General features: G+C 48.5%; 1 protein-coding gene across 2 annotated transcripts; it reads right to left on the reverse strand.

Annotated features, from left to right (window-relative positions):
• Positions 1-6,099: 6,099 nt before the first annotated feature.
• CDX2 (caudal type homeobox 2) lies at positions 6,100-34,860 on the reverse strand. 2 transcript variants are annotated; one of them, XM_078865072.1, is made up of 3 exons: positions 34,068-34,860; positions 10,405-10,550; positions 6,100-6,663 (listed from the first exon to the last, which is right to left on the reverse strand). In XM_078865072.1, exons 1-3 carry the CDS (start codon positions 34,783-34,785, stop codon positions 6,433-6,435), a joined length of 1,095 nt encoding a protein of 364 aa, XP_078721198.1. In that variant the 5' UTR covers positions 34,786-34,860; the 3' UTR covers positions 6,100-6,432. The 2 variants fall into 2 exon arrangements, with proteins under 2 accessions (XP_078721198.1, XP_078721196.1); XM_078865070.1 differs by having other exon boundaries at positions 10,405-10,553.
• Between the last annotated feature and the right edge of the window lie 37,229 nt (positions 34,861-72,089).

Genomic DNA, 72,089 nt, shown 5'->3' on the forward strand with positions numbered 1-72,089 from the left:
AAAACGTGCCGCACGCAGTGGTTGCAACACCTTTACGGCAAATTGCTTCAGACTCGGGTCCCGCCTCTACTGCGAGCGACTAAATTGCAGACACGTCCACGTGTACACAATCTAGTTGCGTGCAACTGATCGCTCGTGTGTGGACCCGGCTTTTATAAACCAGTGTATACCCGCAAAGTGCGGTGACGATAACGTCCCTCACCAGCAAACCGTATAGCGAACAACAGCAAGAACAACATCATCATCATCAATATAACGCGACCGACGGCGCTGTACAAATAATAATTACAGTGTATTTGTAAACAAGTCTAAAAACAGATTGGTCAAAATCCTACGCCTTTTGGACAATTAAAAATACCCGTAATGTTGTTTATAGAATTATCGACCCGAATGATATCTTCGCTATCGGCGTGGAGAGAATAACAGGTGCCTCATACAGCAGTGCATTGATAAGGAGCCGCACATTCGCACGGACATACAGAGGATCCATGCGCGGCTGTCGAGAGGTACTCTCACTACGTGAGCACCTGAGTTTGATCCCTGGCCGCGGCTCATTCGTGAGTGACCTGTGAACCGCTCTCTCAGGCCCCTCCCACCCCATCACCTCCCCTTAGGTGACGTGACGAGGTGATGATGTCACAACGACGCCTGTGCCAGGCTAGGTGCACTGCAAGGCCACGTGACGTGTGGAAGGCTCGCTGGCGCGCAGGCCACGAGACAGACCCAGCAGGTGCCATGTGTTGACTGACTGAGATGACTGGCAGATGCACCACCTGTGCGCCCTGCCGTGGCCGGCTCGCTGCGTGTGAGCCACCTGGGGCTTTGTGTGGAGCGACAGACCAGGCGGCTTGCACGCAGCGTTACGGAGGCGATGACATGATAACGTTTGCTCCACCGTGCCAAGTGTGGTCAAGCAACCCCTATGGCCAACACCACGTTGGGGACAGAGGGATTAAACAGAGGCAAAAATATGTAATCATACCGGAGGAATCCGATGAGCTATAACATATTTTTTTCACAGATGTCACGTCCAATAAACGATATTGGTATTGGCCTATATACGTGCATATTATGCTTGTAATTGATACCGATAAACATTCATATATCTTCCAAATAACGGCTACTAATTGAGGGCATAGCTAGTGGACTATATCCAGCGATATAGAAACTCAGTTCACTGACGTTCTCTCAGTAAATCACTCAACGGGCTGCAATGATACAGTGCGATCCAGTTATAGCTACCCCACCGATTCATAATGACCCTCTTTTTCAACATGTTATCAACAGGTGACTGAACATTGCGAAAGTGATGGCTCCATACATCACGGAGGGGACTCTAAAATATGTATCACGTATAGTGTGATTGGTGGGAGACACGTAGAGGCTTCGAAATAAGAATAATTCTTCATATCATATTCTTTATTCTTTTGGTAAAGTCACTTAGAAGGGAAATAATAAAATAAAATAAATAAAACATAATAAGATCAAATTCTCACGACGTTTCGGCCACAACGCAAGCAGCCGACTTTTCGGTAAGTCACGTTGTGGTCGAAACGTCGTGAGAATTTTATCTTATTATGTTTAATTAATATTATTTTATTATTTCCCTTCTACGTGACTTTACCAAAAGAACCAAGAATATGAATCCATGCAGTCAAGAAAGCTTTAAATCGAAAAAAATAAATCTTCATATAATTTCAGTGGGGTATATATACACACATGCTTCACCCCTGTATATGGGCTTGTAGCAGTTGAGATACATCAATTAATCGCATTTCCCATGTAATATACCGTTCTGTTTTTAATAGTTAAAAGTATGTTAGACGCAACGGGACTTGAGCAAGTAATTCGAAGCAGCAGCAGCAGTTGGCCGATAACCTGTGTTTGTAAAAGTCTGAAATCGACATACTGTACACTGACACACACATATATGTACCCTATATACATTATATAACTTACTGCGTCCAATTCTCAACGCAATTCAGTTAGTTTGAAACGTACATTGTGATATTATTAAAGGAACAAAACCACTGGCTCTATAGGGCCGTGGTTACTCTCTCAAGCAAGATAACCTGTATACATTGACGTATATTTATAGGCCTATGTAAATTGTATAATTTTTTTATTGTAAAAGACGTTCTGTACGTGCATATAATATTCACCGGTATATATATGTATATACATGCGAGTTTAAAAATTGCTGTGACCGATGTTGATGTTGATTGCTTAATCGGTTTTTTTTTGGTCTTTTGTTACATTTTCAAAAGTTAACATCGAATAATTGTATCTTTAGTGGGACATTACAATAAAGTTTTGCCATGTTGTTGTACATGAAGCAACGCGTTTTTTTAAAAGTTCTGTTTAATTGACGTTGTTTTGCATAAAACAATCCAACATTCTTCGTATTATATATATATATTTTCCCATGTGAAAACAGAACAGCCAAGGGACGTTTGATATTTTTTCATTGTAAGATAACAAAATACCTGGGACTTTTTATCATCATCATCATCACCTTTGCCACGTAAGTAGATTCACGTGATTTTGATGATACACTTATGTTACTTTAAAATGTATTCGGATGTCCGTGTTTAAGGTTCACAATTGGGCTGAAACGGGAATGCGAGCCATATTCTATACAGGGTGGCCAAAAAGTCAAGACACATGGATATTTCATTTATTTTAAACACTGGCATTATAACACAGTAAGTATTTATTCTTTAATTGAATATTGCATCTATTATCGTTATTCATATCTGATTTTCTTCAAATTCCTTTTCAGATGACATACAAATTTAAAGAAAATGTACGAAAGACGAAATGTTTTTATATAAGCTAAAGAAGGCAGGTGAAATCTTAAAAAAAATGTCCTACATTAATTTCCAACGATAATTCATGCACGCATGCATTCATATAAATTCAAGTCAGTTTGAACATTACTTTAAGTAAATTAAATCACCCGATGCGACGTGCGAAAATAAACATCATAAACCTATGTGATCCTGACTTTTGGCCCACCCTGCATTTCTCTCTTGAGACTGGGCAGTGAGTGCGGTGGTCCGTGTGTCCTATGCGTTACCCAGTGTCCTATTGGGCACTTTAAAATACAAACAAGCAAAATACCTCAGGAGTGGATGGTGTTCGGAGCGCGTGCCTTACAACCAGGGATTTAATTATAGCTGGAGTTGTGCGCGGGGGAGGGGAGGGGGGAAGTGAGGGGGGTTGGAGGGAGATGATGGGGCTGAGCTCCGGAAAATATTTCTCCTCCAGGAGGGGGTGGGGAGGGGGGGGCAGCAGTGGGGGGGGGGGGGGGGGTCACCTGGATATATTCCGTGAGAAATTAAACCCTGCGTTACAGCAACGTCCAACAGAAACTAACGCGAGAGACACCGAAAATATATCAACAACTGATTTGCGTAATGTTTCAATGAGCCTCGTGTTGTCGTTATTGTCGGCATGCCTTATTGTACTTCGCACATTCCTGTTTTGTTTTCGAACTGCTTTTTGTGTTTAGTTTGTTGTCCTTCCCCTTGCACCTCCGATTAACACGGTTGGCTAAATACGGTGCAAAAGAAGTTCAACATACATTCAACTATTTTTATTTTATTTTACCACATAAGGCCCACTGAGCTATACAGCTTTTATTCAGAAGCAACCTGGCCACAAATGATAGTTCAATGAAGTGGCTGATCACGTGCAAATCTACAGCAGCCAAATCCTCTCAACGCATGGTTCTAAATGTGTAGAGAAAAATCCGAGGACCCGAAGAGAAATCCACTCGACCACGGGGAGAGAGACACGCAAACTCCAAATATACAGCAGGCGTCAGGGTCGCGATCGAACCCACGACTCCAAGTATAGCAGGCGAGCCACTTTTCTGCATGCTCTTGTAACTCAAGTCTTACATTCGCTCTCAATGGGCCCTCTCACCTGGTTGGAGCTGAGGTTCTGTCAGTTAATAACCATCTGCCGAAGCTTTCTAAAGGGCATCTGTCACTGTCCACATGCTCAGCGATAAAGAAAGGTCTTGGCCACAAGGCGAGTGCGTGCGCGTGTCACAGACGTCGCATGCAGTCGAGCAAATCAGTTGTTTTGTCAGACGTTTAAATATTTAACCGAATGAGAGAGAGAGAAAAAAAAGACTTTTACAACCACAGCCTCTTGGGTCTCAACAGCGGAGTGGATGGGAGGGAGGCTGCATGACGTCGATGCATGTCTTCATCTTGTAAACAAAACAAAAATGATGAGTTCAGCTCTGTTTCTCCACGTAGTAGAATTTATAGATATATAACGTTTTGCTTTTTCGTTCATCAGCCAAACAATCATCCTTCGCGACCCACGTTATCCGGTATCGTTTGGTCGAACATGCCATGTCTGGACTGGATTCGACCTTTTGGATCTTATCAGCAGGGCGAAGATAACTTTACACGTAATAGTGGTTGGATTTATTGGCACGGTACTCGTATATATTTAGTTTTACTGTTAGTCACTGAGGCTCTAAGTATTTATCTTAAATAGGTACGCGATTATTATTGGCCTCTATCAAGATTATTCTGGACTGTGCTCCAATTTGCATGACATTTTCAGGATAAGTAATTTAACTTGGGAGTGGAGCAGTATAAGCCCGGGCAAACCTGAGTTCGATTCCTGGCCACGGCTAACACATAATTGACGAGTTGACACCATCACTGGTCCCTTTTACCCATCGTCGTTGATCAGCGTGGAGAAGTATGGGCAAACAACCCCGATAACCGACATCATTAGTGTGGATTGACAAGGCGCTGAAAGAAAATGACCATAATTATTTAACAATGATGTATTAATTCGCTTGTTTGTTACAAAAAGAAAATATTCATAAAAGGTTTCTGGCCTCCACGGACTGTGAGGTCATCCACCTATTTATCTTGACGAGTGTGTTGAATTGTTTCGTGGTTATTTATCTCAATTAAAGTTTGCATGACTTGGCAAAGGCAACTCTCGCGCGTGACCGCTGTGCAATTTTTAAGCCATCAGTCAAAAGTTGTTAGTGCTTCCAAGGTGGTCATTTTTCAAGCGAAGCTTCCAGCCATCCATATAACCATTATACCACGTAACCATCATCTTAGTTCGTCTGGTATTGATCTGCACGTGCAGATGGGTAGACGTGGATCAGTATAAAGTCGTCTAGACTGCCTCTCTTGTCTGCAGCAGACAGCACTTTACTCTTACAGCCACATCTTCCATTTTTAAAGGATGGCCCTAAATATATAAAATGATCAATCAAGGTACGGGGGCTATTGCAGAGGCCTATACTGTAATGTTAATTATGTATAACGAGAGGTAACGAAAGAGAAAAAAAGAGCGTTCCGTCTCTGATGGCCGGAGCACTACTCGGCTATTTATAGAAACGAGTCATCATGCAGCTGTGCAACATCGACAGGGAAAGCTGTATTCACAGGTCAAACGTCACCACGTGGGTGTCTGTTAGAACTCCTCTTATCCACAACCATATTACTCGCGACTCCTCCAATCCGTGAGCCATTGGGTCCATGAATCACTCCTATCATCCACGGCACCGATTCTTCCTATTATCCGCTCTAATCTAGAATATGTTCGCGCATAATAGGATCCGCGATGTTCACCCCCCCCCCCTCCCCACCCCCGTCACGTTACAGCAGATAAGAAGAGCTCTATTCCGTTATTTGCTATGATTAACCAAACCACGTGCTCTCAAAAACGAGCAGAACAAACCAAACAAACAAGCATTAAAACACACACACGCAGCTATACATTTACAACGCTCTTCGTCAAAGGAAATGCATGAAGTCACAATTTTTTTTGTTTTGTTTTAAATCAGATCTTCATCGATGAGACCGCGTGCAAATCGACGTGTGGCTGGGAGAGGGCGGAGTGAAACCCCTCGCAATTCTCGTTGCAGTCGTCCCATCTTCTCCATCTGCCGGTGGTGGCGAGCAGAGTTTGCAAACTCCCCAACGCCTTACCCATAGCAGCAGCAGCTCTCTTTCTCTTCTCGGCAGTTGCGTGGTGCCCCCCCCCCCTCCACAGGCCCCCCCCCCATCCAAATCCCCCCTCCCCCACCCCCCATTTATTTTTGTTAAATTTCCTGGGAGGTGCACCAAAACACACACACACACACACGAGGAGCCGCCACTTGGCCCTGGCAGTGATTCTCTCACACGACCAGAGGAGTCGTCTGGAGCCGTCCATCACCTGCTTGTGTCTGTACCTCGCCAACGGGGGTGACTGACTCGCGTGATCCGTACGCCGCGCTGGGCGCCTTCCCAGGTAGTTCGATTCTCTTCCCGTCGCCGCCTTGTGCGCGCGCGTGCGTGCGTGTGGTACAGCGTCTTTGCTGCCGCTGTCGCGGAGATTCTTTGCGTGCGTTTATATATTTAGAGCGAGCGAGCGGGCGGGAGTGGTGCGTCCGCGTTGTTATCGCTGCACCGTCTCGATGTTGACCACGTGCACGTCGTTCATGCCCGGCACGGACACCAGAGAATCGGGATCGTGCAGCGTGCCATCGTGACCCGTCACGATCGCCGTTTGGATCACCGACTGCTGCTGCTGCTGGTGCTGCTGCTGCTGTTGATGTTGCTGCTGCTGCAGCTGCTTCTTGATCAACTTCCTCTCCTTCGCCCTTCGGTTCTGGAACCAGATTTTGACCTGCGCGTGTGCGACAGGGAGAACGGCGAGATAGGTGAGCGGTGCTGTGGATACCGGGAACGGGGAGCAGCCGGAACGCTTCGAAATCCGATATTGTGACAAAGGGCTTGAGGGGCTTGCAGTTTTGGAATGGAGCAAACAACTCAGTCAAATGATGGCACGAATCATAATTGGCCAGTCAACCGGCCGCTTGTACTCGCCATACCAATGACCCAAACACTAAACGAAAGCTATTTTTATTTGAGCAGGTAAGGCCCGCTGAGCTGTATAGCTATTTTTCAGAAGCGACCTCGCCACAAATGATAGCTCAACAAAGTGGCTCATCGTGTGGAAATGTATAGCAGCTAAATACTCGAAAGGTATGTTTCTAAATGAAAAATCCACACGACCATGGGGAGAACATTCACACTCCAAATATACAGGCTGATCAATGACCCGAACATTAATTGACCAGTCAGCCAGCCACTAATATTATCACTACCCCTTAACCAATTAGCTAAGTAGCCATTATAACTAACCCAACCAACGACCATCACTTTACTCCTAACACATAACCAAACCGGTCGCTAGTACGAGCCCTCCCTGTGATGTTAATCCGAACCAAATATCCACCCAACCATTATTAGCACTCGCTCTCCCTCTGACCATCATCCCTAACTTTACCCTCCTAGCCAATCGAGTAACGGCGCTCCTCCTTCCCACTGCCTTCGAACGCGACCGTGATCGCTTCATCCAGGGAGTGCCTTTTCATTTGTCGATCGCTGTGCAGTGTTGCCAGCCAGCAGTGAGAACGTATGGCTGACGACAATTAAAACCTAAGCACATGTGTACACTGGGCTACGTGACACATGCCATTGACGAGTCATCTATAGATACCCCACTGGCTTCCAAAGGTTTTCCAATCCATTCAACAGGTGCTGTCGAAAACCTCACATTTACGCATCATGGGATGGTTGTCGGCTGCGTCGGACGAAGCGTGCAACGATCATTCACGTGGCTTGAGATCGGTGTGCAGACGCTTAGAGCAGTGGTCTCTGAACTTGTTGGGTATGCCCACCCACCCCCCCGCCAAATCAACACCACTGGTCCCCCCCCCAACCTCTCCCCCAGGTTACCGAGGCTACAATCCACAGATGATAGAGCACGCACACGCAGACCCCTACAGTCAACGCGGTGTTTTGCAAGGCATCTGTTTCGCATTGTATCCGTGGAGCTGACGTTCCCCGGTCACGTTCGCGATGATGCCACCCTGGAGGGTGTCCGTGCCGTGGCCTGCGTCCCAGCGGACAGGCTTTGCCACGGATTGACGGGAAAGCGCTGATGGATGCCGAGGCTTATACGATGAGAAAACAACGAATGTTCTTCCCTATAAATACCTGCCTATTGTTTTAGTGGGGCATCTATAAATGGATCTGCCAGTGTGCACACACACACACACATATATGTACACACACACACACATATATATGTACACACACAGGCGCGCCAGTGTTAATTTCTCCCAACGGGAGAGAGCCGCAGTAATAAAAAAAACAGAGACGCCCCGTGGCCTGTTGTGCCCTCGAATGGGATAAATCATGCGGCCAATGCGTTTTTGGTATCGCGGCTGACAATAGCTTAATTGTGTAAAGATTAACCATAACGGGAGTCGAGCGACACGTGGGAGTCGGGCGGGGCGAGCGTGACGGCGGGCACGTTTTAATCCGTGCCACGGGAGGTACAACCTGCGAGGTGAGATCACACTGAACACAAAGGAACAACAACAACAACATCGACATCGAGGACAAAGGCAGAGCAGCAGAGTGGCAAATCAATGCTCGTTGCAACGTCTCTGAGCAGGCGTGAGCATTCGGAGACGCCCTCACCCACACGATTGGGCCGCTGGAAGCGTGCCGGCACGTGGGTCAATATTCGGAAGCCACTGGAGCGATGCACTTTTAAATCATCTACATTGAAAATTAATTTCTTTAAAACTGCATTTTGTGTTTAGTTTGTTGTCCTCCTCCCCGACCCCACCCCGCGCACCTCCGATTAGCGTGGTCGGCTTCGTACGGTGCGAAAGAAGTTCAACGTATGCAACGTATGGTGGTTTAATTTCGATTTAAAGCTTTCGTGACTGCAGGGATTCATCTTCTTGGTTCTTTCGGTAAAGTCTCGTAGAAGGGAAATAATAAAATAATAAAAATAAAACATAATAAAATAATTCTCACGACGTTTCAGACGCTGTCTTTCCGACATACCTGTTCTTCACCTGAGGACGGCTGCTTGCGTTGTGGCCGAAACGTCGTGAGAATTATTTTATTATGTTTTATTTTTATTATTTGATTATTTCCCTTCTACGTGACTTTACCGACAGAACCAAGAAGATGTATGATGGTTTATCGGTGAAGGAAAGGGACAAGACGCAGCCCTGCAATGTCTCGCTCACGTCACTGCTGGTGGAAGGGCCTCCGCCAGAGGGAGCTCGAGACAGCCCCCTTCCAGACGGCGGTTTTGGTCTACTCGGCCACGTCGGGGAGACGCGCTGGAAGAGGTGGGGAGTATAATAAAAATAGGGGTTTCCCCATATTCTTAGTTTTTTCGCTAAAGTCACGTAGGTAAAAAATTTAAATTTAAATTAATGAAAGTAAAATAAAAATAAAATAAAGATCACGACGTTTCGGAGGCAACACAAGCTTCCGTCTTCAGGTGGAACCGTCACAGCACGATAGCTGTATCAAGTAAGATACAGCTATCGTGCTATAAAGTTACCTACGTGACTTTACCGAAAAAACTAAGAATATTAATCCTTGCAGTCACGATAGCTTCAAATCTAGGGGTTTTCCCCTTTTTTCTAGCAACAAAACTGAAACCTTTTTACAAGGATTCACGTCTGCATTAACCACAATACCTGCAGTCAAATGCAAACAAAAAAACACACTATGATAATATATGCATTGTCCTTGAAACTGAATGGTCCACACCAAGGGACGGCTTTCTTTTGAGCCTCGACCCAATTGGTGCTCGACCAGAGGACGCCAAAAGGCGTACAGCTCAAATACAATGCACTGTCAAAGTAATGAGGGCTCGGGGTGAGCATCTATATCATTGGACCTCCTTTGCCAGTACCAAAATATAATAATAGGGTTTTTCCATTTTTTTCTGGCAACAAACCTGAAACCTTTTACAAGGATTCATGTCTGCATTAACCACAATACCTGCAGTCAAATGCAAACAAAAAAACACATGATGATAATATATGCATTGTCCTTGAAACTGATTGGTCCACACCAAGGGACGGCTTTCTTTTGAGCCTCGACCCAACTGGTCCTTACTTACTAACAACTCCTCTATCATTTTTCATTGCTGGAGGGGTTGCCCCCCCCCTACCTGAAAATCCTGGCTCCACCATTGCCACTGCCCCTACACGAGTTCCCGTCCTGCTGTGTATATATTAAACTATTTTTTTATTTTACCAGAAGCCACCTAGCCACAAACGATGGCCCAAGAAAGTGGCTCATCGCGTGGAAATGTACAGCAGCAGCTAGGATGCCCTAAACGCGTGACGTCGTTTCTAAATGTGGAGGGAAAAAACCGGAGGACCTGGAGAAAAATCCACGTGACCACGGGAAGAGAGACACGCAAACTCCAAATATACAGCAGCAGGCGTCAGTGTCGGGATCGAACCCACGGCCCTCCTGTATACCAGGAGAGGTAGTTAACATCTCCTAGCCACCGCGGCGGGCGTTCGTTACGAATTACCTGGCGCTCGGTGAGCCCCAGCGAGGCGGCGATCTCGGCCTTGCGGCGGATGTTAATGTAGCGGTTGAAGTGGAACTCCTTCTCCAGCTCGAAGCGCTGGTGGTCCGAGTATACGGCACGGTACTTGTCCTTGGTGCGGGTCTTCCCTGCTGGGGCGCGCGACACACACGGGGACACGCGCACCGGGTCACGCGCCACGCGGGCGGGCAGGGGAGGGGAGGCATGTGTGTGTGTATGTGCGCGCGTGTGTGTGTGTGTGGGGAGCGGTAGTGTAGCGGTTAGCGCGCTGCGCTATGAACGTGGCGACCCGGGTTCGATTCCTGCTCACGGCTAACACCCAGTGACGATTATCTGAACCGGTCCTGGGCCTCCCCTAGGTCGACTCAGCCTCAAATGAGCACCTGATGCGATGTGTAAACATCGACACTGGGGAGACAAAGGCGGTCGGGCGTGATGCTGGCCACCCACCCCCTCGTAGACAATTCCGGCCTTCATAGGTGCTCGCTAACAGCACTTGCCCTTACAGTCTGTTAAGGCTATACGGGGGATCTTTGTATTTGTATGCGTGTGAGACGTTGTTCACTCTACGGACGTGTGTTTACAGGGCGTGTGTTCGCGTTGATGGTGCTCTGTGTGTGTGTTCATACCGGCATGAGTTGCTCGTGATATGAGTGTAATCTGCCATGTGTGAGGCTTGTGGCAGTGTCTGTGTGGTGTATAATGCGGCCGTTGTTTCTGTGTTGGAATTACGAGAGCTGCGGTTAGGTGCTGTGCATTTGTCGAGAGTGTGCCGTCTGTGTGCGCTACATCCAGGTCGACGTTCCAACAAGTGTCATCCGCGCTGCGCTGCAAAGGCAGCCACCTGGGTTCGATTCCCGCCCATGACTAACATCAGTGGACGAGCGATATCGGATCCGGTGCTGGGCCTCCTCTAGGTCGACTCGGCCTTGATGTGTGTAAACATCAACACTGGGGAAGCAGAGGCTGCCTGGGTGTGGGCCGTCCACGCCTCAATAGGTGCTCGCAAACAGCGATTTACCCCAACAGTCTACGTAGGCTACAGAGGGGACTTTTATTTCGTCTTTGTGCGCGCGCGTGTGTGAAGTTCGCTATTCCAACACAGAGGCAGCTGCTACGTCGAACAACTGTGGTGAACTTGCGTCACGTGAACGACCGATACAATACACACACGGTCACTCAGTTGTGTCGATACTAACTTGACAGAGAACAAGACGCGTTGCGTTTCCTCGACGTGATGGATTGAAATTCTCACCAAATATATTCCGAGTCGCTGGTAGACTATGGACTCTGTTGCACGTGACTGGAAGCCGCAGTCATAGCGAGATGTTTACTGCTTGCGGCGTGCCGGGGTGAGGGCATTTTTTCCAGGGTCAGTGACCCGATCCCACCCGGCTGAGTTGAAGCCCTGAATGTAACCAAATCTTACCCACGTAACGTTTATGTGTGACACGCATAGGCGCTGCTGACCGGGTGACCGGTGGGCATTCTAACAATGTTCCCGATGGGATTGAACGATAAAATGTTGCCACAAATAGAGCCGAACTCGAACATTCAGAAGAATAAAAGTTACAATTTTGTTGACCGCAGAGATGACCGCGTGACGGGTCATCGCCGTCATTCTGACAAGGGCTGGCTCAGCTTACAGTCCCACGTGGATGTAGGTCTCGCGATGAACACGAACAAAGGAGACGGTCCCCAGAATCAGTGAACCAAGTAGTTGGCCTCCCGTGGAGTGTGACGCTAAAGGCCGCGAGAAATTACTCGACAAGCATGTGAACCACCATGCCTTGGAATCAAACTCAGATGGCCGGCTTTATTTCCCTGTATTAATAAACGTGATTTAATAGATCACAAAAGAATTACTCTTATTTGCATCTAACATGTTACTGCTTGTGTTTTTTTTCCTCTTGAAACAGCAACCGCCGGGCTTCCATTAATCGGTAATAATGTTTCACGTGAAAATTATTATTATTATTGTGATATTTGTCCATAATGTATCCAACGACATATTGTATTGATCAGTAATCGAATCGTCCTAATGAAAAGTTGTAATTATAAAATTGGTAACTGAAATTTAAACTTAAATATATTTTCATTCACGTAAGCAGTGTTGTGGCTTATAAGAATATTTTTAGTCGTGAAAAGTACTTGTCAGCTTTAGAATTCTATGCTGTATACATTGTTATAGAAATGCCAGCTACTTAATTGCTGCTATATATACATACATTTATCATACACTATGGTGGGTGTTTTATTCGCATGCTATACACACCGTTATTTCAATGCTAGTACATATGTTGTACAACTTATATAGTCTGTATAAATTGACATATATATACACCACACAAGTTGTTAATTTAAATACTCATATATATAAAACACGCTGGTACATGTCCTACACAAACTGCTATTCAAATGCTGCTGTATGTACCAATACAACTGGTTATATATATCTATTAAAACTACTTTATAATTTCTGGCAAGATTACAGGCGTCGAGATATTAAAACACCAAATAGACACACACATTGCGAGGCACCAAGACTGCACGAACCACACATACGTGTAGTGAAACATGCACACACATATGCTTTGATAATATATGTATGCATTGTCTTGGTTCTTTCGGTAAAGTCACGTAGAAGGGAAGTAATAAAATAATAAAAATAAAACATAATAAAATAATTCTCACGACGTTTCGGCTACAACGCAAGCAGCCGTCTTCAGGTGAAGAATGAGACACTGCCAAGCTTGTCCATATCAAGATATGCGCATATCAAGATATGCACATTATTTTGTTAAGGCGCTCTTCTTCCACCTCCAACCCAGCTTATATATAAGCTCCAAGCTTGGCAGTGTCTCATTCTTCACCTGAAGACGGCTGCTTGCGTTGTAGCCGAAACGTCGTGAGAATTATTTTATTATGTTTTATTTTTATTATTTTATTACTTCCCTTCTACGTGACTTTACCGAAAGAACCAAGAAGATGAATCCCTGCAGTCACGAAAGCTTTAAATCGAAATGTATGTATGCATTGTCTTTGAAACTGATCGGTCTACACCGTGGACAGCCTATGCTATGGCCTTGCCTCACCAGTAACGATCAAGGTCTGCCAAGTGGCAACCAGCACACGCACGATGCAAGCGCCAAAGTATGAATCGCTCGGTTTTAAGCGGTTGTATCGATGGGATCCTCTTACCCAACATCGTCACAAATATAAAACCCCGACCAGCACGGCGTGGGGTGGCCATTCATCCAGCACTGGGTTGCGTGAAGTCTTGCACATGCACTGTGCATGCATGCGATGCAAACCGACAATAAAATTATCTTATGAAAACATATATAAAATTATAACTTGTTTAAATTCTGGTATAGATATGAAACAGAAGGGAATTAAAATGCTGACGGATATGCTGGAAACACCTTTATATAAATGCTCATACTTACAATGTAATGTGCTGTAATAGTTAAATGAGTGTGATTATACCATCTAAATGGTTACGTGAATACTTGTGCTTTATATATAGTGCACTATAAACCTTGTTTATATGCTGGTTATATATGCTTTACAAACTGTCATTTAAATGCATATACTGTATAATTTAACGCGTAACATTGCTTAAACTCTGACGAACGTGATATTAAATTGCTGCGGTATTTAAATGATGGTATCTGGTAGGTAAGTCACATATGCAGTACTCTACGACTTTAATATTTAAATGATGAAATATATATACACATGCCATGCACAGATATTCAATGTTGGTGTATACAGAATGCTGGATTGATCTTGGTTGATGATGATGAGGATTGATCTTGGCTGATGATGATGATGATGATTATTATTGATCTTGGCTGGTGATGATGATGATGAGTTAAAACAGTTGCTGAGGACAGGCGCCCAATCACTCAAACAACCAGCAACGAAGAACATTCGTATCGAAGAATTGTGAACACACTTCTTGAAATGTATCAAGGTTATACCAGCCTGGGCAAAGAGGCTATTTGACTGTGTATGTATATGTATCTGTGTGCAGCCATATATACCGTGTTGTTATTCAAGCAGTGTGTGTATGGGCACAAAGTCTGTTTGCTCAAAGATCTCCCGTGTAGCCTTAACAGACTGTTGGGGCAAGTGCTGTTAGCGAGCAGCAGCGCCTATGGCACATGAGGGGGTACTCATTTGAGGCCGAGTCGGCCTAGGAGACGCCCAGTACCGGTTCAGATAATCTTCACCGGTGGATGACAGCGAGGGGGGTGAATCGCTAACCGCTGCGCCACCGCTCCCCACGAACAACAACACACCCCGACTGCGCGCGACGGACGAGTGTTAATATAAATGTTCTCCGTCATGTTGAGTTGCGCCGCTTAACGGACCTATAAATGGCAACTGCACAGTAATTGGCAAATTGGGTCATATATTCCCGAGCCCTCGGCACTTTTAGAGAGCGTAACATCGCTCCCCCCCCCCTGTCTCTCTCCTCTCTCTCCAGCCCGTCACCCCCCCCCACCACGGTGGTGTGCGGAACGTGCCGAGATGCGCAGTGACGATAAGAACGGAGGCTGCGGCGGGGGGGGAGCGGTGGCGCAGTGATCATCATACTCGCACGCACGCGCGCGCGCAAATATTTGACGATATGTTTGTCGACCTGGCCAGGTGTGTGTCAACGGCAGAGCGAAAGGCTCCCAATCTGTAGGTGGAGAGTTCAAATCCTGGTTGGGGGGAGGCGGGCGGGGTGGGGGTTACTCAGCCCATCATCAATGCGGGGGTCGATAAAATTAGTACCAGCCTCGTAGAAATATACTCTGTAGGGAAGGCCACAGTTTCTCGCACGAGCTCAGAGCTGAGAAACGGCATCAATGCTCACGTGAGCAGGAGATCACTTTGACCTGTTGACCCCATAGCCCACACGGCGCGGGGCAGACCATCATCCAGCAGTGGATTGGCAAACGGCTGTACTGCGCCGTATATGATGCCACGGCTATGTATATATATACACGTGTGTTATACTAGCTGTGCTCTGAACATGCACTTAATGCGCATTCGGATTGGGCGAATTAAGTTAGATTCCCAGGCACGGCTAACATCATCAGTGGCGAGTGATGTCTGAAACAGTCCTTTGGGGGATCCAAAGTTGACCATTTTTTATCTTGATTTTAAGCTTTCGTGACTGCAGGGATCCATACTCTTTGGTTCTTTCGGTAAAGTCACGTGGGTAGAAATGAAAAGAAATCACGACGTTTCGGGCGCAACACAGGCGTCCGTCATCATTTTTAGTTTTAATTGATTTTACGTCTTCAATTCTCGGCAATATTTATGCCAAATTGCAACATTCGGGCTCTTCCAGAACACCGTCATAATTGACATGAGTCGCTCGCTCACGATACTCCGTATGTAAAGTACGCACTTAGACGTCAATACGTGTATATGTTAGTTGAATTCAAAATAAATAATACCAGTGTGTACTGTCACCGGTAGCAAATGTATAACTCGCCTTCTTTAGGGAATGTTTATTGTTTACGCCGAGTTCAATATGCTATGTAACTATACCATATCAGAGGCTTGTGTGTCTGTAGTTACGAGTTGTGCATCGCAGAGCTGACGACAGTTCGCGTCGGGTCAAGAAAGAGCTTCATAGCTCATCGGATTCCTCCGGTTTAAATGAAGAGTCTGATTCTGGACGTCCAGCGCAGAGGTTATATTCGAGAAGGACGAGTAAGAGACGCTTTGCAAATGCGATATTGAGATAATCCAGCCTACCGCGAGTGAAGTCATTTACTCCCTGGTTATATTTCACCGGGGGATATCTGTGATTGAATTACCATGTTTCGCAGAGCGAGCGATGTATGTGTTGTGTGTGTGGTGTGTGTGTGTTGTGTGTGTGTGGTGTGTGTGGTGTATGTGTGCGTGTTGTATGTGTGTGTGGTGTGTATGGTGTGTGTGTGTGGTGTGTGTTGTGTGTGTGTGGTGTGTGTGGTGTGTGTGTGTGTGGTGTGTGTTGTGTGTGTGTGGCGTGTGTGTGTTGTGTGTGTGTGGTGTGTGTGGTGTATGTGTGTGTGGTGTGTGTGTGTTGTGTGTGTGTGGTGTGTGTGGTGTGTGTGTGGTGTGTGTGTGTGGTGTGTGTGGTGTCTGTTGTGTGTGTGGTGTGTGTGTTGTGTGTGGTGTGTGTGGTGTCTGTTGTGTGTGTGTTGTGTGTGTGTGGAGTGTGTGTGTTGTGTGTGGTGTGTGTGGTGTATGTGTGTGTGGTGTGTGTGTTGTGTGTGGTGTGTGTGGTGTGTGTGTGGTGTGTGTGGTGTCTGTTGTGTGTGTGGTGTGTGTGTTGTGTGTGGTGTGTGTGGTGTCTGTTGTGTGTGTGGTGTGTGTTGTGTGGAGTGTGTGTGTTGTGTGTGTGTTGTGTGTTTCGCGCGTGCACGTGGCGTGAATGACTCAGAGCGTCTTCGCGTTTCGCGCCGGGCTGTGGAATTTCAGTACAAAAGAGGCAGTGGAAGTAAGCAGCGGGCAGACAACGAACATCGGGGGAGCCGGGGGAGGAGGTTTCTGTAGAATGGTGCCGGTTTGGCTGGGATGGGTGAATGGGTGGGGGAGATGGGTGGTGGATGGGTGGGTCAGCGGTTCGGCCGGTGAGTGGGTTTGGTGGACGAGTTAGTGGTTGCGAAGGCACTTCTAGAGAAGCGAACGGGTCAGTTGTTAAGTAAGTGGTTGGGTTATTAGTTGGGTCGTTGGATCGGTGGTTTGGCCGGTTTAGTGTGGTATGTATATTGAACTTCTTTCGCACAGTACGTGCCAACCGTGCTAATCGGAGGTGCGGTGGTTGGGTTAGTAGATTAGTGTGGTGAGTGGTTAGGTGGTAAGGTCGGTGTGTAAGTAGGACAGTGATTGGCTATGTGAGTGGCATGTGGCTTCCCACTTTACAGCGATGTCTGCACGTGCATGCACAGTCCTGTTGTCAATCCACTGCTGGATGAACGAGAGCTTCCCCGCACAGCGCCGCTCATTTGGGTTGTTTGACCATACTTCACCACGCTGTTCAGTGCCGCTTGGCGACGGTGGGGAGCATTGACGTGGAGGGGTGGGGTGGGGGGGACATATAACATACTTCAATAGATGTTTCTGTAGTGCCCTCTGCTGGCAAGAACGGAGCACAGCCACGTAGCCTTTGACACCTGTTCCCATGTGCGGTCACACATTCAGGGGTTGCCCAGGCTCAATCTTGTTTGCTCAGGAGATGTGACCAGATCGAGCACATTCCTGGTGACTTGCTCATTGGGTCGCACGCGACGGGGGGCAAATATTTGCAAGTCGTAATGCAACAGAACAGCGCCTGCTCTTTACCGGGTGAAATCCGACCGCGGCTCTCCGTGACTGTTGAGTCGGACTCATCGCCTCGCGCGCGCGACAGCGGCTCCTGGCACCTCGTCGTACGCAAGTGGATCGTCCTTGGGCCCGTGTCTAAGCGCGCTAATTTTCTCAAGACTGTTATTCTCCACCCCGCCTGCCCGCCCGCCCGCCCGCCGCCTTCCAGAAATGACATTGCAATTGCGAAGTTGGAGCAGCACCGCTAACGAGTGGCTTCATGCGGGAAGGGCATCGGAGGAGCCGGAAGATGGAGCCACCTGACACTCCAACTGCCCCCCCCCCCGTGCCTACTACGGCACCTGGCAGGGCCTGGCGGTCACCCGTTTGAAGGACAACACCCGGCTTCTGCCTCGCTCACCTCCCAAAGATTCTACAAGAGAGCGATGCGGCCGTAGCACCGTTGGCCTACGTACTGTGCGAAAGAAGTTCAACGTATTCTTGGTTCTTTCGGTCAAGTCACGTAAGAACTAAGAATATGAATCCCTGCGGTCACGAAAGCTTTAAATCAAAGTTCAACGTGCGCACGTGACAAGGCTCGTTGTCCTGGGGTGATCGCGATGTCGCCAGTGCAGCTGCCAAGCTTTGGAGCGCTTTTTTTTGCCTTTGCTAATCAGACAACCGCAGTCGTTAGATATATTAAAGTCTGTCTTGAAAAAAAAGAACTCGCCTCTTTAAGTTGACCTTTACACCCCAAACAGTTGCGGCCGTTAACCCTGCAGGTTCTGTTTATTTAGTGGTTTTCCACATGCGGAGCGCGTTGGGGTCTACGGTTGAAATGCTCCTTACAAATGTAAATTCTTATTCTTATGCCTCGAGCCGAGAAGGCAGTGCAACTGATCGGAAACAATTTGAATCATCGTCACCATCATCCACGGTCAATCTACTGCCTGGTGGAAGTCCACTCCCAAGCTGCCGCCAACTCTCGCAATTCCACCACCGAAGGATCCGCACCGAGCCACTTCACTCGAGCTGATTTCATCGCTCCATCTCCTTCGATGCCCTTCATCTCCGAAGCGTTCCTATTCCGTGGCCGCCGTTGCCTCGCACCAGCCTCGTCCCTCGATCATTGCCCTATCAATGACGTGTCCTGTCAAAGTCAACTTGCTTCTCCCACGCAATTAGGGTGTCTGTCATTTCCGTTTCTTCTCTGAGCCATGTGTTCATCTTCATCGCTGTCATTGCAATTGCGCGATAGGCTAGACAGCTTCGCGTGAATCCACCACATGCAATATACAGTGCAGGAATCTATAGATTAGTATTCGTACGCACGCAGTCCGATGCATGCATACATCGTAATGCTTCAGACATTATTCAGTTTTAAATTTCAGTTTAATTTATTAGGTATAGCACTGTGAGCCATGAGGCTCACAGGGCAATACCTAATCAATTCGATCCATAGTTACACCGCCGGTGTGTATCGATATCGTAGTACGGTACAATATTATTACAGGAATTATCTGTACAGCCATTTGTCAATCTTCTCCTGGATTCAAGACCGAGTGTGTTTCTTTCTCTGCTTCACCGCGCCAGCCAGTGCGGGTTTGGTGAAGGAGGAGAGCAGGAAATGTGGTCGGATTCCCAGGACCCGTTCAGAAATCACTCGCCACAGATGTTAACCGTGGCCGGTGGTCGAACTTAGAGGTGGCCAGGTTCACAGCTGATCTCTCTACCACAGCACGGCTAATACGGTATACTGCACATTTCCCGTGGAATGTTTTCTGACTCAAGCCCTAATAACCCACTCCCCTTTCCCTCCCCCACCCCACGACAGCGGTTGATGGACGAGGAAATATTTTCAGGAGCTCAGCCCCGGAAAGTTCCGGACGAAAGTAAGCCCTGTATACGATGTGAAACTAAAATATTTCATCAAACTATTGCATTTGCCAGGTAAAGCCCGCTGAGCTATTGACTCGTTTACAGACGCGACCTCGCCACGCGTGATGATAGCTCACCGACGTGGCTGGAATCATCATCACACGTGGCAATGTATCGTCGCAGCCACATCATCGTAACGCCGCGTGTTGTTTCTAAACCGTGAAGACGGGCGGAGGTGGAGGGGGCGAACCCGGAGAGGAACTCGGAGAAAAATCCACGCGACCACCACGGGAAGAGAGAGAGAGACACGCGAATTCCCAAATAAACCTTCACGGGACATCGCCAATAGTCCGGGAACTGGGTTCGACCGCACGACCCCTTTGCGTGCCTAGTCGAGTGAGACATCTACCACCACCACCCCACGCCACTACAACCGACTCGCTCTCGCCTTTTCTTCGTACGTATCCTCCTTCTTCTGGCAAAGAAGTCATCGTCAAGAGGCGCGCGGTCGAAGCCGTCACCCCCCACCGGCTTCGTCTCGTATCGCCGACGGCGCAGAAGAAGCAGCAGCAGCAGCAGCGGCTTCTCTCTGTCGCTCGACCTTTGTGTTCAGTAAATTCGCGCAGGCGGCGCCCCGGTCAATGCTCCGATGCTATCTCTCTATCTATCATGCCTTTGTCCGTTATCTCGCTATCTCCGTGTCTGTGCTCTATTTATAGGTGCAATGAAAACCCAAAAAATGACTACTGTCATAAAGCAATGGATGTGTAGTATGCGTCGCAGCGTGCTGTGGAGTTCGTGTTGGCCCATGTGCTACAACATAGCCGCAACCATATCAATGGGTTCCCTGATTTTTTTTAACACTAATAAATTATGGGTTATTGTATCAAACTTCACCACGATGGTCAGAGCGGGTCGGTATTGGTGGGGAGCATAGCCCGCGGGGACATAGAAGTTCAGTACAGTAACGGAGCGGTACCTCCCGGAGCAACCTTTACCACCTGCTTGTGCAATTGACATCAACGTAGATGTCGTTTATTTTTGTTCTCTTTCCGGCCGCCACTACATTAGGACCGTTCAAGCGCGTGGAGCGAAACGTCGGACATGCCTCCGGACGCAGCAGCAGCAGCTCTGTGGCGTCCTTTAAACAGCAACACAAGAAGCCCCAGGGAGAGAGAGAGAGACAGAGAGAGAGAGACAGAGAGAGAGAGGATGGTGTGAAGAGCAACGCAACACGACCTTCTCTCCATGACAATGAGTCAGAAGATCAACGTCGCATTGACTCCTCTGTACTCGCGCACAAAGACAAAGATCCCCCGATAGCCTTTGCTGACGCTCGGGGACAAGTGCTGTCAGCGAGCACCTGTAAAGGCCGGCACGGGGGTTGGGTGGCCAGCACCGCGCCCGGCCGCCTTTGTCTCCCCAGTGGCGATGTTTTTTTTACGCACCGCACCAGGTACTCATTTGAGGCCGAGTCCATCTAGGGGAGGCCCAGGACCGGTTCAGATAATCGTCACGGGTGTTGGCCGTGAGCGGGAATCGAACCCGGTTCGTGGCGCAGCGTAGCGCTAACCGCTACGCCACCGTTCCCCAAAGACAAAGATCCCCCGTGTAGCCTGTAACAGACTGTTGGGGCAAGTGCTGTTGTTGCCGGCACGGCACACGAGGGGGTGGGTGGCCAGGACCAAGCCCGGCTGCCTTTGTATCCCCAGTGGCGATGTTTACACACCGCACCAGGTACTCATTTGAGGCCGAGTCGATCTAGGGGAGGCCCAGCACAGGTGCAGATAATTTGGTGCTGGGGGCCGTGGGCGCGAATAAAACTCGGTTCGCCCGGGGTTCGTAGCGCAGCGCGCTACCGGACACACACGTGCACACACACATACATACACACACACACATGTACACACACACACGTACACACACACACGTACACACACGTACACACATGTACACACACACGTGTACACACACACAAATGTACACACACACGTACACACACATGTACACACACACATGTACACACACACACATGTACACATGTACACACACACATGTACACACACACATGTACACACGCACACACGCACTACCGGCCACACACAGGACGACGCGCGCTGCTACTTCCAGCTGCGAATGTCCGCCGTGACCCTTTCACACCTCGTGGGGGGCAGTGGCATACACAGATCACTGTCACAGATCACAGATCACCGTCACAGAACACAGTCACAGATCATAGTCACAGATCACAGTCACAGATCACAATCACAGATCACAGATCACAATCACAGATCACAGTCACAGATCACAGATCACAATCACAGATCACAGTCACAGATCACAGTCACAGATCACAGATTACAATCACAGATCACAGTCACAGATCACAGATCACAATCACAGATCACAGATCACAGTCACAGATCACAGATCACTGATCACAGATCACAGATCACAATCACAGATTACTGTCACAGATTACAGTCACAAAACACTCACAAAACATTTCGATTTAAAGCTTTCGTGACTGCAGGGATTCATCTTCTTGGTTCTTTCGGAAGACGACTGCAGGGATTCATCTTCTTGGTTCTTTCGGAAGACGGCTGCTTGCGTTGTAGCCAAAACGTCGTGAGAATTATTTTATTTTATTATGTTTTATTTTTATTATTGTATTACTTCCCTTCTACGTGACTTTACCTAAAGAACCAAGAAGATGACTCACAAAACACTCACAAAATGCTCTCACATTTGCGACCCACACACAAAACAACGGGTCGCTTGGCTAAACCCTGTTTGAGAACGCGGCGTTCAGCTAATCTAAAACTATACATGTAAAAAAATGAACACATTTGTCAACAACACTGCCTTAAAAGGGATATCTACATATAACAGGTGACGTTTCAGGCAATAGCCCTTCATCAGAACACACAGTTAGAGAGTTGAGAGAGGTAGAGGGGACTAATAGTTGTTGGAGACTGCACTTTTACACGCCATGAGACCTAATGACGATACCTTCGACATTTTCGAACATATTTTCTGATGACCAGTGTTGAGATTTGTCATGTGAATAGCTCCACTAAGAGTTGAACACATCATATGATCCATAATAGAGGTTTTTTGTGGGTTACATCGCGTCAATATAAAAGTGTCGTTAAACCCGCCACCATCCGACACAGCCAATAAGTAAGGTCTGTCACGTGAACAAACCTTACTAATTGGCTGTGCTGGGTGGTGGCGGGTTGAACGACACATTTATACCATTGGAACCTCATTTTCCAGAAGAAAATGTGAGACTAGGCTCTAAGGAAAGCTGTCTCGGGTGTGGACCAATCAACTTCAAGGACAGTGCATACATTATCAGAGTTATGTTTTTTGTTTGCATTACGACATCAGGTATTGTGGTCTATGCAAACATTACTCCTTGTAAAAAAAAGGTGTCCGTTTTGTTGCCAGATAAAAGGGTAAAAAAACAATTATCATTATGACACATTTATATTTACACGAATAGTTCGCTATTGGGCACGCAAACCCTTCAAATAATAAAATAAGTATGACTTGTTCGGACGATCTCCAGTAATTCCATTCTAATGTTCTACAAGGGTTAGAAAGCTGAAAGCGTGCGACCAATATCGTTGAGCCTGTGTCTATAACAGAAAGAACAACACAATAGGCAACTTTTGTTGTAATACGTGGCCGATTAGTTAGACTCGCAGTGCAGGCTCAGGCGGCAATTGCGTTGCTTGCAAGTCTCGCACGAGACAACGACACTGCGTGTAACGTCCTCCTGCATCGTCAGGGGGACCCGAGACATTTGCCTGCCGTGTGGCGTGACGCTCAAGCCGATAGAAAGCCGACAAAAGCCTCGCTGACGACGTAACACAAGCGGAGAGTCTTCGACAACCAGGAAAGATACCGAGTATTATTCATGTTCGATCAACTGTTTCGTCTTAAATCATCGATTTAAAGCTTTCGTGACTGCAGGGTTTCATCTTCTTGGTTCTTTCGGTAAAGTCACGTAGAAGGGAAATAATAAAATAATAAAAATAAAACATAATAAAATAATTCTCGCGACGTTTCGGCCACAACGCAAGCAGCCGTCCTCAGGTGAAGAACAGGGCTGTCGGAATGACAGCGTCCGAATGAGACAGCCCTGTTCTTCACCTGAGGACGGCTGCTTGCGTTGTGGCCGAAACGTCGTGAGAATTATTTTATTATGTTTTATTTTTATTGTTTTATAATTTCCCTTCTACGTGACTTTACCGAAAGAACCAAGAAGATGTTTCGTCTTACTCTCCTAGCCGTCCTCTGATTCACACTCTCCCGTGACGACCATGCAGATAATGAGTCATCACCACCACCACCACCACCGTCGTCTCAGCCATCGCCACGCACACAGCGATCTGCAAGGCACCGCAAGAGAGGCGGCAGAGGAAACGACCACCCCGCATTCCATTCGGTTTGTGATTTATTAGTTCAAGACAAAAATGTACGTCGCCGCTTGGGGAGGCCCCTCCGGTCGTGGATTGATCACGGGCGGGGTGACGATGATGATGATGATGATGATCAGGGCCACAGATCGCGTGTATACTCTAGTTTCATTGCTCGCAATCAATTCGCGTGGTTTGTAATGATGCTTATACTCTTAGTTCTTTCGGTAAAGTCACGTAGGTAAAAAATGAAATTAAAATTAATAAAAATAAATAATTTTAATTTCATTTTTTACCTATGTGACTTTACCGAAAGAACTAAGAGTATGAATCCTTGCAGTCACGAAAGCTTCCAATCTAGAAATGATGCTTATATTTAATGGCAGATCGAGGCCCATTCACGTGGTGCCTACGCCAAACATCACCCTGCAAGCGCCCGATTGTTTTTGTCAGATCTCAAAACAGCTAAGCAGGCTTGAGCATGGGTGGCGTTTTGATGGGCGACCACCAGGACTTCCCAGGTGTTGTGAAGTGGCCAGGAGATAGATGAAGGCGTATAGCATCATCATTACCCCTCTCTCTCTCTCTTGAGTCTCTTGAGAGAGAGAAAGAGAGAGTGGTGGCTTTCCTCCGGTGCGCGTGTATGTTGGATGCATATTGAGCTTCTTTCGCGTCGTGCGTAGTAGCCAACCGTGCTAATCGGTGACTTCTCACATCATGCCAAACACTCAACCCACAACGGAGCAGAGGGTCCCAAAAGCCGAGACCTGGGGCCAATGATTGGCATAATAATTTAACTAAAACGCCGAAACGTTTCTTCAGAAACGCTCTTTGTGGCGAGGGTGTTGTTCTTCACCCGCGTCGCCTGAATAGCGCGGTTGGCTACGTAGGGTGCGAAAGAAGTTCAACATCGTACAAACATAATCCATCCCACCACCCCGCCCCCCACTATTGATGAACGAGACAGTGGTTCGATTTATTCACCACCCCCCACCCAAAAAAAATCTCACGAAATATCAAAATTCACCACCATCACCACCACCGCGCTAGTCGAGTGGTTCCGTAGAGTAGAGGACGCAACACCGACACTCAGCCCCAACTCGTGGCGTCTATCATCGCCGAAGCCCCTCCACGTGCCACGCACCATTATACCGAACCTCCCTCCCCCATCTGCCGTGTACCATCACTGACCCCCCCTCCTCCTCCTCCCCACACACATCTGCCGTGTTTTATATCTTGCCCCCCTCCCTCCCTCCCCATCTGGCCGTGCATTATACCCGAGGGCCCCCCACCCACCACCACCACCACCTCCTCCTCCTCCTCCCACCTCTCCCGTCTCCTCGGGGTCTCCACGCGCGTCTCGGCGCTGCATCGCGCTCGGCAGCGTGGCCGCTTTGAAGCGACCCTTGGCGCCGGCTCTTGTTTAAGAGTCGCTTGTAATTGTAAATAATCGCACTTGTAATCTTTTGTTGTCGCGGCGGCGGGCGGCGGGGGGGGAGGGATGTGGGGGACGTGGAGGGGTGGGGGGGAAGGCGATTGTTTGGGGGTTGGTGGTGGGATGGGTGGGATGGGTGGTTGGGGCGTGGCCGAATGCAGTAGACGGGAGGGTCGGTCCGCCTTTGATTGTGAGCGGTTCCTATTCCTCGCTTTGAGTCTCGCTCTTTGACTCGCCGCTTCGACTGTCATAGGGCGCCTTGTGATGTTAATACCGCGGGGGGCCGAGGGGATGGGGGGGGGGTAAGAGCGAGATTCCGGGGAAGTATGGCTTTAGTTTCGGGGTTAAACGAATCAGCTGCTTTGATAGTCGACCATCACGAAGCGATGGATATATTGAGCAAGTGACCGAAAAGCCGCCGAGGAGATGGAGCAATGAAATTCGCTCGCGTGCGTGGGTGATGGGGTGCAATGTGGTCGCAGGGCCGCGAGAGATGGAGGCGGCCTGGGGAGGCGTTCATCCAGCATCGGGTTGATCGCCACTGCCAACAATGACGATGTTCTTGGTTCTTTCGGTAAAGTCACGTAGAAGGGAAATAATAAAATGATAAAAATAAAACATAGTCAAATGAAATTCTCACGACGTTTCGGCCACACCGCAAGCAGCTGTCCTCAGCTGAAGAAACAGAGCTGTCGGAAAGACAGCGTCTGAAGAAACAGCTCTGCTGCTTGCGTTGTGGCCGAAACGTCGTGAGAATTTTATTTTATTATTTTTTATTTTTTATTTCCCTTCTACGTGACTTTACCGAAAGAACCAAGAATATGAATCCCTGCAGTCACGAAAGCTTTACATCGAAAAATAATGATGATGATGAAGATGCTGAACCATATCATGATTCTTTCCACGCGAGATGCTCTTACTTGCCGCGATTCGGTTCATCATTCAATCCAATAATCGATATGTTTTGTGAACATGAGTGCTGAAATTGGCACCTCGAGTTTCTGCAGCGGTCGCGTGAAACAATTACACACGCGAGACACGTGCGTTCCGTCGTCTCGTTCGTACTGTTCGTCACTTGCGTAGTGTTCGCTGTCTCGTTTTGTGATATTTTGTTCCCGCAAATTAGCAGCAAAATGCGCGATTTGCATACAATTTGCATATCGAGAAACGAACATCGGTTGTGATGCACGAGGCTTGATGCGTGGTTGTATCGAACTGAGCTATGCTCCCGGACGAAATGAGTTCGATTCCCGACCACGGCCAACATCAGTAGCGAATGATATCTGAACGGGTCCAGGATCTCCGCTGCCTTTAACTCACTGTTACTCACCAGCGTGGTGGGGTACGGTGACGTATGGTGAAACAACCCCATCACCGCCCACTGCGTGGGGATGCTTTAATCCAGAGATTGATCGACAAAGGGCTGGAAACTATTAGAACTACGGTGAGCCAAAATAATCGATATTAATCGATACATCTGCGCATGAGTTGGAGTGAACACTCCACGTAGCACGAGCTTCGTTCGCAATGCACGCACGGAATGTAAATGTCGCGTAATAAGCACTCCGCTATCTCTGTTTAATTCAAGGCACGCGTCACGAAAAGCTCGCAGTCATCAAAATCAAAACTTGCATCGTCGTCAACGAACAGAGGATGGAAGAAGAAAAAAAAATCAAGTAATCATTAATATCGAGGTTAATTTTTAAATCCGTTTATCTGTAATCGCCATCGCATTATCAGAGCGAGAATGTACCCAGACGCGACCTCACTGACCGCAGCACCGCCTACTCGACATCATCTCTCACGCGACACGTGACAGATTACACCATCATCATCATCATCAGCAACATCATCATCAGCAGCCATGTTCACTCCACCGCTGGATGAAGGCGCCGCAATTCGAGCGCGTCTATCGATGTTGCTTTCATCGCTACAATATTCTGCGATGGACATCGTCCCTGTCGGGCGTGCGCGTTCCCTCCTCCGTCGTCACTTCGAGCGAGCCGCTCTGCCCCAGAGCGGCGCTCAGATGTTTCTCGAGCGGATATTGCGACGACGCCTCTGACTTTGACAGAACCCAGCTCCGAATCCCGGCAGCGCCGTCCGCGCAAGTCTCAACGTCAACGCAACATTGAGCATGCATCTTCTTGGTTCTTTCGGTAAAGTCACGTAGAAGGGAAATAATAAAATAATAACATGAAAGATAATAAAATACAATTCTCACGACGTTTCGGCTACAACGCAAGCAGCCGTCCTCAGGTGAAGAACAGGTCTGTCGGAAAGACAACGTCTGAATGAAACACCACCAAGCTTGGCAGCGTATATTTAAGCTGGGTTAGGGGAGGAAGGGCGCCTTGACAAAGGAAAAAAAAATTGTGCATGCACATTCGTGAAATGTGCAGAAGGCATTTATTTAAGCCGTTAAACGTGATCGTTTTCAGTGTTGTGCGCGGAACGCTTCCAGCCTACGGCGTGACACAAAAACCAAACCCCAGCAGCATCTGTTTAGCATGCCATCTGTGCTGATGACACCTAACGAGACGAAACCAGCCTGACGAGAGAATACCTTTGCCGGAACTGAACATCGCTCCTGGAGGCTGCTGACGGCACTTATTAGTGTTGCCTGGAAATAGAGTTGTCTTTACGCTTTTATATAGTTACACTCTAAAAATGTATATATATATTCATACAACACGGTTTGGATGTAGGCCTTTGTCGCTTCTAATACGAGATCGCATCTGAACAGGAGTGGTCAAATTGGGGTGGTATTCGTTGCCGGTTTGTGCAACAGATGGTTTGATGCCCCGGCTAATTGAGATATTACGCTACAATAAGCGACGTCCCTTAACACTGCGGGACATGACAGAGTGACCAGTGAATGCTGCTGTATTGTCTAGAACGTTCATTCGTTATGTAGAACTGCCCTGTATACATATCACGATAAGACGTGAATGGGGGTATACTGTACTGTATCTTGTATATCGAACTCACTGCAATACGTTATCTGGGACAACATCTAAAATACACGCACTATATATATAAATCTACAATCAATTGCGTATAAAACACGTGTAAATTAAATTGAACAGAATACATCATCATTTAGTAGAATGCATTATGACTACATTCAAACAAGTACAAGCTCGTGTTTTGTTACGTTTTCATCTATATTGTATGTGGATGTGTTATTATCATTATGAGTATCAGTAGGCACAGTCGCTGGTGCTAATCCACTGCTGGATGAGGAAAGGCGCTTCCTCCGCCCTTCCCGACAAGCCGTGGACGTCACCTGACCATACTTCACCACACTTGGGAAGTCAGTGCGGGCTATAACACAACACCACGTTAGACACGTGCCCAAGTCGTTCTTAGAGACTCACCAATCGACCAATAGAATCACAATAATAATTATTCTTCATGATGACGGTGATCATCATGATCACCGCCGGCAGTTGAAAAGAAGAAAGAAATAAAATTCCCATTACGTCCCCGAAGACATCGAACCACGTCCGAGACCCGTGGCGCTGGGCATGAATAGCGCTTATTGTTGAACGACGCGTACGTGGTGAAACATACGCACGCACCCACGTGCGGGGCTACGGACGCATTAAACAAACGAGGGCAGCAGAAAGAGTCGCTTTGTTGATCGAGGCCACCGCCTCCCCGGTGATTGCACGGCGGCGTGTCGCGCGCCTATCTGCCGGTGCCTGACGTGTGAACACGGCCTTGTAAAGTTGCACGGCGCTTATCGAGTGTTTGAGCTGCGTTAAAGCGCTATTAGTCATGAGGCCGCAGCACCGGCTGGTGAGAAACGTGAAGCACTCCCCCCCCCTCTTCCCCACAACCTAGCGACGTTGTTCCCTTCAGCGGAATCGTCGCGTGTTTGTCCACGTTGCGATATATCGACGGCGGGAGTGTCACGTAGCGTGATGGGTGCACTCATTCCATGGGGGGGGTGGGGGACTGACTGTGTCATCAGGGTCCCACCTGATGACGGAGACTTGTGTTGCCTCCGAAACGTCGTGATTTTTGTTTTTATTTTGTTTTACTTTCTACGTGACTTCACCGAAAAAACCTGAGAAGATGATTCCTTGCAGTCACGAAAGCTTCAAATCTAGAATTAAGGACTGACTGTGTTTGTGGGGCAGCAGCGGCGGTTGCAGGACTTTAAAGCGCACAGCGCTCAGAGCCCGACGATTCCCTGCTCGCGACCAATTTGACGAATGTTTGAACCCGTGCTGGGCTCCCCCTCGGTCGACTCGGCCTTAAATGAGTACCGAATGTGGTATTGACCACCCGCCCAATCGGCGTGCTGTGCCGGCCTTCGTAGGTGCCCGCTAACAGCACGTGCCCACAAAAGTCAACCGAAAGGCTACATAGGGGATGTTTGTCTTTTGTGTACAGACATCATCGTAATCATCGGCAGCCATGATCGATCCACTGCTAGATGAAGGCCTTTCCCAAGCCGTCGCCATCTCATACGATCCCTAGCGATGTAACAATCCACCTGGCATAGTAGAGTTATACATACATATGTTTACGTAATCGTATTTGCATACATGCGTGCTAAGTGTATATGCATTCTTTCCTATTCACAAATAACTCAGTGACTCAAAAATAGCATTGCGGGGTTCACAGAGCAACAACAACAAAAAAGGAATCAATCTCCCTGGCAAATGATTTCCTGAAGAAGACGAGTTTGCCGAAATGTCCAGAACATGCGTTTCTTCAAAGTGGCAGTAAAACCCCAGTTGTGGTTCACCTGGTGTTGAATGCACAAACTCAGTGAATCATCAGTAGCTGTAGGTGAGTGTCCTAGGCAGGCGCATGTTGACACAACATGCCAACCATACTGAGCGGGAGAACTCGGTTCAGTGTCATACAAATAACAAAACTAAATTTAGTGATACCATTTGTATGTTATGGTTCTAACGTCATTTATTTATAAAGATGGCATCTACACGACTCTAATCTCCGTTCGTTGTAACTTTGTTTTGTTTCCATCAATATTAGTTTTTCTTTCGCGCTGATGGCCCCGTGCTGTAGAGAGGTGACACTCACCAGCGACATCTGGTTCATCGACAATCATTGATTGTTTAGCGCGCCCGACGCTGCTGATGACCACCGGACATGCCAAAACCGGTTCGCGAAATGTCTTTGCTTTAAACAAAACGCCGTTGGTTAACGCGAGTCTGGAAGGGCCGATTGGCGTGATGGACTAACATTTATATATTTTTTTAAAAATTGTTCGACGTGCATCTGCTGAACTGAGTATCTAAGTGCTACAATTGACGGTCGCGGCATTTGTAAACAAACAACGCGGCCGTGCTGCATGACTCTTGTGCGCTTACATCGCCGGTGACGTCCACCTCGCAACGAATCTGCGACGAAGGCAAAAGCGGTCAGGTCAGCAACAGGCCCGCGACTAAAACTGCGGACGAACGTCGATCGCGACGTCCGTTCTAGAACGTTCGTTCGTGCAAGAGACGCAGAGGAGGAGCGGACTGTGTTTCATAGATTCACATCATCGCTCGCAATTCGTTGAACCTCTTTCGCACCGTACTTCGAGTGGCATGGACCTTCAGACTCTTAGCTCACCTCGGGTCTTGGAGTTTTTGGAGCGCCGCTGTGATTATTAAAAGGGCTGTTGCTTAATTCACGTGTGTAACCTGCCCCGAAGAAGGGGCATTACCGAAACGTCAGACTATTATATATATACGTACTTTGAAGCAGTGTTAATGAAGAATGCGATGGATTTGCTGTGTGTTTAATGTGTTTTTGGGAAACACTGCCAACGCGCAGTTGATGATACGTGTGCATAACCATGGTTAAATATAGGGTCAAATATATGGTCTGTACATATATACTTAGCATTGTTAATGTTGTTAGATTTGTTGTGCTTAAAGTATCTACGATAAGCGTCCAAACATTATGAACGAAGATAGGATGTATTTACGAAACATAATAAACCTATAACTCTTGAGTAAATATAATGATTAAAACACACGTAATGTTTAGAATATTGTTTTCTAACCGTGTGGTATATATGTACGGCATTGCTGAGACCGCGAGAGATGGTGATGACTGCTTTGGTGAGGCCTTCAACCAGCAGTGAATCGATCATGGCTATTCGTGTCTTGCGCATGATGGAAATGTTCATGAGCTAAATGTCAACATCGTGTTTTTTTTTTTAACGAGTGATAAAATAACGCGCGAATGAGCTAGACTGTATTTACCAACTCATCTTGCGACCACAATGCAACAGTACTCACGATATATCCCTCCATAATCAGTGTCAATAACATCTTACAAATGGGCAGCGTTTTGTCCTGACTCTGTCGATGAGCCTCAGGAATGACAAGGCCCGGCGCAGAGTTTGTCGGGGTTTTATTGTTTTGCGGGACACTTTGCTCGCTATATTCTTAGGTTTTTTTCGGTAAAGTCACGTAGGTAAAAAATTACAATTTATAAAAGTAAAATAAAAATTCAATAAAAATCACGACGTTTCGGAGGCAACATAAGCTTCCGTCTTCAGATGGAACCGTCACAGCACGATACTTGATACAGCAAGCGTGCTGTGACGGTTCCACCTGAAGACGGAAACTTGTGTTGCCTCCGAAACGTCGTGATTTTTATTTTATTTTACTTTTATTAATTTAAATTTTTTTACCTACGTGACTTTACCGAAAAAACCTAAGAATATGAATCATCGCGCGATTGTGTGACGCGTCCCCGACGCAAGCTCGCCACGCTTACGGACGCGCGCCCCCACCGCCTCGTATCCGTTTCGTGAAATCGTATTGAAATATATATTTGTGTAGAGATATATTTGTTGCTGATTCTTTCCGAAAGCACGTGCGGGAACGCTTTGTGTCCCGTTACATTTGCACGTACGGAGGAGCGTCGTGCCGAACGCGCGCTATCACGCCCTTCATTGATCAACTCGGGGGAGAACAGTTGTGTGTATTTGTGAATTAGTGATTTACAGAGCTAAGTCAATCAATCTGCTGTTGGGTGAAGGCATATCGATGGTTGGTGGAGGGGTAGCTGTTTGACCACACAGATCATCGCGCTGGCAACTTCGTTTTGGCTAAGAAAGTGGGTTTGGTGAGTTCGCCTAAGCCATGTTTAGATATCACTCACCACTGCTGTAGATGAGAATCGAACTCAGGTATCCGTGTTCATAGCACAGTGCGCTAACCATGGCACCACCGCGCCTAACACCCCCCCCCTCCTCCAGCCCACAATCCCCACAGCGCTCAGAAACCCGTACGCGAATTCGCAGGTGAAGTTGAACAACTCCGTTCGTTTTTTTTCTTTATTAAATTCGATCAAAATAATTATGGAACGGTAACTGATTCTGGCCTTGACAATTCCATCGTAAAAAAACTCGAGTAAGGCACCACACGCGTGAACGCGAATTCGTTTTACTCGGCCGCTTTAATATGCCCGCGTTCACTAACCACTGATTTCCTGCAAAGGCTCTAAATTGAGGGTTTTTTTTGTAAGTGCGCAGTTAGGGTCAGAAACGGGCGGACGGATGGCGGTGCGAAACTGATGCCTCGAAAACCCACCATCGAGAAAAAAGAAGGATGCCACTTCGTGATACGTTTACAGCGTTAAATGTGTCATTTGTTTACGGCGAAAGTCTCGCTAAGTCCCACGAAGACTTTGTTTGTTTGTTTGTTTTTCCCTTCATGAGGGTCCAGCATTGAGATGTTTGGCCGATGCAATGTGCGTTCGTTTTGGCGTAGAAAGAGCAAGCATCGTGGTGACAGTACTTACTGACAGCACTTACTGACAATACTTACTGATAATACTTATTGACAACACTTACTGACAATACTTACTGATAATACTTACTGATAATACTTACTGACAGTACTTACTGACGTCCTTACTGACAGTACTTACTGACAGTACTTACTGACAGTACTTGCTGACAGTACTTACTGACAATACTTACATCACTTCCATTGTTTCCCAAATTAACTTATTTTTTCTTAGAATAAGTTCCGTTGATTCTCATGAAAGCAGTTGTTAAAAAATAATCGTTCGGGCGGATTGAAATGTATACGTATTTACAACCATAGAAAACCCATCATGCACGAACCCCGTTTGCATTTTGTCTCATTAATGCGTTGAGGACGCATTTTAATCTGAAACAATCCGCGCGTGCCACATCGCGGCACGGTCAAATGTGACGCGTAGAGCCACGGAACACGGCACCACGAGTGGACGCGAAAGACGAACAGCTCCCCTGTTGGAAACGTTCTGCAGCTAATCCGAATTTAAAAATAAACCCGTCCCGAGTTTGATTCCAATAACTCATAACGTGACACATTTCTCACACGTTTAAATGCAAACTCGGTGATGGAAATAATTCCTCCGAAGTAAACAATCCGTTTACGTGAGCAACACACGCACGTTGCCTGCGCGTTCACCACAACCTGCACATACACTGCCTCGCAACAGAAGACATTATCTGACGTTTCGGGCAATGACCTTTCTACTCACTACAACACGAGCCGACTTCTTCCTCGGCTCGCCACGCCAGGCGCCACACGGCTGCGTCGCGGTGTCGCGGTGTCACGGCGGGTCATGCTTACAGATGCTTGGCGCGGGCTGTACGTTCCTCCGCATCCAGTCGTAGGGGCTCTTGCGCACGCTGTCCGGGGAGCTCTCCTCGCCTTGCGCGCCGCCCATCCCCCCGGACATTACCGGCAGGTACCCAACGTGCACCCCCAACGAGTGCGCGTGCTGCTGCTGCTGTTGCTGCTGCTGCTGCGCCACGCTGTAGTCCGTTAGCGGTGGAGAGTACGGCGCGCCCATGTGGCTGGGAGGAGACGGAGTACTTTGCTGCTGCTGCTGTTGGATTGTGACCATGGACACCCCGCCGGCTGCCGAGGGAGGCTGCGACGAAGGCTGCGGAGCGGCGGTTGACGAAGGAGGAGGCGGCGGTGGTGCAGGCGACGGCGGCGGCGCGACGCCCTGTCCCGCCAGCGAGTAGCCCGTCCACACGTCGTCCCGGCCGGACGCGTACGGCGAGTGCCAGCTCGGCTTGGGCGGCGGAGGGTGGTGAGAGGAGTGGTGAGAGTGGTGCGGGTGGTGGTGGTGCGGGTGGTGGTGGTGCGGGTGGTGAGAATGCGTCCCGTGCACTCCGCTCGCGTCCGGCACGGCATGGTGGTGGTGGGGGTGGTGGTAGCTGCCGTAGTCGGTGTACTGCGCCGTGGCCGAGGCGGAGAAGTTCTGGTGGTTGAGTCCCGAGTGTCGCATGTGGTTAGAATACATGGCGACGTCTTTCTCCAGGAGGTAGCTCACGTACATTGTAGTTGCCGCTCAGCTGGAACAACGCACATGCCTGCTGCTGGCTCCTCCGACTCGACGCATCTGCTGGCCGCTTCTGTGCCCCCCCCCTGCCACCCTCCCTCCCTCCCCCCACCTTGTACTCGGCGTGCCCGCGCGTCCCTCGCCCGCCTCCCCGATCTTCTCCGCGGGGCAAGTCGCCGGGGCAAGGCGTGGAGGGGTCGTCCTGCCAAGTCACCGAATGAGCGGCGGGGCTGACGTCACGCAATTAGAGCGGCGTCAAACTCGCTGTGTCGCGGTGCTGTCTCGTGCCCCTTGTTACTAGCGCGCACGCCAGCGCGACTCTTTACTCTTATACCTTCATAGTGCACCCACCCACCCATCCACCCACCCTCCTCCTCCTCCCTCATGCACTCCTCCCTCCCACCCGCACTGCAAACCGCGCCGACTCTCATTCTCTCCCTCCAGCCTTGCTAACCCCCAGCCCACATGCCCTCCTTAACCTCATACCCGCTCGGCCCTTGCTCGCACACACACGCACGCACGGCGGAGCGTGTACACACAGTGGTAATTCGCAAGCGAACAAAGTCCAGAGATGGTTGTGTATGCGTGTGTATGTAATGCGTGTGTGTGTGTGCGCGCGTTGGATTTCCGCACAAGGATAACGTTTTTCACGAATATCTTAACCAGTCTTGGCTTTCCTTTATATTCCGCAGAAAATGGGTACCTGGGGAGACAAAGGCGGCCCGGCGTGGAGCTGACCACACCGTTCCGCTTCTGCGCTGTGCTAGCCTTCACGTGTGCTCACTCGCACTTACCCCAACAGCCTGTGTGGGTAATGCTGGGGAGTCTTTGTCTTTGTGACTGTGTGTGTGTGTGCCACCAACCCAGCCGCCACGTTGCAATCAATTTTGCGTTATTATCAACAGCGGATCACGCGCCCTGGCGCTACGCGTTTCCTAGTTTGCCTTTTGAAGGCATGGTTCTGATGCCGAGTTTGCGTTCGGCGATCGTAGATCTACCAAACTTGAGTTCCGACTTCATATTTTTTTGCGACTTGAATCGGGTACATGCTCGTTGAGCTTCAGTCAACTGCATGCGATTGATGTGTGTCATCATGACCGATGAGCCTTATGATGCACTACAATTTGTTTTGTCGTCGTGAAATTTTATCAACAGTTTTTATGCGCGTGTGTGTGTGGTATTCGCTTCATTGTAATCCAGGTTTCCCTTGAAAACCAGACTCTCTTCTCTCGGTGTGCCTCACCTGCTTTATGATGAAGGTTATACAGCCGCAGTCTCTTTCGACGTTGCGGCAATTCTGGGGTGGTTTAGAGTACAGCGACACAGCATCAGTCAATTGCTCTCAGCGCGACATCGCACGAAACGTGGCCCACGTTCAACGTGTATCATCATCAACGGCTATCATCTACCCACTGCTGGATAAACGCCTCTCCGAGCCGTCGTCATGCCTCGCGGCCTGGCGATGGAACGCTCCATCTAGCACCGACAAAGTGATTCCTGCGGCTCCATCTCTCCACGGTGGTCCCAGATTCGGCGCGCTCCCTTCCCTGGTTGCCACTCAGCCATCCGACTCCACCAGCGGCCCCGTCATCCGTCCCGTCTCGTGACGCGTCCTGCCCCAAGCCAACATGTGACGCATCCGCCAATACTTTACATTACCTCGCATTTTGCAAATATTAATCGTGCGAAGTTGTCTTCGTGTCCGCAGAGTTTGTGTCCAATGCCGAGCGCACACACCTGGCACCAATCGGTTGCGCGATCGAATTGCGCAACTGGAAATCGCCGCAACTCGATCGTCGCCTGCGACCGCTTTGTCCACATCCGAGCGAGTCGTTGCGCAGCGACGATTGAAGTGAAACGGCGCGTTCAGTGTTCAAAGAACCGCATCTTAGATCGACGAAGTGCAACACGCGATGACGAAACAACGGAGCTACAAAAAAAACGCCGCCGGGCAGACCGACGCTTGAAAGTGCAATACGTCTCTCACCTGGGCAACCGGTTGCGCGATCGCTCGCAATTGGTTTGCAGAGACGTCCACCCCTCCGCGATTCGGTTGCACGCAACCAAGTCGCGCGCAGATGATGGGGCACAGGTGAGCCGAGGGGTTCAGGTGTGGACCCGGCTATATATGCATAGGGAAGATGTCCCTTTTCGCTGCCACGCACTGCACGCAGATCGTACGGCGCTACATCAGTGCACATCGCACTAAGTGCTTTGCAGCTTGCGTGTCGGCTGAGTAGCACACACTCGCACGCACACGCACGCACACACGCACGTACATGCACACACACGCGCACACACACGTACACACGTACACACGCACGCGCACACACGCGCACACACACGCACACACACGCACGCACACACGCACACACGCACACACACGCACACACATGCGCACAAGCGCACACACAGACACGGACACACGCACACACGCACGCGCACACACGCACACATACACGCACACACACACGCACACACGCACTCACACACACACGCAAATACACACACGCACACACACACGCACACACACACACGCACACACACGCACACGTGGTGGGGCACAGGTGAGCCGAGGGGTCGGCAACCCGCGGCTGCGATGGCTCTTTCAGGGACTGCTTCGTGACTCGCTGTTTGCTCATTGAGGGACCTCCTCCGCCGTCTTCACCACAGAGTGCATTGCGGCTCCGGAAATATCGCGTTGGGGTTTTTTCTTTCACCGAATTTGAATGATTATCTCTTCTTCTTCGTGTTGTTATTATTATTATTATTATTTTGGGTTTCCAACCCCTGGGGTAGCCAACACACGCGCCAATAAACGCATTGCGTCGTTCGCGTCCCACAATCCACGCTTCTCTAATAAGGTAATATCCGTTTAAACGGAGTCGAGAATTATGGATACCGTGTTAGATAAAGTCTGAGAGCCGATGGGCTCTTTTATGGCGTCATAGCCCCGGGGTTTGTAAATAACCCCTGTTGCATCAGACACTATTGTTAACAGCTGGCAATGGACGATAACAACAACAACAACTACAAACAGCAACAACCATTGAGAACTCATCGGCAATTCAGAAGTGGCAACCGCGTGTGTAATAACTGTGATGATAATAATCATCATCATCATCATCTCAAATGTCAAGCCTCCACTTGTATGTGTAATAAACCAATGTAAGGACACGAATACATTGAGAATCACTCGATTAATTGTCCTATAACAGTTTGACATCTTTACAGCGTTCGTGGTGCTGCAGGGGTGTTTAATGGTTAGCGATGCCAGTTCTGGACTTGCAATCTTCGGGGTCGCCGATTCGATTCGATGTCCAGGCGCGCCCTCTGAAGAAGAAAACAACCCACCCGTCTCGGTTCAGCCAGCGGCGTGGTGGGGTAAAGTGTGGGCACTCCCACCCCTCCCAAGACGTCTGGCCGGCGTGGAAGAGTAGGCCAAATACCCTCTCGAGGTGACTTTCTAGAGCTCTGAGACAACGGGAATCGTTGTCTCTGAAGTAGAAACCAACCCACCCGTCTCCGTTCAGCCAGCGGTGTGGTGGGGTAAAGTGTGGGCACTTCCACCCATCCAAAGACGTCTGGCCGGCGTGGAAGAGTAGGCCAAATACCCTCTCGAGGTGACTTTCTAGAGCTCCCTCTCGCGGACGCTCTTCCACCAGCAGTGGCGTGAGCGAGCAGTTGCAGCGCTGCGCTTTTACCTTGTTCCATTGATAACGTGCGGCCCTTTATTCAATCCCAGTGCTGATACAATTCCTCAAGTGACGCCGTGTCGGCCACGGGCTTTTACTGCCACACTTCACGCTGCATCGCTCTCGTTCGTGATGGGAGGAGCGAGGTGGGGTGGGGGGGTGGACGTGAAATCTGCGTCGATATCGCGTGCCGCTGGTATCAGCCGCAACCGGGAATCGAACTCACGCAGGCTGAGGTTCGGATCGCTCAGCAACGCACGCCGGCTCCGACCGTCCGCGTGCTCGCGTCGCTCACGTGGGATGCACGTGGGATGGAGCGGTGGCGCAGCGGTTAGCGCACGGCGACGTTGATCCGCCCGCGCCTTGGTTTGAATCCCGTCCACCTTGAAGCCGCACTGACCGGAGTGAAGAATGAACGAGCAATTCCCACGACCGACACGTTGGGCCAACGTTGATTGGCCCAACGTTGATTGGCCCAACGTTTCACGTTAACTGGGGCGTGAGAAGGGCAGTCATTCGGATTTAAAACAGCCCGCAGTTCAATGCACGTGGCGTGTTGTTGGGGCAATAAAGGCACGTGCGCCCCAGTTTAAGATTCGTCAGAAAATCGAGCAAAGAGACGAAATCGGGGATTTTTTTTTGTTTCGGATTGATCAGAAAACACTTCCACGCCTTCCCGCATGTCACGGGATGTCACGTGGAGTCGGCAAACGTCACCATTCTCAGCGTCGAGATATCTCGATTTATTAGTACATCGTGTCAATGACCATAACATCCGGATAGGTCCGATGTCGTCTTTAAATACCCGAACATCCGAAATTCGACTTTGCAAATCCGAAATTAATTCTTCGAGCATGGAATGCATAATGGACTCGCGTGACCTCTACATCCGCTAGTGGCTGCTACGTGAACCACGATGCCTCGAAATAAAGTACTTAATCGATTCTTAAATCGCGACAATTAATCGAATCGCCGTGCGTTGGTTGAACTTTAAAACCATCACGTTCTTAAACTGCCACTGCAAAGTCACTCTCGCCTTGTCCGTCCAATGCGCGGTGTGTGTGTGTCTTTGTATGTGTGTGTCTTTGTGTGTGTGTCTTTGTGTGTGTGTCTTTGTGTGGGGAGCGGTAGTGTAGCGGTTAGCGCGCTGCGCTACGAACCTGACGACCCGGGTTCGATTCCCGTTCACGGCCAAAACCAGTGACGATTATTTGAACCGGTCCTGGGCCTCCCCTGGGTGGACTCAGTCTCAAATGAGTACCTGGAGCGGTGTGTAGTAAACATCGCCACTGGGGAGACAAAGGCGAATGGGCGTGGTATCGGCCACCCCACCCCCTCGTGTACTGTGCTGGCCTTCATTGGTGCTCGCTAACAGCACTTGCCCCAACATTCTGTTCAGGCTACACGGGGGTTCTTTGTGTCTTCATGCACTTGTGTGTCTTCATGCACGTGTGTGTCTTCAACGGCTTCGTGCTTACACCGTCATTTACAATGAGAATTACACCACTCGGGAGCACGCTAACAGCCGCATCTCCCCCCCCCCCACCAATATAAGCCACTGACACACATATTAGCGAGCCTATATATTAGCAGTTTGAACTACGGGATATGCGTATAATTAAATAGTTGCTGTTTCAGCCGTAAGGCAAATGGAGAGAGAGGCATAAAAGTACAATATTTTTCTCGCCGACAAGAAGATAAAGATGATAGTGTATAATTATATATTTATACAAATCATCTGGTCTTTTCAGGGCACCAGAAGAAGATAATGGCAGCATCTTCATGTTGCTCAGGTTGCGAACGGAATGCGACGTCTTTGTTTAAAACGCGTCAGTTTTGCGCTGTCCGCCTCTCTGTCTGTAACGTGGGGGAGTCAAGATACCGTTCGTAACCATAATCTATTCTGAACGAAACTTGAGTATAAATTGGCGTCGCTATTAGGGGCATACTCTCTTGAAAACTGGTCAAATCGATCACAAGCTTGCCCAGTGATGTGGCGACACCCAACCAAAGTCTGACTAAATACATACTGCCAAGGACTAACACGCACAAGGCAATCGTCACGGAGTTGGTGCGTGAGCATAGGTTTTCTTTCCTTGTTTTAATCCAGATTTGCAGTTTTCGTGACTGTAGGGATCCATTCTCTTTGGTTCTTTCGGTAAAGTCACGTGGGTTTAAAATAAAATAAATTAAATTAAATCACGACGTTTCGGGCGCAACACAAGTGCCCGTCATCAGGTGGGACAACCACAGGAATAAATAATTGCCCACTTCAGCAATTGTCGTGATTTAATTTATTTTATTTTATACCTACGAGACTTTCCTTGTTTTGTTGGCGAATTCTGCTGGACATCTGCGAAAAAGAGCTTCATAGGCCATCGGATTCTAGCAGTCTAATCAACACAATCTGATTCTGAAATGGGGTAGCCATGCGTCACACGGCCGATCATAACTTATCTTATTCGTATTGATGATCTAGAAAGGATAGAAAGCAGATTTTTTTAACACAAATAATAGCCGAGTCTACTGAAACCTGAAAAAAAATCTGATTTATAAAAACTAACGTTTTGACTTTGGAACCCCAAATCAGCATGGCCTTGAGGTGCAATTTTTTGAAAGGGACATTTACGCCAAGTGGGCTCCCACAATCAGTTCAAGCCTTTGGTTAATCTGCTCGACAATGTCGTCCTGCAACTATATTCGCAGTGGTTGGTTGTTTGACCATACTTCACCACGCTGGCGGCGAGCGTGGCTTTTGGTGAAGAGAGAAGGGAGCCCAAGACCAGCTCGAATGTCACTTGCCGCTGATGTCAGCCGCGGTGGAGAGTTGCTGGGCTCATCGCCTGGACGCGGGCTGATCCGATCGCTCCATCTCCACCGGGCTCGTACTCTCGCGCACTTGCGGACTCCTTTGGCTGACATTCTAAACTGAACAACGAAAACTTCGTAGTTTTTATTTTTAGCAAGATGAGGACCACTGAGATATGTAGCTCAACGAAGTGGCTTGTCATTACGTGGACATTTGGAGAAGCCAAACACTCGAAGTGCATGTTTCTAAATGTGGAGGGGATCGCATCGGAATATAATCCACACAACCACAGGGGGAACATGCAAACTCCATTTATACATAATAGAGGTTTTTGTTTTTGTCCGTAATCTTTTTTTTTGTTAGATCGCGTAAATATATAAAAGTGTCGTTAAAACCCGCCACCACCCGACACAGCCAACTAGTAAGGGTTGCCACATAAACAGAACGTGCCAATTCGTCACTAGTACAGCACCACCGGTGTGTTGGAGAGCCAAGCCACATCATTTACAATCTGAGTACGACGTTTCGCCAGCAATTACGACCAGTTTCATCCATATATACAGCAGGCGTCAGGGTCTGGATTGAACCCACCCCCTCCTATGTACCAGGCGAGGTAGTTAACATCTTGTCACTGTGGCGCCCCCAGTCTCATCCGTCAGACACCATCCCTTCCTCGCCACGATGTGGTTTGCCCGAAGCCGGTTTACGTTCATCCACAGCCAGTGTGATGTCACACACACACCGTATGCTGTGTAGGCCTGGACAACATCAAACGCTTGCTGTGCTATCAGGTGCTGCGAGGATTACGCTTGTCCGGTCAGAGATCTAGAAGAAGGACATACACGCCATTGTTTCACCTGCTGTGATTCCTCAATTGTCTTTATTATAATTAGCAGCAACCCGCCAACCCTGTAAACTCCGCGAATACCTCCGCCGTCTGTGAGAGCTGGGTGTCCTGCTGAAGGGTCATTGTTTAAAACATCAGCCTATTGTATATGTGTCATAAGGCAGTGCTGCTGATGAGTTGTTGTTGTTGTTGTTTGTACTCTCGTACAAAGCCGTGCTTTGTGTCAATATTTGACGATCGTTATTGTGCCGAGAGTGTCAACATTGGACCGCAATTGCATCGGCCAGCCTCTCGTTGCGATTCAATGATTCTTCCCATTTAAAATAAATACATGAAGAACGATACTGACCCTCTGAGATCCACCCAAATTAAAACCACTGCCCTCACCTCATCTGCCCGAGTCTCAGCTCACCATCATCATTATCATCCATGCTCACTCTCCTGCTGGATGAAGGCTGCGTACTTTGGAATGTCACGCACAACAACAACCGTTATTCGCGACCAGGTGGGGGTGACGTCACCACCGCGCTCGTGCCAGGCTAGGTGCACGTTGAGGCCACGCGAAGTGTCGAACGCCCGCTGGCAGGAGGTCACGGGACACACCCAGGTGCCATGGGTTGCCTGACTGAGATGACTGGCTGGTGTCAAATATCCCCCGTGGAGCCTAAACGGGCTGTTGGGGCAAGCGCTGTTAGCGAGCACCTATGAAGGCCGGCACAGCATACGAGGGGGTGGGTGGCCAGCACCACGCCCGACCGCCTTTGTCTCCCCAGTGGCGATATTTACACACCGCGCCAGGTACTCATTTGAGGCTGAGTCGACCTAGGGAAGGCCCACAACCGGTTCAGATAATCGTTACTGGTATTGTCCATGAGCGGGAATCGAACTCGGGCCGCCGGGTTCGTAGCGCAGGGTGGCGCTAACCGTTCCACCACCGCATCGCCAATGTCCGTGTGACCTTTGAGCTGTGGCCCCACTCTGTGTTGGGTTGTTTTTTGTCACGTGTGAACAACGCAAAAAGCGAGTTTGTTTCAGATTGAAAGTCACCGTGCGTCAATTACAAGACTCGGCCGAGTTCCTCACCAATGAGAAAACGACTTCCATGAGGGATTTCCCAGTTCAGATCCTCTTACACACAGACTGGTCCAGAGCCTATTCCTGATACCCAGCCTGGCACAGAGACTATTCCTGACACCCAGCGTGGTCCAGAGACTATTCCTGGCACCCAGCCTGGTCCACAACCTATTCCTAGCACCCAGGCTGACCCAGATCCTATTCCTGGCACCCAGCAGGGTGCATGCCCGGTACGTGCTTGGTCTCCTTTGTGAATAAGAAGCTTGGCAGACAGAGAGAAGTTTGAAGGCTCACCAGGTCACTTGACTTACCAGGTCACTTGACTCACCAGGTCACTCGACTGCCCTTTAATGAACAGTGGCCTACCAGTGTGTTTCTCAGCAATATAATCATCATAATAATAATAATGATTTACAACCCTTGATTATTCATGTATAATAAAATCCCCAACTATAACTCATTCATATTCTTTACTCCGTCTCTAAAGACATAGCCATTTTTCACGATGTTATACCTTTTTGTTATGAGCTAATGTCAAGGCATGATCCTGGTGAGCTTTTTGTATGCACTGTGTATGCATGCGTGCGTGCGTGCGCGTTTACATATCGTCCGTCTGCGTGAGAATATTTAGCAGTCGCCTGAGTTTCCGCGACAAGATGCTTTGGGAATCAATGGCAAGGTGTACGAGCCGTTCCGAGTGTCACGGGGTTGGAGGGGGAGCGTGCGGCGTGGCGCTCCTCGTGACGGATCGCGAACTCCGCAATGCCGCGCTGCGTAGCGATGAACACGCGCGGCGTTGCGCTGCTCCCGCCGTGCTCACGAGCTGCCGCAGCAAGGCAACATCCGTTGTGACGATCGCTGCTCTGTGAGAGGTTTGTCGTGCAATTAACCCTTTCCCGTTCCGACGACGTACGTGTGTACGTCATCAAAACAAAGCCAGATTCCGTTCCAATGACGTACGTGTACGCATGTGTACGTCATCAAAACGAAGCCAGATTCCGTTCCATTGACGTATGTGTACGCATGTGTACGTCATCAAAACGAAGCCAGATTCCGTTACAATGACGTACGTGTACGCATGTGTACGTCATCAAAACGAAGCGAGATTCCGTTCCATTGACGTACGTGTACGCATGTGTACGTCATCAAAACGAAGCGAGATTCCGTTCCATTGACGTACGTGTACGCATGTGTACGTCATCAAAACGAAGCGAGATTCCGTTCCATTGACGTACGTGTACGCATGTGTACGTCATCAAAACGAAGCCAGATTCCATTCCAATGACGTACGTGTACGCATGTGTACGTCATCAAAACGAAGCCAGATTCCGTTCCAATGACGTACGTGTACGCATGTGTACGTCATCAAAACGAAGCCAGATTCCGTTCCAATGACGTACGTGTACGCATGTGTACGTCATCAAAACGAAGCGAGATTCCGTTCCATTGACGTACGTGTACGCATGTGTACGTCATCAAAACGAAGCCAGATTCCGTTCCATTGACGTACGTGTACGCATGTGTACGTCATCAAAACGAAGCCAGATTCCGTTCCAATGACGTACGTGTACGCATGTGTACGTCATCAAAACGAAGCGAGATTCCGTTCCATTGACGTACGTGTACGCATGTGTACGTCATCAAAACGAAGCGAGATTCCGTTCCATTGACGTATGTGTACGCATGTGTACGTCATCAAAACGAAGCCAGAAGCAAAACTAAAATAACTTTATCTTTATAAAGTCTCAAGTTATAAAGCAACTCTATGTGCATTTGTTTTCCACGGAGAGCCCCACTGAACATCTAGTCTCTCACTTAGCAGGGATCTGCCTCGGGATGTTTGGCCGTTGCTATTCGTGTTTGACATGGAGGAAGGAAATTCGAATTCCTGGCGAAGAGTGCATTCGTACGAGGGGGAAACGCTCAAAGCTCCACGCAGACAGATTCAAGAATCCATCGCTCTGCTGCCATTTCCTGGCCACCTTGCAGCCTCTGCTCACCACACTGGGTAATTTCCAAGTCAGTGTACCATTCAAGTGCGAGTCGGGCTCAACCCTGCTCAGCTTCCAAGATCAGATGAGGTCAGGTACATTCAGGGTGATTCTGTTCAAGGGCAAGGTGGTTGATTTTACCAAAGGCTTCCGAAGCACAATGAGAAATTGGATGCATGTTTGTGGCCTGCTGTCGATGTCTCGAGGTGATAGCAGTACAAACGAAAGAATATTGTCCAACATTTATCGATCCACTGACAGATCAGAGCCCCCCCCCCCTAAGCCGTGTCGGTCAGTGGGGGTTGTTGGGGCCATACGTCACCACGCGGCTGGGTCAGTGGGGGTTGACGACGCAGGGCGGTATCATGGTACGGTTCAGACTGGATTCGCCCCTCACGTTCGCTGGGGCCTGGAATCTAACTCAGGTTGCCGGGTTCACAGTAAGGTGCGTTTGAGTGTATTTGATTTGTAAAAACAGACGATCTCGTTTAGCCAGTTTCCCGGCTATTTAACAAGTTAACACCGCCCCCCCACCCTCCCCCCAACTCAGGGTCGTTATATTTGTAACGAGGTAGGGATTCCGCTGAGACCACACGTCCCATTCTGAAGTGAAAAATCTGGGTTCAAATAAAATAAAATACGGAAAGCAGGAAAAAAAAATTCCCAAAGCATAATCAAAACACGGGAAGCAACGCCACATTTATTGATTTATTTATTTCCCCGAAGAAGAAAAATAAAACGTCACAGAACGAGAGCGTCACAACGACGTCGTTCGGCCGCTCGTGATCCGACGACGTTGGCTGTCAATTCCGTACGAAGAAATCCGTCGGAGCGCTGTCCGCTCGCTCCCTCGCTCGCGCTGTCCCATCGCACCAGTAAAACTTTTTCGCCACTCCTCAGAATAAACCTAAAAAAATATATAAAACGAATTCCGTGCCATGGGTACAATTTCGTTTTTTTTGCCGACGTGATTTTTCGACGTGGCCGCACCGTGCACGCGCGTGCATTATGCATCATTGCAAAACATAAAAAAAAAGTTCGTTTGCGCCGAGGCTATTACTCTTTCCTATGATAGCAGCAGGCATAATATGTTTATAGCGGCACCATAAAGCTGTTACTGAAACATTAATGCCCCGAGATTGCTTCAGGACATGCATTGCGGTGCATAAAGGTCCATGCGCGTGAGTTTTAATGTTTGAACCTGCGCTCACGACGACGACGACGACGATGATGATGTTGATGGCAAAGAGCGTTCACGCACATCGACTCCTGGCCCTCAGCCACACCGGGAGCACTCGCTTCTCTGTGTGAGCGAGCACGCAAACAGCACCAGGGCTGTCCAAATCGTGTTGCTGGCCTGCCCCATTACTGGACATCTGTGGAAAAAAAAAAGCTTCATAGCTCATCGGATTGCTCTTGCAATCTCGATAAAGATTCTGATTCTGACGGCGAAACGGGGCCCAAAACGTTTTCCCGCGACGTCGCTTAATCCGATCCGCGGCGTCACCCAAGCCGGAGAATGTGAAGTTGTCCCACGACAGTGTCACTCGAGCATCTACAGCACATTGTACTTGCGCAACTATGTGAAGTAATCCGGTGATTGACCTGGGGGTCAGTGAGTGGGGGTCAGTGAGTGGGGTCAGTGTGTGGGGTCAGTGGGTGGGGGTCAGTGTGTGGGGTCAGTGGGTGGGGGTCAGTGTGTGGGGTCAGTGTGTGGGGTCAGTGTGTGGGAGTCAGTGTGTGGGGGTCAGTGGGTGGGGGTCAGTGAGTGGGAGTCAGTGTGTGGGGTCAGTGTGTGGGGTCAGTGGGTGTGGGTCAGTGGGTGGGGGTCAGTGGGTGGGGTCAGTGTGTGGGGTCAGTGAGTGGGGTCAGTAAGTGGGGTCAGTGGGTGCGGTCAGTGAGTGGGGTCAGTGGGTGGGGGGTCAGTGAGTGGGGGTCAGTGAGTGGGGGGTCAGTGGGTGGGGGTCAGTAAGTGGGGTCAGTGTGTGGGGTCAGTGTGTGGGGGTCAGTTGGTGGGGTCAGTGAGTAGGGTCAGTGGGTGGGGGGTCAGTGAGTGGGGGTCAGTGAGTGAAGGTCAGTGAGTGGGGGTCAGTGAGTGAAGGTCAGTGAGTGGGGGTCAGTGTGTGGGGTCAGTGTGTGGGGTCAGTGGGTGGGGGTCAGTGTGTGGGGTCAGTGTGTGGGAGTCAGTGTGTGGGGGTCAGTGGGTGGGGGTCAGTGTGTGGGGTCAGTGTGTGGGGGTCAGTGGGTGGGGGTCAGTGAGTGGGGTCAGTGTGTGGGGTCCATAGTGAGAGGATGCGGTGAGTCGAGGTCGGTGCCGTGGCCTGGAGAGAGAGCGCTGCAAATGCTGGAGATAAGAATATTTATTGATGTTGGAGGAATTTGATAGCTATGAATCTGTTTTTCACAGATGTCCAGTAGTTTTCACAGTTGTGCGCTTCACGCATCTAAAACTAAACTAGATTCATTTTTTTATTTTACCAGGTAAGGCCCACTGAGCTATGTAGCTCTTTTTCATAAGCGACCTGGCCACTAATGATAGGTCAACGAAGTGGCTTATTGCGTGGAAATTCATTGCAGCCAAAATCCACCGGAGGACGCGCAGTGAAACAACGCGGCGATTGCAACTCCACGGAATTGGGCCGGTGTGCAGCCGGCAACATCGCGTCCCCGCCGCCTCCGTGGGCCACACGCCATGGCGGAGAGCGGGGAGCGGAGAGCGGAGAGCGTGGAGCGGAGTGGGGAGCGGAGAGCGGGTAGCGCGGGGAGCAGGAAGCGCGGAGTGCAGAGTGTGGAGCGGGGAGCGGGGAGCGGGGAGCGGAGCGGGGAGCGGAGAGTGTGGAGCGGGGAGCGGGGAGCGGAGCGTGGGGTGCCCAGCGTCGCTACGACCCATACGCTGCTGCTGCTGCTGCTGGTGGGAAGGTCGCGGGTCATTGACCCCGCGAGGCGCGATCGTCAGCGCCCTGAAGGACCGAGGGTAGAGGTGCAGCCCCGCAGTGACTTGCTCTCGTCACTGCTGGCGGATGTGGCCTGCAGGGCGAGGGGAAGCGCTACGTGAACTCCACCGAGAAGGGTAATTTGTGTCGACTCTTCCAAGCTGGTCAGGCATCTTGGTGGAGGTGGGAGTGCCCACGCTTTACCGCACCACACGACGCGACGTGCCTGTGAGACATCGGCAGTCAGACTTGTTAGTGAAATATGATATGAGCATGGCTTAAGTATGTTATTCTTGATAATTGTTTTTTTACCCTTCTCTCTGGCAACAAAACTGACACCTTTTTTACAAAGAGGCATGTTTGCATAGACCACAATACCTGCAGCCATAATGCAAACAAAAAACACAACTCGGATAATGTATGCACTGTCCTTGAAGTTGATTTGTCCACACCCGAGACAGCTTTCCTTAGAGCCTAGTCACATGGGTTGGACCAGATGACGCCAAAAGGCGCACAACTCAAAGACAATGCACCATCAGAGTATGAGAGCTCGGGGTAAGCATTTACACCATTGGAACCTCATTTGCCAGTAAAAAATATGATAATTGTTTTTTTACCCTTCTATCTGGCAACAAAACTGACACTTTTTTTACAAAGAGTCATGTTTGCATAGACCACAATACCTGCCAGATAGAAGGGTAAAAAAACAATCATCATATGTTATTCTTGAGTCATATAGGGATTCCTTTACGATGGTAGTTACACAAGTGTTGTTTCTCTTCTGCAACGTTGTCTCCTTGTATGCCATTTTCCATTCTATCGATTTTTATAAATAATAATAACACAAATATATACCCTGGTTAAATGTGTACTTTATGCATGTGCATGTCTTAATCCGTTGACAATCTTTAGGCTAACCCCCTGTACAACTGAGGTCAGCAAATGAATGGAGATGCCAAAGATCTGACCTTTGAGTGTTGCCTCTGAAAGTAAAGATTGTCAACTTCCCACTTTTATTGGACAGATAAGAGACCCTTGCTAAAGATAAGCCTACCATGAATGTACAGGCAGCGCTGGTCGATTGGAAAACCTTGGAAACCATCAGTGGTCCAGATCCATACCGGCTGTTCTTCTCATTTCTCAGTTTCGTCCGAGTATATTCACGTAAATTGTTGAACTGTGGTACATCGCTTCACGATAATCGTTATGACAGTTATCTACACAGAAAATCCCCATTGTGTCTCGAGTGAAGGGTGCCGCTCACATTGTGATATTTGGCCAATTCTATTCATGAGTGGCTTCATTTTGGAGGCAAAACCCCAGAACCCAGATAAAAGCCATCACTCATTGCACGGGGAGTCACAATTCAATGCTTACACTGATCTATTGAAAGCACACAGATTCAATACAGCGAGTGGTCCAAATATATTTGTGGAGCGAACCCATGCTGCACTACCCCCCATCCTGGCACCTCGCACTCATTGCCACCCCCACACTGATGGTCATCCGGCCAAACACACTGCCTGGTCCCAACTCTGCTTAGCTTCCAGAGTCCTGCGACGTTGGACACATCTTGGGTGACATCGGTCAGACGTGCATCGCTATTGACATTTATTTTAAGGGTGAACTGAACCTAGGAGTTAAAGGCACGGAAACAAATATATAACAGTATGTTTTTTCTTATAAATATGCATGAGCATATTCTTGGTTTTTTCCCTTCTACGTGACTTTAACGAAAGAACCAAGAATATGAATCCCTGCAGTTACGAAATATTTAAATAAATAAATGCATGAGCATGTTCTACGTTTACCACTTTCTGTACAGAATTTTTGAGATGCGACAAGCATTTAGATTCTACACAACCACAAATTATATTTGAACTGTATTGTGACTAACAAAACGCTTCGTTGTAATTTCTCCCAATGTCTGATATTTTGTTGACATAATTCTCGACTTAATAGGATCAAGGGAGACGTGGGCGATGTTCCGCTACCAGTTGACGAAGATGCAGGCAGCCAGGAATTGCACCATGGTTGGTCGGATTATAGCTCAGTGCGCTAACTATCACAGGCTCACCGACCACACCGATAATATAAACAATTTAACCAAAGCACCTGTCGTGGTAATTGCTGTTAGCGAGCGCCTATTTAGGCCCACACAGCACACACGTGGTATGTGCGGCAATCAAATAATGCATAGCTACGGAGCCAACAACAGCAATAGCATTACACTATTTTAAGAATGTGATCGTTTTCCTGCTGCTCACAATTACGACGAGTTACCGACGGGGAAGGAAATTGGTTGAGGATATTTTTTTATTTGTTTAGTTTTAAATCAGACATCAAATTTACTGCTGATAAAAAAAAGGCGTGATGGCTCAGGCAGGCTGCATTGTTGGAATGGACGATGGCGAATGGTTGAGCCTGGCGGCGGAATGTCAGCCGAAGGAGGGAATGCGCATGAGAGGGAGACCCACTGCGGGGATGCAGTGGTGAGGTCAGTCCTTGCGCGGAATTGAGATGGAATTGCCATCGTAGGACTGCGAGGCGACGACACGGGGGGTGGCCTTCGTCCATCATTGGTGAGTAGACAGCGGCCCATGTCGATGTCGAGACAATCCACAGCCCTCTTGTATCGACTGCTAGATAAAAAAACATTTCGATCACGGGGGGTGTTTGGTGAAGCTTTGGGAGCCCAGGGCAAGTTCAGATAATAACCCTCACCACTGATGCCAGCTGCGGCGAGGAATCAAACTCGGCTTGTCGGGTGCATAGGGAAGTATTGCCGTGCACGTGCGGTCGTGCTATGATGCCCTCCGATGCGTTCTCGAGTTGTGCCACGTGTAGTCGGGCACGATGTCCGTCGCCTCGCTCCAGGCGCTGGCAAGGCCGGGGAGAAATGTCGGAGATCGTGCCGGACAACTTCCGTGGCACAACCCGAAGGTAAATCGGCACGGGGCAGCTGCGCGATCCACCGCACCACCCCACGGTGACCAGGGCCCCCTCCGCCGCCACATACTTGACCGAACATAAATACTTTGCCGTCGAAAACAATTGGGAAGCAACAGGAAACAGCGTTGAGCCGCTGGCCTCACGAGTCGCCTCGCACGGTTGGCTACGAACGGTGCCAAAGAAGTTCAACGTACATACGTACATACAGGAGTGCTGCGTGTCACCACATATGAACTATGCTCGAGTACTTTAGTTCATCGCCTCCTGAATTGGCTCTCCAGATCAAGCAGCGTTTGCGGAAGCAAAGCAAGCTCTAAATAAGATGTGGCTTTCCCACACCTTATTTATCCAGGCTGAAATTTATCAAAGTGAGCAAAACTGTGCACGAGTTTCAATATTGTGGGTCTCATCATCAGTCAGGCTTGCCCATGATACTCCACAACAACGGCACACAATGAACTTGCATGCACCATCGCCTTTTGTGTTAAACAGGGCTCCAGAGTTTAAATGGAGGGCTCTTGCCAATAACGTCTGGTAACCCAGCAGCTTCTGATTCATGAGCTCGCTGTACTCTGCTGATGAGACCCAGAAGGTCGAAACTCGTCCACAGTTTTGCTCGCTTTGATAAATGTCGCATGGATAACGTTGGTATGGGAAAGCCAACAGGCTGATGATGATTCTAGATTCGAAGCTTTCGTGACTGCAAGGATTCATAAATCTTAGGTTTTTTCGGTAAAGTCACGTAGGTAAAAAATAAATAATACAGTAAATCTAGCTGTGACGGTCCCACCTGATGACGGAGACTTGTGTTCCCTGCGAAACGTCGTGATCTATAATTTTTTATTTCTATTATTATTTCTATTATTTTTATTTTGACTATTTATTTTTACCTACGTGACTTTACCGAAAAAACCGAAGAGTAGGCTGATGATGACTCAGAATAAATAATGATTGTACCCGCGTGTGGTGACGCAGAGCTCTGTACTGCGTGAGCCGCAAGGCTCGCGCGGTTTGCAGCTGGAGGTTTTGAAGCCATCACTTGGGCAAAGCACGTGGGGGGAGCAGGGGAGGGGGGGAGTAATAATGTCAAACTCCCTGCTATTACGCAGAAAGGTGTGCGCTCGTAAATCAAGCCGCGATGCAGAATTCATGTCGAACAATTGCTCGCTGCCGACTAACGATCGTCTGCTGGCTCCTTGCGTTTTGTCAAACAAGTGCAGGTTTCACGGCAGCTATGGTGGCACACGACCGGCTTACAAGGTGGCCAACAGATGGCAGAACAGCAAGTAGGATACTGACCTAGCTGCAGTGATGTTGTGGCTGCGGGTTGACTCAGCTCATCATCCGTCTGGGGTTCATAAAATTAGTTCCACTTTGTGTGGATGTCTACAGTGGATAGACTCTCCCCCGCCATAACAACGTGGAGTTTCTACCCCCGGCTCAGGGCTGTAAATGGGAGACTAGCAACCACCTGCACGACATCGCTGTGACTTCTAACTTTGTGCTGTTGTCACGATGTTAGACAAATGTGATCGCCTCGTACGGGGGATTGTCTCCAGGCATTCCCTTTCCCTCTCAAGGGGACGTTGAGAGAAAACCAGAAAACCAGATCCAGGCTGAACTCTAAAGGCTCTCGATGTCCACCGAGGATTTCCTCGGTGCCCAGACGACGTCTCTACCCAGCGAGGTTTTGGTGTCCCGGAGAGAGCCACGCGTTGAAATGGGGCCCGCGGTACTGCGTGGCGAAGGCTCGAGAGGAGGAATCGAGAACCGCTCGACACGCAGCCCAGCCCGGAGAAGCGCACTGCAGTTGCAAGCGGATTTGGCGTCAACATTACGCGTGTTGTTATTTACCGATTGTGATTCTTGCGCGTGGCTTTGTGGGGGGGGGGAAGGGGGGGTCCGTGGCCAGGTCTGATAGCTATAGGGACAGCCTTAGCTGAAAGGATGTCTCCCTCCGCGTCCTCTGAATGTGAGCGATGTTCACGATGGTTTCTCAGTGCGGTCCACGGTCTGGTCCCGATTTACACCGATGTACGCCGGGCTTATGTATATTAAAAAAAAATAAACTCTCTTGTTTGAATCAAGATAATGAGCAAATGCCGTATAACAAGGCTGCCTGCAAATGTGAAAGTGAAATAGACTCGGTGGGTTGTTGTTTTTTTCTCCTCCGATAAACGTCGGTTAATATTTCACCGTGAAGTTATGGCCGTTTTCCACCCCATGTGGGTCTACAAACAAGCAAACGCATCCTGTCTGTTTTTGTCATGCTGAAACATGCTGGGGGGGACTCGGTCGGTGTGGGGTGCGAGGCCTAGGGGTGGAGGGTATTTGTCAACTCCTGGCTTCCTGCCTCTATTGTCCGGCTCTTTTACGATGGTCGTAAAAAAAAAGGCCAAGAAAGCCGCCTCCCACCTACCCGCCCACCAGCAACCCCCCCCCACCCACCCACCACCATCTCCAAACGTCCCCGTGCCCCCAGCACAGCCACCACCGCCGAGTCTGAGGCCCCCAATGCCCCCAGGTGCTGGCACTTAAAAGGCGGGGGGTGGGCGTTGGAGACGCAGGCATGGTCGCATCCGAGGGGGTCACTTGTATGTCACGCTGGCTGCGGTCTGAGTGTCTCTCCCTTTGATCCCGCGTGGCCTCCATTCGCGTGCCTCCAACCCGCGCAGCTCTCTGACGTGCTCTCACATCCCCTCGCACCTCGCCCTCCCACTCCACAGCTCTCGGTGTCGACCCCCTCCTCTTCCCGACGTCCCTCCTACCGACGAAGACTTGCGCCGAGGGGACGGCGAACATCGCTCGTGCGATTTCGATTTAAAAGCTTTCGTGACTGCAGGGATTCATCTTCTTGGTTCTTTCGGTAAAGTCACGTAGAATGGAAATAATAAAATAAAAAAAATAAACATAATCAAATAATTCTCACGACGTTTCGGCCACAACGCAAGCAGACGTCCATTGTACGTGACTTTACCGAAATAACCAAGAACATCGCTCGTTTGAGCTGTTCGGGTCATCGTCGCGTGCCCGCGCGACGATGCGTCGGCAGTTGGTGGTGCGCAGGGCCAAGTAACACAACAGTTCAACGCATTTATTCGTCAATAACAGTGCCCTGAAGACTAAATAATTGCACGATAGGCAACGTTTCGGCCAATGGCCCTGCTTCATAGCGGAGAGATCATACCTCCGTTGTGAAGATGCTACGACGATGATCACTGTGAGCATTAAGAGTCGCTCGTGTGCAGAGATCTGGTCTCTGCTATGAATAAGGGTTGTTGCCAAAAACGTCACCTATTGTATAATATGTTTCAGTTCGAGGCAGCGCTATTGACGGCTTTTAGAGAGTGTATTATTTGTGTTTGGTTTAAGCAAGCACGCTATATTTATAACTTAACAATACTGTGACGATAATGACAGTTCATCTTATTATGGGTCGAAAGGAGGCTTCGGAGAAAGTCACCCAGTGCCGTGTGAAGTGTGCCGAGAAGTCGTGCTTTTATCTGCTTTGCGGTGGAGAAAACTGGAAATCGGCTTTGGGAAGTGGCCATAAAGATGCAGGCACTCGGTTTTCTTACATTCACGACAAAAGGCACGGGGCTGTAATTATTGTTCTCACGCTGAAGCGTGAGCGCGTGTATTGTGTTGTCGTCGTTTTTTTAGTTACATCTAAAAACTCACCTTTTTAAACAGGCTTTTACTTAAGATTATTTAATAGTGTTGTTCGACCGCAATTTATTACAATGCAATTTTGTTTTGCTTGGAAATTGCTTTTATTCTTCTTGTGATTTAGTCTTTTAACAATGTTTTTTTTTATCTGTGCAGCACTCTGAATGGTATCCTTTGCACGAAAATATAGAAATAAAGACTTGATTGACTTGAATGATAATTATAGGTAGCATAGCGGTTAACACAGCACACCAAAATAAGAAAATAGGTTTGATTCCTGGCCACGCAAACCAGTGGCAGTAGGTTTCAAACCTTCAGTATGGAAATCATAAGATTGTATTAATGTTGTGGGGGAAGCATTGATTTGTAATGAAATAATAATAATGCCATTCACCAAATAAGAAATAAGATTGTCTTAAAAAAACACAGGGTACAGTACCATGTGTGTAAGTACAGTGCACCCTTTGTCAATTCACTGCTGGATGCAGATGCCCCCATGCCGTTTGGTATGGGGGGAGAGGGGGGTCATGTTGGTCATATGCCGCAGTGGCGAGATGTTAACTCCCTCGCCTGGTATACAGGAGGTCGCGGGTTCGATCCTTACCCTGACGTCTGTGTACTTGAGAGTTTGCGCGGTCTCTCTCCCGGTGGTGGTGTAGCTTCTTCTTCTCCTGGTCCTCCGACTTTCCCTCCGCATTTAGTTGCATTCGTTTAAGAGTATTTGCCTGCTTTACATTTCCACACGATGAGCCACTTCGTTGAGCTATCACTTGTGGCCAGGTCACTTCTGATAAAAGAGTTACATAGCTCAGTGGGCCTTGCCCGGTAAAAACAAAAAGTTTAGAATTGGTGAAAGGGTTTTGAGCCGCAGGACTAATTGAGGCATCACTCGCCACTGATGTCAGTCTTGGCCCGGTGCGATACCCACTGCACAACTCCTTCCGACTCATACCTCATCTAAAATGTATCGGTCTGTTTAAAACGTATACGGCCTAATACATATATTATAAAAAAAAAAGTGCTTAGCAAGTAGTATTTATGGCTTCATATCTCAACAGTGAATTCTGTTGCTTGCTACCATATTAAGACGTGTGTGTACTCTACAAGTCTACTGCGTTCCTTGCCCAGGTCTCTCTTGAAAAGAAAATACGCGCTCAGTTTAAATGAAAACTTACCTGCTCTAAAAATACAATCATTTAACCTCTGTTCATCTCTCAGTGTAAAAACTAAGATAATTATTAGTCCATCTGACTATTGGCATTCCAGACCAATGTTATCCTGGTGTATTTGTTCGAACGTGCAAACTCTGTGAGGTTTTGTTGTTGTTGCCCACAGGGTCTCCCATCAGCAGCGCCAGGTTTGCTAAATGCGTGTCGCTGGTTTGCTAGATGCGATTGGTGACAGCACTCCGCCCACAAATCGTTTCTCAACTCCAGTCCACGCAACCCTTCCACAGTCCGCATTCATTTTTTTTTCCGATGACGAATCTTTCACATTCACATGCAAATGAAGCCACTGCACACTGCACACGCCCGATGGTTGGTAAACACGGAAGTCTGCGCTGTACTGCGGAGGTGGGGCGCTGAGAGCTGGAGTTGAGAAACACCGCTGCACAAGATGGCAGCCAGCGTTTGCTTATTGAAACAAATACTCATGGTTAATATCACTCTGGGAAAACCAAGAGCCTTGATGGACTCAAAGCACAGTTTAGTGGTGTGCATCATAGATGAATCAAAGTCAATTAATTGCATCACCCGAAAATGCTTCACCGTGGGTGGAGCTGTCGCGCGGTGGTCAATGCACCGTCCTGTAAACTTGTCAACTTGAGTGATCCCCCACCTCTGCACACATCACTGGTGAGCTCTATAGGATTCCATCTTGCCCCCCCCCCCTCTCCCCATCACCTCCCCCGCAATGACCAACCGAGTGAAGTACCGTCAAAGAACCCCCACGACCGCCATGGAGAAACCTTCATCCAGCAGTGGATCTATAATGGGTTGTACATCACATATTATCGTTTATCCTCAACAACAGCACGCAATGAGTTCGTGTTTTTTGGCTTGCAACAGAATATCTGTGGGTCCGTCCTTACCACGTGGCCGTGTCCTCTCCCCACGCCGGACAGCCCCCAGCCAGGCGACGACTCCACAGTGGAAGCGGTGCCCTCTGCTGACATCTCTATACCTCTGCTGACATCTCTATACCACCACCGGCCCAAACAGCCGCCTCGCCGCAAACCCCTGGCTGCGTGACGGGCGGGTGCTCCTGCCACCGTAACCTCCAATTAGAGCCAGAGGTCGTGCAATCTCACCGTCTGACCAGTTTGCGTCTCGCAGCGTGTGAGCCCTGACACCTGCTCGGGGCTTAACGGGCACGGCACGGGCCAGAGACGAGATGGATTGATGTGGTTACAGAAGGCTGTGGAGTTGAGTCGACTTGCCGATTACTGGTAGCAGAGGTGTCAAGATCGGCCTCTGCGGAGGAGGCTCGTGAAGGACGCTGCCGGGGTAATTGGAGGCAGTCGCCCTCCAGCAACATCGGAGGGCAGAGGAGCGACGCTCACAACAACGAGTGGAGCGCCGGGCCGATAAAAGGCAGAGACTTGGCACAGTGCACAGCACATCTGGTGCATCTGCCAGCCATCTCAGTCGCCGCTTCACGCGGCCTCGAAGTGCACCTAGCCTGGCACAAGCACGGTGGTTACGTCACCGCAACTTAGCGGTGAACGGCGGCTGTTGCTGCAGTTGCCGTGACACCGAAAAGCCAAACATCACCCACACACACACAGGGTCGTGACGAAGTGCGGGGTCGCTTATACAGCGAGCGTGAAGGCTGTGCGACCGCGCCGGGGGTCACTGCTCGGAGGGGCCCAGGCACGGGGGGGGAGGTGGACAAGGGGCGGAGCGGGGGGGGGACTGCTGCCCGATACAGATGGTGTCTAGAAGCACCTCGAGCTTAAGTAAAACTCAAAATATGCACGGTTTGAATGGCCGCTATATGCACATGCGCGCGGGCAGATGAGTACACAAAGCGGAGCAAAGGAATGTTGGAAAATATTGCAATAAACTTGATCATTTTATTGTCATTTTCCTATCACATATGAACAAAAACACAACTATGAAAGGATACCAAAACAATTAAACCAATTCAAGACATTTGAAAGCACACTTCACACGTTGTAAAGCAATGTTTGCCTTTTTTTTAGTTTGGGGGAAGGTGGGGGTCGGCGCGGATGTTTGCGAAAGATAGCCGTGGAATATGCGACGATGAACACGCCGGTCTCGCTGCTTCGAGCGCGAATTTCCCTTTGGGGGGAAGATTGGTGGCGGGGCGTGGGGTGCGGAGACGGTGCGTTTTTTTATTTTCCGTGTAAAGGTTACATTTGCGAAGGCTTGGTTGCTGCAAAATCTCCCTTCCCCCTCCCCTCTCGCGGTTGCGACGAATTTTGTTATTTTATTTTACCAGGTAAGGTCCCAACTGAGCTATATAATAACTCTTTTTCAGGAGTGACCTGGCCACCAATGATTGCTCAAGCGAAGTGGCTTATCACGTGGTAATCGATATCAGCCAGAGCTCTAAATGTGGAGGGGACAACTGGAGGAGCGGGAGAAAAATCCACGCGAGCACGGGGGAGAACGTGAAAACTCCAAACATACAGCGGGCGTCCGGGTTGGGGTCGAACTCACGCACCACCTGTAGACCAGGCGAGGGAACTAACATCTCGCCACCGCGAACCCGCGCTAAGTTAGGGGGTTGGCATTGGCGTCATTATGCTGTGTGGGAGGTCCATTATTACACGCTTTCTTTTAACTCACTCTGTCTGTTGTTGTTGTCGTTGTTGTTGTATCCTCAAATCTTGTAACTAAATTTTAACCCACTTCCTAATGTGGTATTGACTGCAAACTTGGTATACTTATGTCATGCTGATGACAATACTATATTCTATCATAAAAAATAAAATAAACATATTTGTAAACATAATTTTGTATATGTTATGTTTCGGCTTGGGTCTAATTGTCCACGGTCAACTGACGTTGGCTGTAATTGGCCTCGGTCCCTTACGTTATGGCAAGCCTTGGGGCCACTTCCTGGAGTCGTGGAGTTCTGCCATTACTAGTACATTTCATAAAAGCGTGTTTAAAAAAAAGTTTTTGTTACTTTTAATTACAAAAAAGTGCCTCGCTTGAACCCACCCATCGTAGTTCTCAACCTCACTTGAATTTAGTATGACACCATAAATGGGATTTTTTTAGGGGCGGGCAGGAGAGGAGTTGCATCGCGTAAATATAAATGTGTCGTTAAACCCGCCACCACCAAACACGGACATTTAGTAAGGGTTTTCAGGTAAACAAAACGTGCCAATCAGTTACTACTTCCCCACACCGGTGTGTTGGAGAGTAAACCCACAAACATCTACAATTTGAGTACGACGTTTCTCTGGCTATAACAACCAACTTCATCAGGCGATTTGCCAGAATTGTGAATAAGTCCTCCTGTTTCCGGTCTTAGAGTGAGATGATGTCATCACCGTGAGCCTATCCGGTGCGAAGATGAAAGGCTGGTTAGGGGTGAATGTAATCATATAAATGACAATGGATTCTGTTAATCTGTGAATATGCAGTATGTACGTTTCACCCACCAGTAGCTGCACAAGGGACAATGGGCACCGACATACGTGGCGTGTTTCATCCAACAGTGTGTCAAGAATGGCTGATGGGGAAAGTCAACAGTGGTTGTTCCCCCACAGATGGGCCCTCTCCCTCACCCTCTACATGAATTTAGAATCTCCACCACTGGCTGAGACCTTTCAATGGAAGATGATCACCGCCTTAATGCGCATTGAGCATTGAATCAATTTCGCCGTGTTCGTGATGAAGTGCACCCGTTAATTTCAACACAAGGTGACTATAGTACAAAATCGAGCTGTCTTTCATCCAGCAGAATATAGAGAATGGCTAATGGTGAATGTATGCATTACGCTATGTGATTATATACGATGTAGTCGATACATACACGCAGTGTTGTATTTTATTGTATTACGGGGTGGTTAGGAAGTCGCCATACCCAGAATTGAAAATTATTATGGTTCTTGAAAGCTAACCGTGGGATACGCACCTATATATAGCAACGTCTGTTGTATAGCGCTATGCTTCTTGTAGTAATAACAGTAATTTCAAAATTGTAGTAATGATAAGCCAACCCACAGCCCAAGTTTTATATTTCACTCTTCGCACAAGCACACGATGCACCCCCATTTCACACAGGTAGGAGCGAAACAAATGTGCACCTGTCGAAGTCATTCCGTAGACGGACGGTTGTTTAAAAATCGCGCGCAGCATTTTGTACCACCGAATGTACCGACGTTCATTGTTGACGATCGTACACACGCACCAAATACTAAGTAGTCGACGGCTTGTTACCCTCCCCCCCCAAAAAAAAATAGCCCTCCCCCATACGCGCACGCTCATTTGTAAAGTGTAAAGTTTCAACTTTGTCGACACGGTGGTGCCGCCGTGACAACGCGGTGAGGTTAATGATTTAAGGTTTATGGTTTTTCAAGGTCCTCGCAAATGCGGCTCTTTCGCAAGCTGCGACGCACTCGCGGCAGCTGGCGCGACTTCGCGAGTCTCCGAGCGTAACGCCTCCAACTACGTTCCAGGTCGCTGCCAGAGTGGACCCTTGGTGGCACGGAAAAATAGTGGATGTGGTGTGCCGGGTTCAGGAATTATTGTCTGGGTCGCCAGCCCCCCAACCCTGTGGACAGACGCGGATAAAATGTAGGCCCTTGAAAGCCACTGCTGCTGCTGCTGCTTGCTGCTGTGTGGGCAGACCGTTCTTAGTGGCAGAGGTGTGGACTCGAGTCATGTGACTTGGACTCGAGTCAGACTCGAGTCATGAATTTGATGACTTGCGACTCGACTTGGACTTGCATAACAATGACTTTGTCCCACCTATGAGATGTGGACTCGAGTCATGTGACTTGGACTCGAGTCAGACTCGAGTCATGAATTTGATGACTTGCGACTCGACTTGGACTTGCATAACAATGACTTTGTCCCACCTCTGCTTAGTGGCCACCATTCGCAGCCTTGGACACCCCTTCAGCCATGATCAATCCACTGCTGGATGAAGGCCTGCACAAGCCGTCGCCATCTCCCGCGATGTAACGATCCACCGAGCGCCTGCACCGCGAGCTGATTCAATCGCTTCACTTTCGTGGTGGACGTCTTTCTAAACTTAGATATTTTATTTTTTATTTTACCAAGTTAGGCCCACTGAGCTCTTTTTCAGAAGCGGCCTGACCGCCAATGACTGCTGAACGAAGTGACTCATTGCTTGCAAATTTATATCAGCCAATTCACATAAAAGCATGTTTCTTAACGTGAAGGGAAAACCGGAGGACCGGAGAAAAAGCCAAGTGACCACGGGGAGAGAGAGACACGCAAACTCCAAATATGCAGCAACAGGCGTCAGGGTCGGGATCGAACCCACAACCTCCTTCATACCAGGCGAGGTAGTTAACATCTCCTAGCCACCGTGATGATGATGAGAAAGAGACACGCAAACTCCAAATATACAGCAGCAGGCATCGTCAGGATCGGGATCGAACCCACGACTTCCTGCACACCAGGCGAGGTAGTTAACATCTCCTAGCCACCGTGATGATGATGCGAAAGAGACACGCAAACTCCAAATATACAGCAGCAGGCATCGTCAGAGTCGGGATCGAACCCACGACTTCCTGCATACCAGGCGAGGTAGTTAACATCTCCTAGCCACCGTGATGATGATGAGAAAGAGACACGCAAACTCCAAATATACAGCAGCAGGCATCGTCAGGGTCGGGATCGAACCCACGACTTCCTGCACACCAGGCGAGGTAGTTAACATCTCAGGACGCGCTCTCTCCTTTGGCTGCAGGCCACCGCCTTGCCCAAGCCCACTTCCTCTGATTCCTGTAATCATTTAACCCGACAGCAGATTGCTGTAGAAGTCATTATCTATGTTGTTGTTCTTGTTGCTCACCTGTTATTAAAGTGTACTTCTATATTGGTTTGCGTATTGCTTTGCGTAGGTGTTGAGAGGGGGGGGGGTCATGCACTGCTCAATGAATCCATTGACCTGAGTTCGATTCCTGACAATAGAGCTGTTAAAAAAATGTTTACCTTTCAGAATGATCATGCATTCATTTTCGTTATTTTAATGTGAAGCCGTATGGCGCTCTGGTTATGGTTAACGACTCACGATCGCAAAGTAGCGAGTTCAAATCCCAGACATGGTCGATGTCGCTATTCATCAGAGGTGTGGACTCGAGTCATGTGACTTGGACTCGAGTCAGACTCGAGTCATGAATTTGATGACTTGCGACTCGACTTGGACTTGCATAACAATGACTTTGTCCCACCTATGAGATGTGGACTCGAGTCATGTGACTTGGACTCGAGTCAGACTCGAGTCATGAATTTGATGACTTGCGACTCGACTTGGACTTGCATAACAATGACTTTGTCCCACCTCTGCTATTCATCCCCTCTGGGGTTGATAAAATACTGTACCACTTTGTGACTGGCACATAGTGGCAGCTGTCATTTGGGTAAACTTCGACTGGCTGTGGGAACGTGGAATTTACACAACTATCTCAGGGCTGTGAATAGGAGTCACCATTCCATGTGTGTGTGTGTGTAACCGGGAAACTATTTTAGCTTTTTGTCTCATAGTGTAAATTTCACATTAGAGTTATAATATCAATCCTATGGCTGACATCGAAGGTCATACATTATGATACATTATTGCACACAAAATGTAAACTTAAATGCATGGACTGTTAGTTAACAGCTTTAATTGCATTGTAATATTTAACATGATACAATTGCACTAGGTTGGGTTGAAAGACATTATATTGACTGTTAATAAAGTAGGTGGGCTTTGGCCAGAACACGCCACGAGAAGGGTTGATGGCCGGTCATCAAGACGAACGATGGAGTGGCAGCCACGGAAGGGAACAAAAACATCCACCGTGGAGATGGAGCGATGAAATCAGACCTTGTGCAAAAGCTACATGGGATTGTTGCACCATGGAACCGTGAGAGATAATGATGGGTTGGGGAGGGCTCCATTTAGCAGTAGATGTAACATGCCTGACCATGATGATGATTGTCTTTGCGGAAACTGTTTTGCAATGAGTGTGTACCACGTTAGCTCGTGTATTTTATAAATGTTGTATGGGATGAAAATTACGTTCGCTGAGCCCAGTCCCACAGGTCCAAAACGCCAAGTGGCCAGCAACGAACAGCACCCGTTGAAGGGGTGTACCAAATAAGAGTTAACGCGTCTCTTCAATTGAGCAATTGATTTATGAGAATGCGAATGAAATGAAGGCATGTTGGCACTGCGCACTCCTTGAGTGGGCAATCAGGCAGGCGAATGTCATTGGCGAGGCAGTGCGCGCTGCCTCTTTCTGACCGCACTGGCCACAGTTTCGTGGACGGATTTCCACTTCAACCACCCCTACCGTCCGCCACGTTTTCTTTTTTACTGCGTATGGGTTGTGCTGTTGCGGCTCTCCCACGCCACGGTGTTTGCGGCTTGTGCCGCGAGTGTTGTCCGACGTTTCGCTCCACGTAGTGGCAACGTCGTTGGGCTTGGAAAACTGAAGAAGCTCACGCCGAAACGGTGCGATCGGAGAGATGCCAAACCTTATTTTTCAACGTTTCGCCAGGGGGCGCTAAGAAACCAGGCAAATGTGTCCCACTCACCGCGCAACACCATAAATGGCACGTGTGTTGCAAGATGCTGACACGAAACCTGTATTATGGTTGCAAGATGATATTAGTTTAACCCCCCGCCCCGCCCTCCTTAATTACCGGGGCAGGACGTCTGCACGAGGGCACAATTGTAGCGTCCGGCAACATGCAAGCGAAATACTCTTAGTTCTTTCGGTGAAGTCACGTAGGTAAAAAATGAAATTAAAATTAATACAAATAAAATAATAAAAATCACGACGTTTCGGAGGCAACACAAGTCTCCGTCATCAGGTGGGACCGTCACAGCCAGATTTGCTGCATCAAGTGATTGGCTGTGACAGTCCCACCTGATGACGGAGACTTGTGTTGCCTCCGAAACGTCGTAATTTTTATTATTTTATTTTTATTAATTTTTATTTCATATTTTACCTACGTGGCTTTACCGAAAGAACTAAGAGTATGAATCCTTGCAGTCACGAAAGCTTCAAATCTAGAAATCAAGCGAAAACTGAGGACGATTCGTGAGAGTTGTTGGCGTTGCGTGGTGTGGGGGCCCTGACCAAAGTCCCCCCCCCCTCCGCACCTCTCCCCGTAGCCCGACACCGGTGGTGGCGTGGGGCATCGGCAAATGAAGCAAAAGTTTAGAATCCCCCCCCAACTCTCTCCCCCAACCCAAGCATCTCAAGGAGACTATTACATTCATCGTGAAAATAAAAAAAATCACGATGGTACTTCGCGTAGCCAGTCGAATTCAGATAAAAACATGCGAAGTTCGTTAATCGGATCATCGTCAGCCACGGTCAATCCACTGCTGGAGGATGATGGTCAGACCCAAGCCACCGCCACCACCACCTCTCGATGTCCTGTGATGTAGAAATCCACCCATCACAGGCAACGTGAGTCACTGTTTTACTCAACTGTGGTAGTCCAGCTTCTAATATCTGTGCTCACGCGATACACCCACTACAAGCGCAATTTCTGCTCAGGGACACCGGTAGTGGCCTTGCGCCACCACTAACCCGGCCCCAAGGCTTCACCCAGGCCCGTGGGGGCACAGCGCAGTCGCACCGCCTGCACACTCCACAGCCGACGCCGCTGCTTCCCTTGTCGGCTGTACGGCTGCTTGGCAGAGAAGGAAGACGCTCCCGTCGATGGGAATTCAAAAAGTGGGGCCCGATGGGCCACGTGTGCTGCTGAGTTATTCATTGGTTTGACCTCACACTCCAAAGGTCGGATTCTATTTGTTTTGCCCTTTTCAAAGTTCGTATTCCCATTGTTGCCGTCCCGGCTCTTGGCTGCTGCAGGAGCTGACATTAATGTCAGCAGAGGGCAGTGCAGCAGAATAGATCGCTGAGCTCTACTTTGTACCCCATGACGAGGGTGGGTCTACGTTCTCAAACCGACACTGACCGGCGTGGTGAAGTATGGCGAAATAACCACCCCTCCCCCGCTTATCCACATGGCGTGGAGGGGGGGGCCTTAAGTTCAGCAATGGACTAACAAGAAGGGTTTGCATTTACCTGTGCCATTGTTGTTCAATACAATACGTGGAAACAATGGCAATTGTAAATGCTTAACAATGCATAATAACGCATAGTATTGTGTTTTATTGTACTACAGGGTGGGTAGGAAGTCACTCGACCCAGACTTGAAAGCTATTATGGTATTGAAAGGTACCATGGGATTAGTACCTAAATATAGCAAGTTCTGTTGCATAGGACATTGCTTTTTGCAGTGCTCATAATAATTATGTTGCATTACAGGAATTATAAGCCTTTTAATCCAAACGTGTGCCCAGGTTTTATTTCAAATTAATGAATTATTTACATCGCTTTATCATATTCTTGGTTCTTTCGGTAAAGTCACGTAGAAGGGAAATAATAAAATAATATAAATATAAAACAATAAAAATTCTCACGACGCTTTAAATCATCGCTTTATCAGTCAACTACTGGATGTAATACGTCCCCCCCTTCCCATGCAAACTAAATTATTAAACTTTATTTTTTATGTTACCAGGTAGGGCTCACTGAGCTATATAGCTATCTTATGAAGCGGCGTGGCTATCACAAATGATAGCTCAATGAAGTGGCTTATCATCATGTGGAAACGTATAGCAGCCAAATACTCTGAACGCGTGATGTCGATTCTAAATGTGGAAAGAAAAACCGGAGGACCCGGAGACAAATCCACGCGACCACGGTGAGAGAGACACGCAAACTCAAAATATACAGGATGCAGTGTCGATTCTGGGGGTTGTTTCACCATACGCGACCACTTCAACCTTACCGTACCACACCTCACCACACCTCACCACAACTCACCACATCTCATCACACCTCACCACAACTGACCATACCTCACCACACCTCACCACACCTCACCACACCTCACCACACAGGTCCCGCTTTCAGTAATATTTGCCCACGTGTCTTGCACACCGGGAGTTCAGAGGTAACGGAATTAACAGCACTGGGACACAGAACCTAACAATCGCTCAGAAAGCCGTCTCTGGTGTGGACCAATCAGTTTCAAAGACAATGCATATATTATCAGAGTAAGTTTTTTGTTTGCATTCTCACCACAAGTATTGTGGTTAATGCAGACACGATTCCTTGTAAAAGATTTCAGTTTGGTGTTTTAACATCTTAACACAGCTGATTTGTTGCCAGAAAAAAGTGGAAAACCTATTCTCAATCGCTCATTGTGAATGCCAGCATCACTGGGGCTGTTACAGTTTTAATAAAAATCACCTACAGCGCAGGTCAGTGTCTAATACGCCCGCATCGTTCTTGCAATTCCATTACCCTGAAAAGGCCCAAATTCATTTACGGGAAATGTGTTCGTGGCACGAGCGATGGCAAAAATAGTTTTTTGCGCGCGGTCAAAATAGTAACGGCGAGCTGAGAGTCATGCCCCAGCAAACGGCTGACATCAGTGGCCAGCGGCTTACTGAATTCGGTGTGCCCCAACCCTGCGCGTTCGCACCGACCACGCACTGACCAGCTAGCATGCTCAACGTATGGTCAGGCAACCCTGACGGTGACGGAGGAGGCCTTTGTCCAGCAGTCGGTTCACAACGAAACGGCAATTATTGCATTATCATTATTATAGCGATAGGTTTTTACCCTTTCAACTGGTACAAAAACTGACACCTTTATACAAGGCATCATGTTTGCAATAACCACAACACAAGCAGTCAAAATGCAAACAAAAAGAAACAACTCTGATAATGATGATATGCACTGTCCTTGAAGTTGATTGGTCCACACCCGAGACAGCTTTTCTTAGAGCCTAGTTTCCATTGGTGTTGGACCAGATGACGCCAAAAGGCGTACAAGTCAAAGACAGCGCACTATCAGAGTATTTTTGTTCTACGCCTTTTGGCGTCATCTGGTCCAACACCATGTGAGACTAGGCTCTAAAAAAATCTGTCTCGGGTGTGGACCAATCAACTTCAAGGACAGTGCATATCATCATTATCAGAGTTGTTTCTTTTTGTTTGCATTTTGACTGCTTGTGTTGTGGTTATTGCAAACATGATGCCTTGTTTAAAGGTGTCAGTTTTTGTACCAGTTGAAAGGGTAAAACCTTATTACTATATTTTGCCACTGGTAAAGGAGGTCTCATAGTGTATTATTATCATTATTAGTCATCTCGATGTGAAGCTTTCGTGACTGCAGGAATCCATACTCTTTGGTTCTTTCGGTGAAGTCACGTCAGTAGAAAAATGAAATAAAATAAAAAATAATATATCACGAAGTTTCGATGGCAACACAAGTGACTTTACCGAAAGAACCGAAGAGTAGTATTATTATTATTCATGTTGAAATGTACAGCCCTTTGTAATTCCGCAACTAGACGAGGGCTTCTCCACACCGTGTCGGTCGCGGGGGGCTGTTGAACCATCCCTCGCCGCGTTCGGTCAGCGCGTGTTGCGGAAGGTGAAGGAGGTCACACGACTGATATCATCACGCCACTGATGTTAACCGTGGGCCTGCAGTTCAGCGTAGGTCCCCAGCGTCCATAGCGCAGTGTGCAAAATAATTATTTAAAAAACTACTTCAATGGGTTTGTACTTGGCGAATTCTATTATCTTCTGGAGCTGAAACAACTCAATTACGAAACCGTTCGTGTCCGAGCGATCATTCTGTGTCATCCGGCAGAACAGAGGCAGTTCTCGTCGTTGTTTGCGGTCGCAGGAGATTCGGAGGCGCATCGTCACATCCCGTCGCTCTCTTAGAGCCGATTCATTTCTTGTTGTTTGCCTGGCCGTGCCGACTCGTTTAGCGGCGTCGTGTCTGCCGAGGATTTCCCGGGGGGGCGATACGAGCTCGGCTTTTGCTCGCCCCCCCTCCCCCCCTGTCTTTATTCACGGGACGAAATCGCCAGCGAACTCGCGGAAAAAAACAAATTAGAGTCTCTCTCTGCAAGGACGCGCTCAAATTTCATCGGGGGGCAGCCGACGCGACACACACGTGGGCCAGTGCCAAGCGCGGTCTGAACAACTGCAATGTGCTGCTAACGTTGCTGCTGCTGTTGCTGCTGCTGTTGTGCTCGTTACGCGGTGGTGTGATTGCTGGCCGAGAACTTTTAGAACAAAGAGCGGCTTCAAATTAACCGTGCGGCAGGCCGCGTGGCCGCGTGACGCACGCGATCGAGTGCGTGCGCGCGTTCATTCATCTCTGCGGTAGAAACGATACGGAGCTAAGTGAAATGAGATCCGTTCACGGGCCCCCGATTTTTTTTTCTTTCTAATTCCAACCTCAGCAAAGCTTTTGAAATTGTCGTTAATCTACTTATTTTTTTATTACTGGACTGTAATGAATTTCTGTACAGCATTGTTGAAGAGACGTATTGATTGAAGACTGTTCTCTTTACACATTAACTTTGGTTTTTACAACATCAAAAACAACAAACAACCCCATATCATTTTTTGTAGAGCATTGTAATGAGAGTAATTTTCAACGCTTTGTCATTCCATTGCTGGATAAATGTCTCCCCATGCCATGTTGGCTACTGGGGTTAATTGACCATACTGGTCACGGCAGGCTGAATTTAGGGGACGGATGGGGGTGATCTTTGGACCAGTTCAGATACCACTCGACACTGATGTTTACCACGGCCAAGAATCGAACTCAGGTGAGCTGGTTCACAGAACAGTGTGCTAACCGCTGCACCACCGCTCCATCAATTGGTGGTAGAAATGAATATTCAACTTTTATTTTGCCGATAAAGTTTTGCACATGGGAGGACAACTCTGTATTCTGTAAAATTGAATTTGTATGCATGAAGATTGGTGTAGGGTAAGCTCATACATGCTGCCAAAGGGCAATTTTTGGCTTAGGGATAATGAACGAATAATGTGTTCGGCACAATGTTCCCTTTGTGATGATTTTGTTAGCATTCATATGCTCCTTCAATGTACAATGTGGGTTCATCAAATATTTCCAAATGTGAAAAATATGAGTACCCACCTTCAGTACGGGGTTTCTTGGAAATGCCATCTCCTGCGAAATTGTTTCACATGGAAACCTTGATATGACAAACACCAGCCACTTAGGATTTAAGTAAAACGACCCTCCCCCCAGGTTTCATTCAGACACCCACGTGAAAGCGAAGACGCACATTAGCAGAGTCGCACTGCTATGCAAATGATGCTGTTGCTGCCACTCTGTAACTGATACATTGAACGGTCATTAACAACTCCGTTAAAGTGCTCTTTGGTGTATCAGCCTTGGCAGCTACCTTGACCTTCTTACGTGCACTTCATCCGCGGCGTGGCACTTTAATTAATCTAATTGTTTTGATAAACTGGCTCATTAAGCAATCTTTTGTCCTTTGTCGGGTGACTTTTTCATGCTCACGTGCAGTTGAATACACCTGGACCCCTCTGATCATTCTGCTGTGAGTGTATTTAATTGACAGTACGAGTGGTATGAATATAACATTTTATTAATTTGACGTTTATTTTTAAAAATATATATATTGGATGTAGAGCGGCAGTACGATGGTTGGCATACTCCACTGCGAATCCAGCAACCTGAGTTCAATTCCTGGTCTCGGTTAACATCAGTGGCGAGCGCTATCAGAGCTGGTCCTTCCCTGGCTTGCCACCACCTTCACCACCAACCCGCACAAACCAGCGCGGTGAAGTCAGCTCAACCTGCCCTCCCCTCCCCCCTCCACAACATGCCATGGAGAGGCGTTCATCGAGCAGTATATTGACAAAGGGCTGTACAAATCAAATCAAATATAGGAGTGTGGGTGCAGATTCAATCACATGTAGAAAACTATGAGCAAACAAGCTGAAGAGAGTGGGGCATTTAATTCAGGCAGCAACAGGCAAAGCCAAAATGCATACTGATTTCATCATTATTATAAGTCATCGGAATAGCAAGCCAACTTAGGCTACTCCTGCTATTTGTGCCCGAGGGACTGTATAGATGATCGTTTGTGCCAGGTTAGCGTGCATCGTGCTTGGCTGTTGAAACCGCTGGAAGTAAACGCGTGGAGATGGCGCACAACAAAAACAACAAAAACCGATGCTAGACGCCCGCATATTTCGTGCGTCTACAAGAAAAAAAACGCACAACGGGGCTGTATTTTCCCATTGTGCCGAGGGGCTGATGACTACAACATGTTTCGGCCAACAACACCCAAAAAACAAAAGAGACCTAAATAGTACCGGGCGCGTAAAAGGAGGAGTTGGAGACAAATGAAAACATTTTTTGATGCACACACACACACGGAGGAAAAAAACACTTGAAGCCCTCTGTCGGCCCCGTGGTCAGAAGGTCCGGGGGAAATTTGAGTTGAAACCCAAACTGACCTGAACCGGTTTGAACAAGAACTGTCGCGGCCTGTCAGCCAGCTCACACTTATGGTGTGACGTCCTCTGCACGCTGGGAGAGGAGGGGGGGATGTTGTGTTCTTCGTGGCGTTTCCACCCTTTGGAAGAATCTTGGAAAAATAATAATGTTCACGGGAAAAAAGAGAAAAAAACAACGATTTGCAGAGATACTCCGTGAATTCACTGACCACGTCTCAGCAACATGCTGGTGACAACGCCGCGTACATTCGAAAGGGTCAGTGTATTAAACAAATTCGATTCACTTTTTGGGTTTTCTCGCTACCTTGAGATGGATTTTTATTGCTGTGGCTTAAGGGTGTTTATAGTGTCCTTTAAAGGACTGCCTTTGAAAGGGGAAAAGGCGATTATTTGCAGACTATCAAGATTCCTTTCTCTATATATAAACGCAAGCAACACGAGAAATATGTTGTTACTCTGCACAAGAGCAAGTGGCTTAAAGTAAAACTAAGCGCTGCGTCCATTCATTACAATCACTTTGTTTTAGTTTACATTTTCGTACCTCTGCATTCCACACCCCAATTTTTCTATAACGGACTGCTTCTCAATTTAATGTTTTTTTTTTACCATATCGCATGTTCATTATTACAGCGCCGTATTTTAAACAAATTCTGACTTCTATGTATTTGTCTTTAAAGTCAAATTATCTGACTCGCTCCGAGTGCATTTAAGGAAATTTGCTGCTGTTTATCGTCCGCCCCTCTCTGGCCCCAGACAAGGCCCCACGGAGGCCACCACCTGCGGTGGCTTCATGAACTGCGCTGCACAAACAAGCCCCGGCACGCAAGTTCAAGCCGTTTAGACCGGGACAAAAAACAAACAAAAAATTATTAAAGGGGGGGGGGGGGGGTGAAGGGGCGGGGTGGTGGGGGTGCTTTGTTTTCTGCCACCGAATGTTTTGCTTTGTCTCGTATATATTTTGTTATGCGCGAGGACATTGCGGAGAAATCTGCCACATACCCTGAGATTATTGCGCAGCAGGGCGGACCGAGAGGGCAAGCGGGTGGCACCACCAGTTTATTCTTGGGCTCCCCCGCCGCTCAGTGTACCCAGGGATTATTAAACAGAGAGGTTCACAAGGGGACAGTGGCGCAGAGTGGTCCCAACAACCGCAGTGGCCATCAGAGAGGTCACATCAACCGCAGTGGCCATCAGAGTGGTCACAACAACCGCAGTGGCCATCAGAGTGGTCATAGCAACCGCAGTGGCCATCAGAGTGGTCACATCAACCGCAGTGGCCATCAGAGTGGTCACATCAACCGCAGTGGCCATCAGAGAGGTCACATCAACCGCAGTGGCCATCAGAGTGGTCACATCAACCGCAGTGGCCATCAGAGTGGTCACAACAACCGCAGTGGCCATCAGAGAGGTCACATCAACCGCAGTGGCCATCAGAGAGGTCACATCAACCGCAGTGGCCATCAGAGAGGTCACATCAACCGCAGTGGCCACCAGAGTGGTCATATAAACCGCAGTGGCCATCAGAGTGGTCACAACAACCGCAGTGGCCATCAAAGAGGTCACATCAACTGCAGTGGCCATCAGAGAGGTCACATCAACCGCGGTGGCCATCAGAGAGGTCACATCAACCGCAGTGGCCACCAGAGTGGTCACATCAACTGCAGTGGCCATCAGAGTGGTCACACCAACTGCAGTGGCCACCAGAGTGGTCACATCAACCGCAGTGGCCATCAGAGTGGTCACATCAACCGCAGT

Source organism: Lampetra fluviatilis, chromosome 19 (assembly GCF_964198595.1).
Source record: "Lampetra fluviatilis chromosome 19, kcLamFluv1.1, whole genome shotgun sequence".
NCBI lineage: Eukaryota > Metazoa > Chordata > Hyperoartia > Petromyzontiformes > Petromyzontidae > Lampetra > Lampetra fluviatilis.

Bases quoted from the DNA above. Each gene is read 5' to 3' on its own strand.
- CDX2 (XM_078865070.1), bottom strand. From the start codon at position 34,785: ATGTACGTGAGCTACCTCCTGGAGAAAGACGTCGCCATGTATTCTAAC. The intron at 10,554-34,067 runs GTAAGCATGACC...CGCGCGCCCCAG, and splicing joins ACAGCCCGCGCCAAGCATCT to CAGGGAAGACCCGCACCAAG. The intron at 6,664-10,404 runs GTAATTCGTAAC...GCACACGCGCAG, and splicing joins TGGGGCTCACCGAGCGCCAG to GTCAAAATCTGGTTCCAGAA.